Below are 71894 nucleotides of genomic sequence, written 5' to 3' on the forward strand. Positions count from 1 at the left end.
ATGTGTCAGTGTAGATTTGTCAGTTGTACCAAATGTACCACTCTAGGGAGAGATGTTGATAATCAGGGAGGTTGTGTGGGGGGGCAGGGAACATATGGGAAATGTCTGTACCTTTTGCTCAATGCTTCTATGAACCTAAAACTGCTCTAAAAAAGTAGAATCTATTAAAAGAAATAGTAAATGCGTGTATGAAAAAAGAGGAAAGGTCTATGTTTGCGGATTTTACCAAAGGAAATAAAGTTTTGAATTTTAAGCTAGGCGGAGAATAGATTTAGAGAGCCAAGACTGGGAGCTGTATGGAGAGTAGCGAAGAACACATATTAAGGGCCTAAACTAGGGACCCATAAAGAACAGAGGGAAAGGATATTTCACAGAGTTTGAGGTAAACTCAACAGAAGTTGGCAATCATTTTGATGCTGGGTGAGGAGGTGGAAAGGAATTCTGAGGGATGTAGGAGGACGAATTCCAGTGATTCCGTCGTCATGTCAAAACGTCAAGAAGTAAAAGTCAAGTTTGGTCAGCGCCAAGATGTTTGGGATTTTTCTTATTGTGGTCACGGTTTTAGTATAAGGCTCATAGAACTTAAAAATTTCTGGACTGAATACCTCCTAACCTCAGAGTGGTGGTTGTTTTGCATCACTTTTAAAATGCAATTGTAGACAATGACTCAGTAACAAGCCTGACTAGAGAGAAGACCATACTTTTAGGAGCTAACGCTGATGAACACAGGAAACTCAGGTTGGGTTTACAGAGCCACAGGTCCCAGCAAGGGGTTTCCGTAGTGTAGTGGTTATCACGTTCGCCTCACACGCGAAAGGTCCCCGGTTCGAAACCGGGCGGAAACAAGCCAAAGAGCTGCCAGCTTTTTCTCTTTCTCATCAATTAATGTCGTGTGTTTTACGTAGACGCCTTTTACCTTCCCAGCCCAGCGCATTCTATCGCTAACATGAATGCTATCCAGCGCGCAGCCTTGCGGTATTGAATACAGTCTTATCTCTTGCTACGAGGATCCCCCAAGACGACAGGAGGCAAGAGCATGATGGGAAGAGGAGCCGTCTATCTCCTCTGTCACCAGGCCAGGTGACATTTAATAGGACCTGGAGGAAAGAGGAGTTGTTTGAGAAAAGAATAACATGAGCCAGGAAAGAAACATTGCGGTTGGAGAGAAGATTCTTTTACAAAGTCCTAACCTGAAGAATATTTTTTATAGTGTAACATTTCCCTATTTAGTACCTTTAAGTTCTCATGTCTTCTAGAATTACTTGATATCATTGACCATCACTTTAGATTCCACTCTATTTTTAAGTGTCCTTTAAAATCCAGGCTTTTGGCAAATAATTGCACTCTCAGACAGGGCCAGCTTTACAGATATGCAAGCTATGCGTTTGCAGGAGGCCAGGCACTTGATTTAATGCTTTGCTTTTGCTGGTTTGAAATTCTCAATAATTTCTAAACAAAAGGCTCTGCATTTTCATTTTGCACAGGGCCCAGAAATTATGTAACACATTCTTCTCCCAAATGCTCAGAAAAGGAGCAATCATCCAATTTCCTCATTCCTTAGAGGCAGAAACAACAAGCTAAGAGCAATGCCAGCCTTTGCCTGACAAGGAATGTGGTGCACATTACCAAGGTGAGGGGGCGCATTTGTAGAATATAATACTTTGAAGACACGTCCTAGAACATCAAAAGAAAAAGATCGGCTAAAATATGAAAACTTTATTTCAGGGTTTGATGAATTTTTTCCAGCCTTTATTTTAATCCAAGAAATGATCCAGGACTTCAGGTCTCAATTGCCTCCAGTGTCTTGTTAGGTTTTTTGCTTTGTTTTGATTTGGTGTGTTTCTTCACTTATCATCCTTCTTGCTCTCTTTCAAGATGTCATCATGTTACTCCACTTTCCAAAATATTCAATGATGTCTAGAGTTCAGACTCATGCAAGAAGGAGGAATGGTTATCACGGCGCTCAATTTATACAATATGCATATCCTATCTTTTTCTTGCCTTCCTTTAGACTTGTATTAAAAGCAAAAATGTTAAGGGAGACTGCAAGTTTCTTAGCAAATGTGGAAAGTAGCTATAAAAATTTTAAAATAGAAAATTATAGTTCAACTCTAGGTTATAGCATAGACTTTGCTAATTCGAGGTGAATAATTTCTTAACTCCCTTTTCTACTCTCCTGGGCAAAGTGCCTCAAACATCAAGACTCAGCGTCTGAGGCTTCAATTAGGTATAAATCCAAGTTGTCTTAACCAGTGACAAGAATTTTCCTTCAAGGACTTCACCTTATAAAACCACAAGGAGAAAGGCCCCGCTGGGATTCGAACCCAGGATCTCCTGTTTACTAGACAGGCGCTTTAACCAACTAAGCCACAAAGCCCCATGCCTCATACCTCCTAGTCACATATTATTTTACAAAATTTCACACCTCAATCTGTTAACATTTTTTATTTCAGCAGTTTCCTTGGGTTTAATAAGCTGTACCTGGGCCTCAGTCAGAACCAAAGAAGAACGTTCTCGCTGTAGAGTGAGAACGTAGAGTTGAGACAACTTCCTTTAGGAAACTGCTCTAGGAATGCCACTAGACTATAGGCTCCGGCAGTCGGGTAGGGACCTTGCTTGTTTTGACAACCATTGTATTCCTCAGGCCTAGCAAGGAGTCTGCCTTCTCTTATAAGCTCTCATTTCATTTGTTCACTCTGAGGGTGAGTGATATCAGGAACAAGGCCCTGGATTTTATCCACATTTTTCTCTAACTTTTGGCCCCCAGTGATTCCGTCTTTCTGACATGCAAAATATACTCACTCCCTTCAAGTCTGATTCCTTTACGTCAATTGAAGTCCAGGACGGCATCATCTGAATCAGGTAAAGCTTCAGATGAGATTCCTTGGGGAGGAATTCTCAAGTGAGATTCTTCTTAATTTGAACATCTATATGCTTAAGATACAAGTTACCTGTCTCCCAACGGACAGGCACAGGAGGCATAGGATAACCTCTATACACACTCCCATTCAAAAAGAAGAAAACCAGGAGGTACGCTAGTCCATTATAATTCTAGAATCCAGTGGGCACACGATGCTACATTATTAGGACTCAGTAGTGCTGTCCGGGAATGATTCTCCAGGGCTCTTGGTTCCACCAATTGGGCTCTCAGTTCCACACACCCGTCCTTTTAACAAGAAATTTTACTTACTTGCGGCCAAGTAGTCTTCTTAGCCTTCTTCCTTCCCATAGCAGTCCGGGAGGTCCAAAGTCCTCTTTTCATTTTGCACTGTCCTCTATCCCTTTTAGTTCAAGGCGTCAGGGTCCAACTACAATTCCCTTTAAAAACAGGTGATTTTATGAAAGTTGTTGGAGTTTATTCCTTCAGATCTGGAGTTGGTAAACTATGGTCCATAGGCTGAATCTGGCCAGCTATCTATTTTTATAAAGTTTAATTAGAACACAACCAAATTCATTCATTTAGTATTATTTACAGCTGCTTTCCTGCTACAACAGCAGATTTGAGTAGTTTTAGAAGAGACCGAGTGGCCCAAAAATCCTGAAACATTTACTATCTGGACAGTTAAAGAAAAAGTTTACCAACCTCTGTGTTAAACAAAAGCCTCATTTGCAAACCCCATGAAAATAAGCCCTGTCTCCCTTGGCTTTCTATAAAGCTACTGGACGACCACTTTTGTTGTGTGGATAGGATCTGTAAGGCAGGTGCTTAAGATGCTTAGGAGTTTGTTTTTCTGTTTAGATATGACCTTAACTCACTTTGGGGGTCTTAAAAATGGATTTTACAATCACTCCCTTGGCTTCATCTTTAAACCACGTTTTCTGACAGTGCTCTGGAATTGATTTTCGCCTGAAAGTCCTTTCTTAATTTTAGCATCATTTTCCATCTAGAGCAGCTGGGAATAATAAATAGCTTTCCTTTCAAATTCTATAAGTTCTGGTTCATTTATATTTAACAGTTCTTCCCTTAACTTAAATCTCTCATCTCACATTTTACTATAAACAGCAAGAAAAGGCTAGGCAACACCTTCACAAGTCTGTCTGGAAATGTCTTTAGCTAAATTAGCCAGCTCATAGGTTTGTTTTCACCATTCCGTGATACTGCAGGCAACAGTGTTTCTAAACTTTCTACAACTTCATTAAGGATCCTTTTTCTGTCAGGTTCAGATAACATTTCCCTTGGGATTCATTTGATCCAACTGTGGCTTGCCTATAAACTTTGTTAGGGTGGGTCCAAACCTTAGTTGGGCTCATTTTGCTCCCATACTTAGGTTATACCTTTGTGAGAACTCCACCTAATGCCCCATAAATTATGAGGTCGCTTCACTATAGCTGGTGAAGACTATTCCCAGCCCTTTACAGCTTGCTGTTTTCCAGTAGTTCTTTCCCCAGCCTCATGGAGTTTCAACCCCACTCACGCACCAATCAATATTACACCAAAGATACCAGCAGATCCCTCTGCAGACTCTGGAGCTCTCTCTTTGCGCAGCTTTCTCCTCTCTGGTATTCTGGCCCACTTATTCTAACTGCAGTTAGACTGTGAAATCCCATCGTTGTGCTCCCAATTCAGTGTCTCTGTCTGGCTCTGTCTGAAGTCCCCCTCACTGTGCTGAGGCCTGGAAACTGCCTCTAGGCAATAAGCTAAAATCTTTGAAAGATTCACCTCATTTGTTTCCCTTCTCTCAGGGATCAAAGTCCTGCACTGACAGCTGACAAATGTCTGAAAATGGTCATTTCACATTTTTCTGTCCAGCATTCAAATTGTGTACAGGGGAAGAGCAATTCCCATAGTAGTGACTCCTTCACAGGTCGAAGCAGAAGTCCTCATCTCTTTTTTCCAGCGTTCTTTTTCAGTAGTATTATAATTTTAAATGCCATCCATGTTGCTGCATGTACATCTACTCTGTTACTTTGGACATTGCTTAATATTCTAAAGGATGTATTTACAACAGTTTACTTAACCACCGTCCAATAGCGAAAATAAGGTTTCTTCCGATTTCAAAAGACCACAAATGATGCTGTGATTAACTTCCTTTCATGTGTACTGTCTGCACTTGTGTCAGATTTGAGGGGGTGGATAGGGTGGGGGAAGATTCATACCAGGAGCAGAATAGCTCCGTCAAAGGATGTGAACATCCTTCATTTGAGTAAGAAGTTCTCCAGAATGACTTCGTCAGTTTAAGCTCCCATCAGGAGGACATGAGAGTTCTGATGTCCCTAGTCCTGCAATAATTGATTTTACTGAGCTTTTCAATTTTGCCAGTCTAATGGCAGTAAAGTAATATCTCTTTTTACTTTTTATTTCTGTGACTACTAATGATTTTGGAATTTTTCGTGCAATCTTTCTTAGTCTTCATATATTTCTCTCCTAAATTGCCTGTCCTATCCTTTGCCCGTTTCATTTGGATCTTGCTGATTTTCGTGGCCTCTTGCTATATATATTAAGCCCTTGCCATTTTTGGACAATTCAAATATATTCTATTATCACATTTATCTATTCATGTTTCTATTTGGTCCTTTATTTTACATATTCTTAATTTTAATGTAAGCAAACATTAGAATTATTTTAATTTATTGCTTGTGCTTTTGAAGTTCTTAAAAGTTCCTCTCTGCTCCCCGGCACCTAAGGATATTCTCCTTCATATACTTTCAATAGCTTTCTTTTTCACTTTCACATTTAAGTATTAAACTTCACAGCTCATTCTACTGTGTAGCCCATGTTAAGAACGACAGTAATAAAGTGTTTTGAAAACTTTTGTATCTGATTCTATCTCTGATATGTTTTTTTGTGGAACCTTCCACTCATCTCCATCCCCATCCCAACTCAGTTCTTGCCCCAGCACTCACAGATCTGAATTTCCTTCAGCATTTGGTAGAAGCAGGAATCTTTCAGGCCATATCTCCTCTTCTAGGAATGGAACCTTGATCTGGTCAGAGACAGAACTCAGATCTGGACAGCCAAAGGACTAGAGGGGGCCATTCTGTGTACATGAACTTATCAGGCGGAGAGAAAGATCTGGCTACGGGCCCGTTCAGTCTGAATATCCCAAATAAGTGAGGGGCTTCTTTTTCATCAACTGAGATTCTGGGGAGAGTTGTCCTCAGACCCACTTTGCATATCTGCTACAGCTGACACCACCTTCTCACATTGTGGCGCTTCTTCTGGTTACCTGAGGGATGTGTCACACACTGGCGTTCAGTACTGTTACATAAATTAATTATATTCCAACCTGTGCTTCAGGATTCAATTTCAGCTCTGTCTTCTCCAGAGACTCAAAATTTCCCATCTGGGAGCTTTTTTCAGGGATTCTTTAGTTCTCCATGACAACCTTTAGCACGACTAACTGAGGGTAGTGAGCAGACAAATGATGTTAGAATTACCTAGGAGTGCTTGGTAAAATTAAGATTCTTGGGGTCCACCCTATATCTCTTTAGTTAGGATCATTACAAGAGGAGTTCTGGAATCTTCATTTGTAATAAGTCTCCCCGGAGGATACTTTTGGCCTCAAGGATTAGACTGTCCACTGTAACAAGAACGGGCTTATCAGGGAAGAACTTGGAGCCCCCGGGCGGTGTCTTACCGTCTGTGTAGCCTGCACCGAGCTCAGTGTGTTCCTTTGACGGACATGCTGGTCTGTAAAGTTAAAGCATTTCATCATTAAAATCAAAGTCACCAAATTGAACTGCTCTGTGTCCACCAGAGATTTCCAGATTTACTCCCAAGGCGAGCTCGTTTTAACATAACGTCCCTTGGACCCCGGCGCTGTTGCCTCCCATGCTTCAGCGGGTCTGGAGCGGAGGCTTGAATTCAGCAGGCAAAACAATGATCTCTTTAGGAAAAATTGGGACAGCGCCTTTGGTGAAGACGAGGTAGTAGGTGGCGCTAATGCGGTGATTTCTCTTACTCTCTGCCTCCCTCCCCGTTCTCGTATTTCTTTTCCTATCAAGTGAAAAAAAAATTTATCTGGAAGTTAAGGAGTGATCTAATGAGGGGAGTTCGAAAAAAGTGGGCGCTTTCTGAAAGCACAGAAAGCATGCTGTATTTTCTCTATCATAATCCCCCTCATATTTTAATACAATTCCACAAAAACAAATAATTCAGCATTTTCTTAATGCTCAGCGCAAATACATTGGTTCTAATAAAAAAATAATTGCATAAAGTAGAAGCCCAGTCACCGGGATGGCCGAGTGGTTAAGGCGTTGGACTTAAGATCCAATGGGCTAGTGCCCGCGTGGGTTCGAACCCCACTCTCGGTAGATTAAGTTTTCCTCTCCAGAATCATTCGTGGGAAAATACCACCCTTTTTCTATCCGTTTGCGAAAACGTTACGCTGCTTTTTTGTCTTCAAGCCCAAAGAAATTGCCTCAGCAGGCAGTAATAAGAGCGTGAATTATTTTCCACCACGGTCCTATCAGATTGCTAAAATAAGAAACAACCCAGCAGTCTGCCTAATGAGATTTTAATACTCCAGGCCTTTCACTTCCAAGAATGATAACCTGGTGGCCATTTGTCCCTCAGGCAACACAAAAGAAGCTCTAACTCTCTGTAGCCCCCAGGAAGTGAGAACCACCCGCGGGGGGATTCTCTTTGTTTCCAAATTGCTGTATTCAGAAAAGCACAACCCTGCCAGGGCTGTCCCTCCAACTCACTCTGGAAAGCATGGTTGAATCCTCCTCAGCAGAATGTGAGGTTTTTGTTTTGTTTTTTCCATTGTGACTTGTAAAAATGGTCCCTTAGTGGAGTTTTATTTGCATTTCTCTGGTTGTACTTTTGTTGAGCATCTTTTTATGTCAAAGAGCCATCTGTATTTCCTTCTCTGTGAACTGCTTATTAATATCCTTTATTCATTTTTCTACTTAGTTGTTAGGTCTTTCTCTTACTATTTGTAGGAACTCTTTAAATGTGAGTCAATTAAACCTTGTTTTGATATGTCACAAGTAGTCCAGTTTGTTATTTGCTTTAGAATTTTGTGGTAATTTTGAACATGTACACTTTGGGCTATGCAGTTGAATTTATCAGCCTTTTCTTCTGGTTTTATGTCTGACTTAGATATGCCTTTCCCCACTACAAGATCAACAAGAGTAACAAAAGAACTCTATGATTTCTTCTAGAATGTCCATGATTTTTTTAATATTTAGATCTTTGATTTATTTGATTTTTTCCGTGTTTTAATATGCGAGGTATAGATCCAATGCTACTTTAGTTCCAGAGGACCACCAATAATCCCAACGCCGTTATTGAAGAGCCACATTCTGCCCATCAATTGAAATGCCAGAAGCCTAAATTCTGTTCTAGTTAAAATCCAGAGAAGCAGAAGCCTGGCATCTTTAAGATGATTTGAAAGAGCGTGGACTTTGGAACTCAACAATCAAATGTTCTAATTCTGGCTTTCCTGCTGACTCTCTGAGCCTTGATTTCTTCATTTGTTAAATGCAGATAATAATCCCTACCCCCTGGAAGGCAGTTGTAAGGTTTAAAGTATCTATCTATGTATCCATCTATCTATATCTATGGAGAGGCAAGATTCATCCCTACCAAAGGTGGGTTTTCTTATCTTTGTTTCTTGGATGGGGTAGAGAGAGGATGCGTGGTGGTTTGTTTTTTCTGAAATGAGACGACAAAGATTTTACACAAATTGGAACTTTCTAAAGAGAAAACACAGCAGTCTCTTAGTGGTCAGTTAGCAACGCTGTTTAGAGTGTAATGCTGATGACACCAATGTCCGGGTTCCATTCCTATAGAAGTTAACTTATGTAGTTTTCCTCACAAGAGAGTCAACTGCAGATCTATGCCCATCTCTGCCACAGGGAAGATCTGAACCTGTTGTATCTGGCACTTGTTTTTATTAAATTCTTCTAATTGTCGGTGATGCTGGCAATTTCTACTTAACTCCAACCTCTGTTGTTTCTTGAGTAGGCAGATTTCTACAATGGCTCCCAAGGTGCCCTTCCACTAATACATAAGACCTGCACAATCCCTTGGACTGTGAATACAATTAGGGTACGTTATATAGCACAGTTGACTTTCAGAAAGGGAGGTTATCAGGGGTGAGCCTGACCTAATCAGGTGAGCCCTTAAAAGAGATTGGGCTCTTCCTAGAGTCAGAGACTGTAAATGTGAAAGGAATTGAGAGATTTGAAGTGAGGTAGAGTCTCTGTTGCTGGCTCCGAAGATGGAGGGGACCGATGGAATGCAGCTGGCCACCAGGAGCTGAGAGCACCCAGCTGACAGTCAGTGAGTAAACAGGGATTCCACCATCACCGCAAGAGCTGGAATACAGCGCCGTGAAGGATTTTAGCCTTGTTAGATCCTAAGCAGAGAACCCAGCCACCCAGTGCCCAGATTTCTTACCCACAGAACTTTGAGTAGATAAATGGGCATGGTTTTAATCTGCTAAATTGTGATAATGTGTCATACAGCAACAGAAAACTAATAGATTTGTATTTATTTTTTTTTTAAAGCAAATAATGTAAAATGCAAAGATGGAAACGTTATAGCAGAAAATTGAACTGTGTAGGCTGGGGTGTCAAGTACCTCTGAGGGCCACTCTCCATCTAAATACCTTGCTCTCCCTGTCTTTTTCTTGGGGTCCTGCTGCTGAGGGAACTTCACATGCTTCCTTCCAATAGATATCTGGAAACTGATATTAATTTAGTTTTTAGATTAATATAAGCATATGTTCCCTAAGTGTGTAAGTATAATTTATATAGAGAGAAGTGTGTACTTGTAGATATTAATTTCACATCTAACACATAAAGTAACAATAGTTACCAGTACATCCCTCAAACTAATTTTTTTGTAGCATGCCTCTTGACGTTAGGAATGCAGCACTGGGGGGAAAAAACTAAGTCTCTACCCTCCCAGGCTTTCTAGGTAGAGGAAGAGACCCACAGCTGTTTTGTCTTTTCAACAGGAAACTGATTCAATATGCTTTACTAGTCTGTTGATTTAAATTTAAACTCATCCAAAAATACCCTCACAGAAACACCCAGAATAATGTTTGACCAAATATCTGGGAACCCCACGGCCCAGTCAAGTTGACAGGTAAAATTAACCATCACACCAGTTTAGTATAAGAGAAAACAAGATTAAAAAATAAGGAAAAACAATTTTCACCAACCTTAGCATAGTAAGAATGAAAGAAACAGATGCAACATGTTTTTCTTGTTTAAATTTTTTTTTTTTGCGTGAGCAGGTTATTCACCTGGTTCAAAAATGAGAAAGTATTAAAAGGCATAAGGAAAAGTCTTTGGTGCCTCCTTTCCCTCATCTCCCCAGTTCTCACCAACACCTTTGCTTTAGCTTCTTATGCATCCCTCCTGACTTTTTTTATGATACTTGCAAATATGAACATAGTCTTATTTTATCTAACTTTTTTTATTGAGATCATAATAGTTTACACCATTGTGAGATTTCAGTTGTACATTATTCCTTGTTTGTCACCACACAAGTGCCCCCCTTCACCCCCTGTGCCCACCCCTCAACCCCCTTCCCCTGGTAACCACTGAGCTGTTTTCTTTGTGTTTATTTTATCTAACTTTTACATAAAATGGAAAATATTTAACCGTTATTCTGCAGCTCTTTTCTTCACTGAATATATGTAGGAGATTTCTATTTCATCAGTACTTAGCTTACAAATAGCACTTTCGAGTTTTCTTACTGCACAAAAGTGTGACATTTTAAAACAAGTTTACCCGTCCAGGAAGGAGCTGAATCTGAAAACTTCTTTTCCATCGCACCTCTAAAGGAGGGAATGGGAACAAAGTGTAGGTTTATTGGAACTAGAGGGAGGAGGAGAAAAGACATCCTTAATTTTTTTGCCCTAATGAGGGACAAAACGCTTTTGGCCTAAAGCCATGTGGTATTCCCAGACACCTGAAGTAGGGGCTTGGAAGCAGCTGGTGATAAAGGGAAATTATACATTCATTCAACAAATATTTATTGACCCTTGCTCTTCAGAGTTAATAATTAGCTATCTATTATCTTTCAGTAAAGATGCTTAAGAAATAGCATTAAGTAAAAAACACGTTACAAGAAAGTTTTTAAAAGATGATAATCCCTTTTAAAAATGTACAGATACAGTATATGTATATAAATGTCCAGAAGTAGACACACAACAAAATGTGCTTAACACACATAAAATGTGTTTTGTAACACATAAATTTTCTTTTTTTTATTTTTATTTTTCCTTCTTTTCCCCAAAGCCCCCCACTACACAGTTGTATATTTTAGTTGTGGGTCCTTCTAGTTGTGGCATGTGGGACACCACCTCAGCATGGCTTGATGAGTGGTGCTAGCTCTGCGCCCAGGATCCAAACTGGCAAAACCCTGGGCTGCGGAAGTGGAGCGCGTCAACTCAACCACCTGGCCAGTGGGCCAGGCCCATAAATTGTGTTTCTTCTAACACATAAAGTATGTTTATCTTTGGAATGTGGCAATATACATATATTTTTTTCTTAGCCATATATTTTTATGTTTTGACAGTAATCCTTGAAAATACTTCTATAATTAAAATGGGAAAAAAGTAAATTCAGAAATAAAGAGTGAAAAAACAACCAATCAATCCTTGGGATCTTTAAGCCAGATACCTCCACTACAATTGGGGGAAAATGAAGTAAATTATGAAATACTTAAAGTAAAACTTTAAAAAGAATCATTTTCCCTGGTGCTCAGAGTCCCTTACTTGGGACAGGAGTCATCTGACCTTCAGTCCATATTCAGTATTAGTGATAAAGAAAGTCAAAACAATAGAATATTAGAACAATTAACATTCCAGTTTACTATCAGGATTCTATGAATTTGCTTATCTAGATAAGGTCGTCACTCCCTGGTAAAAAGATAAATTTGCTCTTAAAAGGCAGTGGAGCACAGTAGTCAGAACAAGGACCCTGGGGCAGGCTGCCTAAATCCCAGTGAGGCTACCCCTTACCTGAGACCTTCAAAAGGAAAAGTGAGTGGACACATGGACACGGGAGGCCAACAATCTTGTCTCGCAATTCTGGCTTTGCACCTTACTCCCTCTGAGCCACAATGTCTTCATTATTAAAACGGAGCTAATAATCACTACCCCACGGAGCCGTTGTGAGCAGACACATACACACACGCACATACACACATACACAGTGCCTGGTAAACAGCAAGTGCTCAATAAATATTAGTTTCCTTGCTCCTTAAAGAAAACCATTCTCTTCTTTTATAAACTATTCCTAATGAAAACGTTTCTGTCTACTTTCTGTAGCTTTTAAAATATTCTAGACATTCATTTCTCACTTATCTAAAAAGTCTGTATCATCTCAGCAACACTTGTATCAAATAGTCTTTAGATAGTCTCATTGGAACAAGCAATGTTTCACCCTAGAATCTTGGGCATAAGCCTCAGTCACGCAGTCCAACTTCGGTCTCTAGGATCCCCATGCTGTCCTTTTTCACCGCAATGGTTTTATATGTAGTAGGGCCAAACGGTTAGTCTTCTAGTGACATCAGATGATCGGATACCAGAGTGAGGAAGACCTCTCCACCAAACGTAGAGACTATGCCCACCAGAAACATTTGCTGCAACGACATTGTGGGAAAAAATTACCAGTGACAACACTTCCAGAGAGAAGAGGATTTTTATCAAAACTCAAATGTCACAGATAGGGAAGGAGCATGTAATAGACAAGGAAACACCCCTACAGAATAGGAGGCCCAGTAAGGGTATATTTGTAGAGATAATGGAAATAGGCACCTACATACTTTAGGAGCCAAATCAAAAGGCTGCTGATCTGTTTCTCCTTCAAACACACACACAATTCTCCTCTTCACTTTTCTCTGCCATGAAACACACCCATGGTCCTGGGCTCTAGAAAGATAAATGAACAGAACAAGGGGAAGAAGTCAGTTCTTTCCAGAAAATGCGACACTGCACTCGGAGTAAATGTGGGTGGCTGAAATCTCCAGTTATGCATGGAGAGTCCTCTTCATTGCGATTACTCTTTCTGCTTGGTTTTAGGCTCAGTTTTGTCTCTTCTGATAAGATGGTATCCATATGGCTTGGCTGAGATTTTAAAACTCAAACAGATCCAAAACACGCGGATTTGCAAAGGCAGAAGGCTCCTAAGAAATTAACGATACTGATGATTCTGGGGAGGACAATCTCTAAGTTTCAAAGAGTTTAACAGGACCCAGAGACTAAAGTGTGAGTTGCCCACATAAATTTTTACTATTACCCTACAACACATTGTCCCAGCTGACTTCCTGGGCATGTGACTTGGGCAGTTGCACAGGGTCCTGCCATCAGAAGAGACTTCCACTTGGTGTAATGCTCTCCTGTCATCGTCTCCATGTTGTTAATAATTTTTGAACTAGAGGTTCACATTTTCATTTTGCACTGGGCCTCACAAATTATGCAACAGGTCCTTTCACCAACGAATTGCCCCAAGCAACTCAAAGGAGGTTTCAGAAGCACTTAACTTTTCTCCAAATTGTTTTTTTAGTTATGTTAAGAGATGCAATCACCAACCTCTCTGAACAGGTCAAACTCCACCACAAGAGCTATGCCTGCCCAGACAGGCTGAGAAGTGCTCAAGAGATGACCTTTGCTTCATTTCAATGTTAAGATCTCTGCCCCAGGAGGAGCTTAGGCCTTATTACCATAACATGTGATGTATGTGGAAGCATGTTTTCCAACTGACCCTGCACAAGCGAATATCCACCTCCCCCTTTTGAATATTCATTCCTCATCTGACATAAATGGCCCCTGCTTTCCCTTGCTTGGCTTTGGAAATGATTCCCAACGGTTTCTATTTGCTGCAAATAAATATTACTTTGTGTGACCAGTACTTCTGGCGAAGGCTTTGATTTCAACTCACAAGAAGCAGACCCACTGTAGTTCGGTAACAGCCCTACACATTGTCTTCTATTTTCTATTGTCAATAAAAAGATGGGGCTGGCCTGGTGGCGCAGTGGTTAGGTGCACACGTTCCACTTCAGCGGCCCGGGGTTCACCAGTTCAGATCCCAGGTGCAGACATGGCACTGCTTGGTAAGCCATAAAGAATTAACACCAATCCCTTGCATACCCTTCCAAAAAATTGAAGAGGACAGAACACTCCCAAACTCATTTTATAAGGCCATTTTATAAGGCCTGATACCAAAGCCACACAAAGACACCAAAATAAAACTATAGGCCAATATCCTTGATGAAAATATATGCAAAAATCCTCAACAAAATGCTAGCAAATTGAATCCTACAGCATATTAAAAGCATAATATACTATGACCAAGCAGGATTTATCCCAGGGGTACAAGGATATACATCATCATCAATAACTCTCAATGACTGTTCAATTAATTTAATACACCATATTAATAGAATAAATGATAAAAATCACATGATCATGGGGCCGGCCCCATGGCCAAGTGGTTAAGTTTGCACACTCCTCTTCGGTGGCCCACAGTTTCGCCAGTTTGGATCCTGGGCGCAGACATGGTACTGCTCATCAGGCCATGCTGAGGCAGTGTCCCACATAGCATAGCCAGAAGGACCTATGACCAGAATATACAACCATGTACTGGGGGCGCTTTGGGGAGACAAAGAAGAAAAAATACAAAAAAAGAAGATTGGCAACAGATGTTAGCTCAGGTGTCAATCTTTAAAAAAAAAATCACATGATCATCTTAATAGGTGTAGAAAAAGCATTTGAGAGTTTTCAGGATAAAAACTCTCAACAAACAAGGTATGGAAGGAATGTACCTGAACATAATAAAGACCACATGTGAGCCCACAGCTAACACCATTCTCAATGGTGAATAATTGGAAGCTTTTCCTTTAAGATCAGGAACAAGGCAAGGATGCCCATTCTCTCCACTTCTATTCAACATAGTACTGGAAGTCCCAGTCAGAGGACTCAGGCAAGAAAAAGAAAAGAAACGCATTCAAACCAGAAAAAAAAAAAAAGGTAAAACTGTTCCTGTTTACAGGTGTGATGACATGACTTACACAGAGAAAACTTAAGACTCCATAAAAAAACTATTAGAACTGATAAATGAATTCAGTAAAATTGCAGGATAAAAAAATCAGCCAAGAAAAATCAGTTGTGCCTCTATACGCTAGCAGTGAACTATCCAAAAAGGAAATTAGGAGGGGCTGGCCCCGTGGCCGAGTGGTTAAGTTCGCGCGCTCCGCTGCAGGCGGCCCAGTGTTTCGTTGGTTCGAATCCTGGGCGCGGACACGGCACTGCTCGTCAAACCACGCTGAGGCAGCGTCCCACATACCACAACTAGAAGAACCCACAACGAGAAATATGCAACTATGTACTGGGGGGCTTTGGGGAGAAAAAGGAAAAAATAAAAAAAATCTTAAAAAAAAAAAGGAAATTAGGAGAACAATCCCATTTACAACACTACAAAAAAGAATAAAATGGGGCTGGCCCAGTGGTGTAGTGGTTAAGTTCATGCTCCTCTTCGGTGGCCCGGGGTTCATAGGTTTGGATCCCAGGCCCAGACCCACACACCACCCACCAAACCCATGCTGTGGTGGCATCCCACATACAAAATAGAGGAGGAGTGGCACAGATGTTAGCTCAGAGCCACTATCCCTCAAGCAAAAAGAGGAAGACTGACCACAGATGTCAGCTCAGGGCCAGTCTTTTTCACACACACACAAAAAAAAGAATAAAATACTTAGGAATAAATTTAACTAAGGAGATAAAACACTTGTACAATAAAAACTATAAAACACTGGTTAAACAAATTAAAGAAGTCACAAAGAGAAAGACTTTCTGTTTTCATTGAGTAGAAGTCTTAACACTGTTAAAATGTCCACACCAAAGAAATCTACAGATTCAATGTAATCCCTATCAAAATCCCAATGGCATCTTTTACAGACATAGAAAAAAAATTCTAAAATTTATATGGCAGCACAAAGGACTCCAAATAGTCAATCAATCTTGAAAAAGAAGAACAAAGCCAGGGGCATCACCCTTCCTGATTTCAAAATATATTACAGAGCTACAGTAATCAAACGAGTATAGTACTGGCATAAAAACATACAGACCGATGAAACAGAGTGGAGAACTCAGAAATAAACCCACACATCTACAGTCAACTGGTCTTCCACAAGGATGCCAAGAATACACAATGGAGAAAGAATAATCACTTCAATAACTGGTGATGGGAAAACTGGATATCCACACGTAAAAGAATAAAATTGGACCCTTATCTTACATCATACATTAAAAACAATCAAAATATACTAAAGACTCAAATGTAAGATCTGAAAGTGTAAAACCGCTAGAAGAAAACACAGGAAGAAAGCCTCATGATATTGGTCTTGGCAATGATTTCATGGATGTGACACCAAAAGCACAGGCAACAATAGCAAAAACAGACAAGTGTGACTACATCAAATGAAAAAGCACGGTAAAGGAAACAACAGAATGAAAAGGCAACCTATGGAACGAGAGAAAATATTTGCAAAGCGTATACCTGATAAGGGGTTAATTCTCAAAATATATAAGGCAACTCCTACAACTCAACAGCAAAAAACAAAAAAACTAATAGCCCCATTAAAAAGTGGGCTAAAAGGCCAACCCCAGTGGCCTACTGCTTAAGTTTGGCATATCCTACTTTGGTGGCCCAGGTTCAGTTCCCAGGTGGAAACCTGAAACCACTCATCTGTCAGTGGTCATGCTGTGGTAGCAGCTCAGGCACAAAATAGAGGAAGATTGGCAACAGATGTTGTTAGCTCAGGGCAAATCTTCCTCAGCAAAAAAAGAAGAAAATAGGCTAAGGAATTGAATAAATATTTCTCCAAGGAAGACATATAAATGGTACACAGGTGTATGAAAAGATACTCAATATCACTAACCATCAGGGGAATGCAAATCAAAACCACAACAAGATGTCACCTCATACCTGTTAGGAGGGCTATTACCCAAAAAAACCCCACAAGTGATGGTGAGGTGTGGAGAAATGGAACCCTTGCACCCTGTTGGCAGGAATGACATGGTGCAACTGCTATGGAAAACAGTATGGAGGGTCCTCAAAAAATTAAAAATAGAACTACTGTATTCTAGCAATTCCACTTGTAGAGATTTTCCCAAAAGAAATGAAATCAGCATCTGGAAGAGACAGCACTCCCACGTTCATTACAACACCATTCACAATAGCCAAGATGTAGATACAACCTATAGTTCATCAAGTGGATAAAGAAAATGTAGTATATACATACAATGTAATATTATTCATCCTTTAAAATATGAAATTCTGCAATATTCGACTATATGAATGAACTTTGAGGATGTTATGCTAAGTGAAATAAGCCAGTTACAGAAGGACAAATATTGCATGATTGCACTTATTTGAGATATCTAATATAGTCAAATTCATAGAATTAAAGAATGAATGGTGGTTGTCAGGGGTTGGGGGAGGGGGAAATGGGGAGTTATTAATCAATAGGGATAGTTTTAGTCAAAGAAGATGAATAGGGGGCTGGCCTGGTTGCGCAGAGGTTAAGTGCGCACGTTCTGCTTTGGCAGCCCGGGGTTCACTGGTTCAGATCCCGGGTGCAGACATGGCACCAAGTGGCAAGCCATGCTGTGGTAGGCATCCCACATATAAAGCAGAGGAAGATGGGCACGGATGTTAGCTCAGGGCCAGCCTTCCTCAGCAGAAAAGAGGAGGATTGGTGGCAGATGTTAGCTCAGGGCTAATCTTCCTCAAAAAAAAAAAAAGAAGAAGAAGTTCTAGAGATCTGTTGTCCGACATTGTACCTACAGTCAACAATAATATATTGTACATTTAAACATTTGTTAAGAGGATACATCTCATGTTAAGTGTTCTTTCCACAATAAAAAAAGAAAAAGAGAAATGGATCAGTATAGCTACGGATGAGAGAAGGAAAGCAACTTAGTCCAGACACAGAAAATGCTACAGGAGGATGTGAAGGCAGAGAAGAGAGAAACAGGCTGAATACCTGTGATTCTAACTTCACTTCCCCAGTGCTGTGTACACAGAAACACCATTCTGGGATTGCGGCCAAATAGTCCTAAAGCAGCATAGAGGTTCATCTTTCGAAACTCGAGAACTTGGCTGTGACTATTGCTACCAGGACAAGTTTTCTACTGAATTTAGGACGTATCCAGGATAATTGAGTATTTATCTGAAAATACGTGAAGAAAAGGTGAAAGATGACCCAAGGCATCAAACACATGTCTCTCAGGCATGTATATTGACACTGGGAGCACCAACAATTTGGGATTTGCAGCTTAGCTCCACATTCTTATACCTACTTCCTGAGTGAGAAACTGAAACTAAGGTAATCTGTTTGTTTAAGCTGACATAGGACATGACAGTGGTGATACTAAGAGCTATCTCTTAGTATCCTTTAGTTTTCAAACTGGGGTATGCATATCCCTGAGAATACAGACAGTTTCAAGGGAATCTATTTCCTGATCTTGCACTTCCACGTGGACTCAGTTGTGGCTGATCTGCCAGTAAACTTTCTGCTTTCCCACCTCCTCTTTTGTCACAACTCTTTTCTCATTAAGGAAAAAGGAGATAACTCTCAACCATCCCATATCTTATCCATCATCTTGCCCCAAGATGCAAAACCTCCTTGAAGCATCTGACAAAAGGACTCCAAAATAACGATGTCAGTGATAAAGTGAATGGCTTAAATGACTGGGTAACAAAATCCTTTTGCAACTCAGGTGGCTTCTGTTTATTACATTTGCTTTACACAAAAGTGAGACGTTCTAACCCAGTTGTCAGTAATAGATTAACAAAACTTTTTTTATGATATATTATGTGATTTTGGCATTAATACAGGAGTTAGAAAGATTAGAATTGCATTCCTATTTCAAAACTCCTTTAATGCCTCTTTTTTTTTTTCCTGAGGAAGATTCACCCTGTGCTAACATCCATGCCAATCTTCTTCTATTTTTTAGTATGTTGGACACCAGCACAGCATGGCTGCTAACAGAGTGGTGTAGGTCTGTGCCCGGGAACCAAACCCAGGCCACCAAAGCAGAGCACCAGTGGAGCTGGCCCTAATTCCTCTTTTTTATGTGAATATAATCTCTCATATCTATAATGAAAAATAGACATAAAATTGATGTTGAACTTGTCTCATTCTTGCAACAAAGAACATTCATCCATGGATACATGAATCAATTAGAAAATCTTAAGTCCCATCCATCTCATTAAGAGATGCATTTCCAATTCAATTTTAGTTTGTATGTCTACTAACTTATCAAAACATATAATACAGTCACAATTATTTGATTGTATACTTATAACTCTTAAAGCTATATGATCACTGGAAATTTTTTAAAAATTAAGTTCAATGTTTGTACTTTTTGCTGCAGAGAAGAACGACAGGGTAGATCAAAGCAGGTGTGTTACAAGAGGATGTATTTTTGTTGGCAGGGGAATGAAAATACGAGTTCAAGAGAAGGATGTAAAATTTCAAATGTTAAAGAAAATTTACTTTTTAAATGGACAGCCCATTTAAAAAATCATCACTGTGGTATTTAGATTCATGTAGAAGAGTGATGGAACACATTTTAAAATGTCACAATTTACAATGTCCTAGAAATCATTCTTTACAACTGTTTGAACTTATGATGTGAAATTTTTAGATATCAATCTAAAAATGTGCAAGGGGGTACATAATTTTTCAAAGGAGTATGCTTTCAAATTTTGAAGACTACTACTCTAGAGTAGGCGTTCTTAACATGTGGCATAACTTTACAGACACAGATTTAGGAGTTAGTCTTACTAGCTGTGTGACATTGGGCAAGTGACTCAAGATTCAGCTCAGTCTACCTTACACGTAAAATAGGGATAGCAACAATACCTCACCTACAGATAAAGCTGTCAGACTTCAGCATGTATCAGAATCGCCTGCAGGGTTTCTTAAAACAGATTACTGGGTCCCCACTCCCAGAGTTTCTGACTCAGGAGGTGTGGAGCCGGACCCTAAACTTGCATTCCTAACAAAGTTCCGGGTGATGCTAATGCTGCTGGCTCACTTTGAGAACCTTAGGCCTATCTCATAAGGTTGCTGTGAGGATTTAAAAAGTTAGTACATAAAGTGCTTAGAACTACACTGGCCCGTGACAGGTGCTAATACATATTAGCCAGGATAATCAGTTAGGATGGTACTCACTGCAACAGAAAATTCAACTCCAGTGGGTTGAACAGAAAGGAGTTAATATATGTTGTTTAACCAAAAATCCTGAGGTAAATCATCCAAGGTTGGCACCACTGTCCAAGAATGTCATGAAGTTCTCAGGCTCCTTCTACCTTCTTGCTCTTTATTCTGTGGCTTTCATCATTATGATGCATAATAGCTGCTGCTCCTCCAGGAATCTCGTCTGCATCCCAGATAGGAAGAGAAAAGGGCAAACAAGTACAGGGTAAAGAGTTGATGGAGCAGGCCAGCCAAGTCACACCCTCCTCTTTTATAAAGATTTTATTTTTTTAGAAATAAATATTTCCAGAAGCCCCTCAAAGTGACTTTCACTTGAATCCCAACAGTCAGACCCAGGTCACATGCCGCCCCAACTACAAGAGAGTCAGGAAAGGGAAGGATTTTTGTGTCTCTAACTACCATGGAGGAGGAAATCAAAGGAGAAGGGCATTTGGGATAAAGAATAGACAGCACCTCCCTAAGGTATCCATGAACACCCAGAAACTCATGCCAAGTATCAAGTGGATGTGTATTTTTCTGAGCCTTCATGAAATTTCTAGAGTCCAAAAACTAGGGCTCTCAAGCCCACATTTCTTGAGTCAGTCCAAATATTTTAACAAAAAGGATGTCCGTTCTCCTGCACACTCTTTCTCAGCCATCACATGAAATCATAAAGCCTGAGAGCATGGAAGCCTCTTAATTGCTGTCTCCCTTCCTTTTTTTAAAGATTCTACTAAACTTGTGAATGCTGCTTATACTATTTAAACACTCGTTTACAAGTAGCCCTACAGGGTATTTTGTGGTGTGTGTATATCTTTTAATGTAATGTCCCAAATAGAACATATACTTCTTTAAAAAAAGGCTTTGTATATTTTTTTCCTGTTTTATTTGCATAAAGTTGGGGAACAAGGAGCATTAACTAGAAATTAAACGCCTCTGTCCTGAATTTCAGGCTGGCATTAATCATTAGAGATTTGAGTTCCCTGACAAAAGAAACTGGATGGATATTTAAAGAACAGAGGCAAGACTGGATTTTTTTTCTGAGCATTAGAAGGATTGCTTAATTCGGGACTACAACCTAAACCCTGAGGGATCTGCTTTCTTCAACATATCACTTTCATTTAATTGGAAGAAGGAAGGCCTATGGACAGAAATGTTTACTTCATCCTGTTCCTGAAAACACTTAGATCAAAGTATTCATTCTAAAGTGTCAGCTGATCAGTGGGTACAACAGGTTAGGGAATGAGTTCTGAAATTATTAATATATTAAAATAGAGAAAGTTTAAAGATATTTAAAAATGGCGCAAAGCTTCATATTCTGGAAAAAGTAAATTTAGAAAGTGAACATCTGCTAGAAGGCTCACTTCCTATAGCAGAGGAGTCAAGAGCTTGGTGGAAAGAGCCTCACCACTTATAAACTGGCCAAGAGGATGCTCCAGTGTGCAGAGAAAAAGCGATTTACAAAAAACAAGGGACATTTTTTAATTAATGAGCTAACAACTTATAAAGTCAACCTTTAAATGAAATTCAGTTTGGTTTTGTCCTAACAATGTTATACGTAACATAGTTCCTTCCGTGCCAAGCTTTCTATGGTAGATCATTTTTATTTTTGAATATGCAACCCAAGCTTTCTTTTGTAGCTGAGACATCCTGACTCTCAACAGCAGGTGTCCTAGTTCTCTTATCTGGGCCTTAACCTAGTTATGGTTTAAGAAAATTCAGAAAAGGTAAATGTCCACTTTCGAGGCTCTTTGATGAGAAATAAAAATTTTTTGAAACTTGAAAACTCACTGATTCAGTTGATAGTCTCAGTTTTTGGCATCTCTGCTCTTCAACTATCAGAATAGAGCAGCAGTTGGCATATTTATTTGGGGCTGTCATAAAACCATGTTAACATTAATATGAACAGTTTCCTTAAATATGGATCCTCTGGTGTCAAATGAGATGTGAACTCTGGTCGGATACTTTCTCAACTAGTCACATTCACAAGTTCCCTTATTAGGTATTATGGGTTGACCTGAGTTCCCCCAAAATTCATACATTTGAGTCCTAACCCTCAGAACCTCAGAGTGTGACCCTTATTTGGAGAGAGGGTCTTTAGAGAAGCAAAATGAGGAGAAGTTAAAGTGAGGTCATTGGGATAGGCCCTAATGCAATATGACTACTGTCCTTATAAAAAGGAGAAAGATGAAAACAGAGACACGCATAGAGGGAAGACGATGTGAAGAGACGTGGGGAGAGGATGGCCATCTACAAGGCGAGAGAGACCTGAAACAGACCTTTCCCTCACAGCCCTCAGAAGGAATCAACCCTGCTGACGCTCTGATTTTGGACTTCCAGCCTCCAGAACCGTGAGACAATACACTTCTGCTGTTTAAGCCAGCCGGTTGTGGTGCTTTGTTACAGCAGCCCTAGCAAACTCTACAGCAGGGAGTCTCTGACGTCGAACAAAAGTTTTCTCTCACTCCTCATATTCTCTCTTCTTGCCTCATGCAAGGACACTGTTATACAAGAAAGGCTGGGCTGTGGCTGAAAATTTTCACACTTACAAACACAGAGTGTGAGCAAAAGTGTTGTGTGCTACTTTCATTCTGTCATGTTGCTGAAAAGACGTTGCTTCGTCATAATATTTTCTTTCCCTTTCCTACAGGCTGTGATTCAGTTTTGCCCATGTGGACAAGGACAATGCTCTGGAGACTGCAGAGCAGTGAGAAAAGCAAAGGCCCCTGGAGAACTTTTCGGAGAAGAGCTTCCAGAAGGCTGTGCCTTGCCTTTCAGAAGGACATTCATATGATAAATAAATTTGCTATCTTGCTTAAACCCTTGTTACTTTTTCTTTGGTGTACAAATCATACAAACAACCTAACTAATCTATGAAAGACAACAGAATAAGGGGCTGATAAGCGAGGAGGTGGCCAAAGTTTAACTCACTTACCTAGATTATACCAAGAGTCTCTTAACTGACTTTATTGCTTTTGGTCTTGCCCCTCTTCAACACATCCTCCACATTATAACTATAAAGTAATCGTTCTAACGTATAAACCTGGTTATGCTATGTTCTCATTTAAAAGCACTGCCTAGAGTTGTACCGTCCAAAATGGTGGCCACTAGCCATATGGAGCTAATAAAAGTAATAAAAATTCAATAAAATAAACTCAGTAGTACTAGCCACATTTCACATGTTCAGTAGCCACATGTGGCTAGTGATTACCATGGTGGACAACACAGATGCAGGACATTTCCATCATTATACAAAGTTCTCTTGGATGGCATTGGGCTGGAAGATGCATGTCTAAGTCCCCCACACAATCTGTAAATGCTTTCTCTCTCCACACTTACCTGCTCTTACTATATACTTTAGCTAAGGTCACCAGGCTATTTCTCAGCGTGAATTTGTTTATAATCCTGCTGCCTGGAAATTCTCTCTCCTCCACCTTGTCCACCTGGAAAACAACAATTCATTTTTTAAGTGTTACCTTCTCTATACACATATACCCCAAAAAAACCTAGAGGCATTGAAAGCAGTTCAAGAATTAATTCTGAGCATACTTTCTCTTTTATCTACAATACCTGCAAAAAATAGAAGATCCAGGAGGTTCTTTTTTTTTTTTAAAGATTTTATCTTTTTTCCTTTTTCTCCCCAAAGCCCCTGGTACATATTCTTAGTTGTGGCATGTGGGATGCCGCTTCAGCATGGCTTGACGAGCGGTGCCATGTCCGCGATTCTAACTGGCGATCCGAAACGGCGAAGCCCTAGGCCGCCGCAGCGGAGCATGCGTACTTAACCACTCAGACACAGGCCCACCCCATAGGAGGTTCTTTATACAAAAAGAAAAAAAGGGGCTGGCTCCATGGCTGAGTGGTTAAGTTTGCGTGCTCCCCTTCAGTGGCTTGGAGTTTGCCATTTCGGATCCTGGACGTTGACCTGCACACCGCTCATCAAGCCAGCTTTGGCGGCATCCCACATAAAAGAACTAGAATGACTTGAAACTATTATATACAACGATGTACTGGGGCTTTGGCGAGAAAAAAAGAAAAAGAGGAAGATTGGCAACAGATGTTAGCTGAAGGCCAATCTTCCTCACACACACACACAAAAAATTCACAACCCAACAAACAACTTGATTAAAAAATAGACAAAAGACTTGAACAGACATTTCTCCAAAGAAGATACACAAATAACCAATAAGAATGGGTAAAGATGCTCAACATCACTAATCATCAGACATATGCAAATCAAACCCATAATTGTATCACCTCACACCCATTAGGATGTCTACTATCAAAAAAACAGAAAATAAATATTGCTGAGGAGGAGGAGGAGAAATTGGAACCCTTGTACACTGTTGGTGGAAATGTAAAATGGTGCAGCTGCTATGGAAAACAGAATGGAAGTTTCTCAAAAAATTAAAAATAAAAACAGTATGATCCAGCAATTCCACTTCTGGGTATATACTTCAAGAACTGAAAGGAGGGTCTTGCAGAGATATTTGTATACCCATGGTTCATAGCAGCATTATTCACAATCGCCAAAAGGTGGAAGCAATCCAAGTGTCCATTGACGAATGAATGGATATAAACGCAGATGTGGTTGAAAGGGGTGTGTGATGAATAACAAGATACCCACTTCACATTTGTCACTCATTATCATATTTCTAGTTGCTGTTTTTTCCTGAATTGACAATTTGGTACACCCTGGTTCACGTATCTCATTCCCCTTTTCTAGACATTTCTTTCTTAATCAACATACTACTGAAGGTTTTCTTTGCAACAAATTTAAAAACCCAGATCTTTGCAATTACCATGATTGCTAGAGACATCATGCAGGAAATGGGTCCTCTTATGTACTGAACGAAAAGTTTGTGGAATGGTTGGGGGTCAGAAATCTTGATATAACTTGACTTTTTTATGTGGTAATATAAAAGTTAAAATGAGAGACTATAGCAGAAGCACTCCATTGGCTTAAAAGTTGTGAAATGTGAAACAAAATGGGGTCACTTATGTCTAAGGGCTTTAAACTGGAGCCGCGAAGCCATAAAGCAAATGGGGCTTACACACATCCTCACTGGGCTGAACGTGAACTTTCAAACTAAGTCAAGACACGAATATTCTGAGAAATCTGCAACTTGTCACAGTGACAGACCTGTCTCCCTCTAGCTAGCCCTAGCAATCAATTATGTTTAGCCAAGATTAGCTTTCTGCCACCAACTCTAATGAACATTCTTTGTAATGCAAACCTCCCTCTTTTTCCTTTAAAAGCCCCTGCCTCTTACTCCCTAGTGGGATACTATTTGAGTTGCTACTCTTATCTCTGCTCCCTGAATTGCAATTCTTTGATCCCAAAATAAATGCCTCTCTGCCTCTCATTTTGGCTCTTTATTTTTAGGGTTAACAAAGTCAGAAACATAGGCTTTGCTGTCATATAGACATGAATTCAAACCCTTGGTTTTGAGACTTACTAGCTATATGACTTTGAACATATTACCAGGTTAAACTCTCTGAGCCTCAGCTCTACCTCTGTGAAAAACGGATGTGCATCTCTCAAGCAGGGCTGTGAGGATTACATACCATTTGTAAAGTACTTAGTAGTATCTGGCATATAATTCCTCAGTAAGTGTTATTATAATCATTGCAACAGAACAAAGATCATTTGAAAGATAATTAAAAAATATTAGAGCTTTAAGAATATCACTGACTTTTTACATTAACTCCTAACAGAAAAGACACTGGAATTCTATCACTGAGCACCCAGCAGTGCCAGAAAATCCTTACAGGGATTTTGCTTTTGTGAAGAAAATATGGTTAAACAGAGAAAAGTATTGCTGAGTTCCTCAGATTAGATAAGGATAAAATGAGAACTATCTTCCTCTATCCATTTCTTGCATTATCCAAGTTTTGGACTCAGTACTTTGCTGGTAGATTTCATTCGAAGAATCGCACACACGAAATTAAGTGCTAATTAAGCCCGCAGTGCCTCGACTAGGCAGTGTCAGAAGAATGGTTTCTGCACAGAAGAATAAAGGTGAGATGCGCCTCTTGGATCTGACAATAGCCCAGTGGCTACCATCACCAGCTGCACATTAGCATCACCCGGGAAATTTAAAAGCTCCCCAAGCGATTCACAGTTATAGGCAGGCTTTGGAGATGGACCGCTACTGTCTGAGGACCACCTCCCCGCCGTCCCCCCACCCCCTCATAGCATTACACATCTCATATTTACCTGATGCCCAGAATCATCAAACAGTGCACTCACCACAGTCACAACACTTCTGCCTTCCGGGTAACGGTTTTCCACAAGGTTCTATTATCCAGAGCAGGCGACCTCCTCAGCACCAGTCGCTCGAGAACCTGAATCTCTCCCTGCATGTGTCCCTCCCTCACAACCACACCCATAAACAGTGACTTATTACCGCCCGCGAGGCCAGGCTGCTTCCCGATGGACCTTCTCCGGTGGCGACATCCAGGCCTGCGCCATCTGCTCCCAGGCCAGATGAGTCTTAGCACAGTTGTCACCTTCATTCCCTTCCAAAACTCGCCGAAATTGCTTTGGGGTCTGGAGGCGAGGAGCAGGTGTTTATGTGCCTTCATCTTCCCTTTGTCACCTCCAGAATTTTGCAGTCTGCTTCTTCTGAGCAAGAACGTGGGCCATGGGTATACCAACTCTTGTCCCAGACTTAGGTTTCTCGACTTTGCCGAAGTCCCACCTTCATCAGGTTAGAGGCTCCGAAGCCTGGCCTTTCTGGAGCCGCCTAAAGCACCTGGCCTCCCTGCTTGGGCACCGGATTCGGGGTGTTGGTTCCCGAGATCGCGGAGGCCCACTTCCAGAAAAACAAGACCGCGAACACTTTAGCCTCTGGGGTCGCACGAACGGACAGGGGTTTACCTCCCCCAGCGTCATTTCCAGGGCTACTCTAGGAACCTGGGAGGTTCCTGCGTCTCGGTGGTTGTTTCTAGCTGTTGATGCTCCACGTGCTGGTCTCTCTTCGCCCTGCTTTGTAGCGGGGCGGGAAGGGTTTAGGTTTGACAGAGAAATTGTTTGAGAAAGCTTCAAAAGTACATATACAAAGATAGAGTAGTATAATGAATCCGATGTACGTGTACATACTTCACACCATCAACAATTATCAACTCATGGCAATCTTATTAATCTATGACCCAACTCTCATTCCTCCGCACAAATTGAAGTAAATCTCGGACGGATGTCATTGATAAATTTAACACAACCCGGACTAAGGTGAAGTGAGTGAGGCACTTGGCTTGGGCACAAAATTTAGGAGGCTGCCAAAAAGCTTAGAAATCGAAACAAATATTTTAAGGTAATTTTTTAAAATCAAAATTAATGCAAAAAATCCATAATGAACACCATTTCAAAATTTTTCATAGAGAAATTATCGACTTTTCCTTTTGCCTCAAACTCCTATATAATTGACATAAGATTAATATATACTTAAGTATCTCTAAAAGATAAGGACCTTTTTAAAGAACATAATCACAATACCATTATTACTTCTAAAAATGATAACAAAAACAAGATCACCAAGAATCTAATCATTGTTCAAATTTTACCGGTTGTTTTATATATTTTATAAATATATTCTATAATATAAAAAGCATATATGTGATAAATATGTACTCTTTTAAACAATTCATTGGACAAGTATGGTTCAAGTTTTTTGAATCTATAGTTTCTCTCTCTCTCTTTCTCCTTTTACTGTATTTTTAGAAGAAACTTGAAGTTTTCTACAGCCTAGATTTTGTTTCCCAGGGACTTTCAAGAATGCACACATCAGAAAAGTCCAGTCCCTCGCTCCAGTGTAGGGAAGGAAAAATAATCTTTCTGTCTATCCCTCTAAGCTCCCAGCTCCAGTCCCTGTAACGAATGGCAGAAACAGGAAAAAAACATACAAGTTTATTTATTATAAGTTGTATGTGACATAGGAGCCCTCATAAGGAAATAAACTCCCAAAGAAGCAGCTAGAGTTAAATGTGTAAATAATGAATCAGATAAAGAGCAGTAAAATTATGAAAAAATGACAAAGCAAAGGGACGTGGGCTAGCATAATTAGTTGGATAAAGTGACAGGAGGATAAGGGTTAATTTGTACAGATTTTCCTCTGCCTCAACTTTCCATCGTTGATAATAAGGATCTTAATTTCCACTTGGCATGAGGAGGACATTTTTCACACGGGAATTTTCATCCTGAAAAAATGATATCTAATTTGGTTCTCATACCCACTGTATAAATATCCACAGTTTCTTTATTACAAAGATAAGTTTCAGATCCAATGTATTTTTTTTTCTTTTGATCAAAGGTTAATAAATACATCTCAGTCCCTTAGTGTAGATTTTGCTTTCCTGGAGAGGATTGTAACTGGAACTTTTCCTGGCTTATCCTACACTGACCAGCCATCTTTTGCTGTGGAGTTCATTGTGTCAAAGGAGGCTCACATACGAATGAAAGGACTACATACCACACTCAATATTATTCCATGGTATAGGGTCTTAAAGCTTCTGTCTATGATGAATTCTTCATCATACATAATTGAGAATTAGGAACATGGATTCTTAATGAAGCATTTATTTATATTCACTCATTCACTTTGATATTATAAACTTCTGGGTTTTACAGAACATCTCAAGGAATTTTCAACCCAATACCTAAATAAAATGACTAAAATATAGTTAAAAGACAATAGCCAAACAAGTGAATAATATGATGCAACCCAAATATATACAAGCACTAGAGAAATAGTATCTGTGTCTTCTCTGAGTGGGGATCATTAAAAGTTGAATAAGATAAAGCTTTTCCTGAAAGTCATTCGAAATCATTAACACAGGGTATACCCTTTCTCCACTTCTCTGGTGCCAGAAGAAGGAGCTTTGACTAGAAAGCTTTCTACTTTCCTTTACAAATAATTGGTTTCTCTCAAAACAGATCCTCCTGTTCAACAAAAGGTCGTTTTTATATGAGAAGTATTTTTCCACATTTTAAAAAATATTTGTAAAGACCTACTCCATTTTTAGATTATCTGTAAAGCTTGGCTTCTAACCAAAGGCTTTTCTATATCATTATGCTGCTAAAGCTTCTTCATCCTATGTGTTCACCAGCCAGTGTTCACTAAGGACAGAGTTTGCCATAAGCTTATCCTGTCTCTCCTACAGAGTTTCCCAAATGCCTCTCTAAATGGTTATCAAGCTCACAGCCTTGTCTGCGATCACATATAAAGAAGCATTCCAATTTTGTCTGCTAGATATCTCTTCCAGGTAGTTCAATTTTCATAGAAATTTCTTGTTTTGTAGCCAATTCTGCATTCTTGTTCCTTGCTTTCCCACCTGAAGAGTTTGCCATGTAAGTAGTCACCATCCACTCTAATAGGGTAACAACCTCCTTCTCCCCCTCCCACAGGCAACATGCATTAGAAGCCCTTTCAAACAATACATGGGCAGGGTTATAAGTCAAATAAGAACCCAGGAGAAGAGGTGGGTGTTAAAGATTGAGAGAAAAAAGTTAGAAATATCTATGGAAAAAATGAACAAGAGGGAGAGAGAAACAGAGTATGATGCCTGGGGTATGAAGCTTATGTGAACAAAAGAACAATAGGAAAGAAGTAGGAAGGGGAAGCTCTCTTAGCTAGTGGTAATGGTGGGTAATGCAACCAGGATGGAGTGGTGGGGCAAAAAGAAAATCAAGGAATATGGACAGTGATAAGATATAAAAAGAAAAACAAGGGTCATAATCAGTGGAATGAGTACAGAGAAAAGATTATTATGTCTGTGGGTAAAATAGGAAATAAAAGAGAGAAATACGGTATTTGCCAATCAGATAGAAGAGTAAAAGGGTCAGGGTCTGTGAAGGGGTAAACTCTGTAGACTGGTTTCTGATGGGTAAACTCATTGTGCAGTAAGCCAATCAAAAACTCAGGAGTCATTTACAATGTTCCTAATGTCAAGGTCTTCTCTTATACTCCGTTAACCGCCTAAACTCCTTTAAACTTTACTTTGCTTCAAATATGGGCCACGACTTTCATATACTCTTTTTTTGACTCAATCTTCTTGGCCTTTCTCTACTTCTCACTATTTACCTTCATCACAACTGCAGTAGGCAATGTTGATAACTAATCAGCGTTCTTAGTTGCAGAAAACAGAATCCACTCTAACTATGTTAAGTCAAAAGGGATTTCTTATGAGTCCACAGAATTTCTTGGAAGCCAGAATCTAGTGTGGATACTATACTGCCAGAAGCACCCAGCCAGGAAAAACACCCAGTCACACTATGAAATTGTGTCATTAGAAATCCTACTGCTGCCACTTTCTGTTCCACAAAACCCTAGATTTTCTGTCACAGTAGCTGCAGATAAACTAAAATACCCCCAAAAGCAAGCATGCGTGAAAGGATTTTAATCTAATATGGAACTGGAGGATCTGAAATGGAGAATCTCACACATGTGGCCTCAGAACGGAACTTAACTGAGAGACTGATTTCCCCTAAATGCCTGATTTGCAGATGACTAAGACATACCTCCTGACCAACGAACATCCTCCCAGAATCTCTCCCCATCCTCAAGCCAATGAATTTACCACTTGGACTCTGCCCAGACTTCCCCCTCTTTACCCTCCTTGCCCATAAATACATCCGGCCCCAAACCCTCAATGGACTCTCCTGTAGCTTGCCGTAGCATGACTTTCCTGAATTGCAATTCCTCTGCTGTTTCTGAATAAACTCAATTTCTGGGAATTCGAGCTTGCCTCAGTTTACCTCTTTATTTAGGTTGACAAATGCCAGAAGAACTATCCAGCCTTCATCTCAACAACATTCATTTCTCCAAGTCTCACACAAGTGCGCCTGCTCAGCAAAAGCTATGTCACAAAGGGAATCCTAGCAACAAGGGGGTCTGAGAAATTGAGCTTTCACCCATTCGGGCTCCAGTGTAGAGGAAGGCACACTACAATGGGGTTGCAGAGGTATAGAGTGAGCCAATCTATGTTACTGGTCACAGTTGGTACCTGGTACCCATTATACCTTTTCTCCTTAACATAACAGATTTTGTTCACATTTCCACTACTCATACACAGAAACTAGATAACTCAGGGATTCTACCCTCATTTTAAGGTCCAGGGACAATTCAGAATTAGTCTAAGATAAATACGTAAATTCTGTGCCCTTATAGGTGATTGATTCAAGAATTTAGGTTTAAACCGATAAGCATATGGTATTCCCCTGCTAGGTATTATCAGTTCGGAGGTGGGCAAGGGACCTAAATTGGCATAATCAGACTTTCATGGTTGGGAGGAGAAGTTATGACTTCCATCTGAGTCAAGAGCAAAGAACAGATTGCCCCAGGTACTTCCGGCAGCAATGTTAATGATAGCTATAAGGCTAGACAGCCTGAGGGTAATGCCAACACCAGAGGGAGGCGGAACGGAGCAGATCACAGAGAAATAGAGTCAGAATCATGATCAAACGCCCATCCTACCTCGGGACTTGCTGTTAAATAAGATATTATATTCCTTTCCTCAACTAATTAAAATGAGATTTTTCCTTTTTTATTTTGCAGCCAATTGATGCATCTTAATACAATAGTCTCAATAGTTCGAAGCTCTCAATTAAATCTGGCAATGTTGAACATCTTTTCATGTGCCTGTTGGCCATCTGTATGTCTTCTTTGGAAAAAAGTCTGCTCATATCCTCTGCCCATTTTTTGATCAGGTTGTTCTTTTTCGTTGTTGTTGAATCATATGAGTTCTTTATATATTTGGAGATTAACCCCTTGTCTGATAAATGATTTGCAAACATTTTCTCCCAGTTGGTGGGTTGTCTTTTCATTTTGTTCCTGGTTTCCTTTGCTTTGCAGAACCTTTTAATCTGAGGTAGTCCCATTTATTTATTTTTTCTTCTGTTTCCCTCCCTGAGTAGACCTGGTATTCAAAAAGATACCACCTATGTCAGAGTGTCCTGCTATCTTTTCTTCTAAGAGTTTTATGGTTTCAGACCTTACTTTCAAATCTTTAATCCATTTTGAGTTAATTTTTGTGTATGGTGTAAGATAATGGTCTACTTCCACTCTTTTGCATGTGGCTGTCCAGTTTTCCCAACACCATTTATTGAAGAGACGTATCTTTCTCCATTGCAGGTTCTTGGTTCCTTTCTCAAAGATTAGCTGTCCATATGCACACAGAATTTTTTGTACTCTAGTTTGTCACTTAATATTTCTTTCACACCTTTTCATGAAGGAGAATAGATTGCCATACTGAAGAATGAGAGATCAATAAATATTTATTGAAACTATACCTAATTTCCTTTGATTATTGGGCAGCTTGGTATATCGTACGGCTTAAGAAAGAAAATGGTTTGTTCACAGTATAATAGAAAATTAAGGATATCATCTCCACCCACCTCCTTCCCTGGGTTGGAAAAGCCTACACTTTGTGCAATGGGTAAGAAGTTTCCAGAGTCAACTCCTGGCTGGCAGGACCAACTTATTTGAAAATAGGCTCTGCTTTTGACAATGTACAAGGTTGAAAGTGCAATTTGAAATATCCAAGATACTAAGGGAAAAGTGCAAATGCAAAACAATGAGTAAATAATTATGCTCTCTTTCGTGTGAAAAAGAAGAAAAATAATAATCAACATAAATATTTACATGTATATGCATAAAGAAAATCAGTAAGCATAAACGAAAAATTAAGGACAGAATTTACCTATGGGAGGTGATGCTGAGAAATGGGCTGATGGAAGACAAGGATGGAAGAGAAACTTTTCAATGTATCTTTTTTTAGTTTTTGCTTTTTGTAACAAGTGAATGTATTGTGTATGCAAGAACACTTTAAAAAATGAGCATGCAGAGTATAAAACAAAACACAATGTTATAAATAAAAATTTTATAAACAAAAGTTTTGGAAAATTTTTCTTTCACATTTTCTAATCTTGGTTTTTCTTAGACCGAAGTGGGGAATGCAGGATGACCCACAGTGAGTGATATGAAGGCTGAGTGGTTTTACAATTTGTTTTCCGAGGAAGGAAGCAAATAATTGTTTTATCTCCAAAAAAGGTTTCCACACAGGAAAAAGAAACAAAACTAAATAAACGCCCCTTCTGATACCTTCTAACTGCTATGTCTCTGCTACCGTTTTCACCTTGGGCGTGTTCACTTTGAGAGCGAGGTGGAGGAGACAAGTCCTGGGGAAACGAAACGCCCCGACCAGGAGATCAGTTTCCTTAGCCCACCTAACTTTTCAGGACCCTTCAGAAAGGAAGTTGAAAGTCCTACTCCGCGCAGTCCAGACCAGAGATAAGAACACTAAGAAGTGAGAGGAGGCCTGTGTTACTCTCCATTTTGGAGGACAAAATTACCGACTAGACTTGGCCCGTACGGGGATCGAACCCGCGACCTTGGCGTTATTAGCACCACGCTCTAACCAACTGAGCTAACCGGCCAAGCTGCAGGTCCCTTTCTTTCAGATTGTAAACGACACTTAGCATTGTTTTCTTGAAGTTTTTCTTTAGAAGAAGAGAGAATTGCTTTCGCCCTTCTTCCCATCTTTCCCTACTGGCGGGGAAGAGGAGTGAGGAGGGGGGAAAAGCTCCATATTTTGCCTCAAGGAGCCGTCCTACTTCCGGAAAAACTTAGTCTTTCTCAAACCGCCAGTTATGACCCGAGAAGATTCAGGCCAACGTCCCGCAGCAGGGCTTCCCGAGACCGTGACGGGCGGATCACGAAACTGACCACAGACCCCCGAAGGACTTGGCTCCCGCGCGCGGGATCCGGATTCCTCGCCGCTCTGGAGACCATTTCAAGCAGTTCAGCTCCTCCCGGAGACCTCGGGACCCGGGAACCTGCACCCTCTCGCCGCCTGGCCTCGGGATGTTCCGCAGTCACTGAGACCCTGAATCCACATCCTCGTGTGCCGGGCTTTAGGCTCCGCGCGGGCAAGTCAGGGACTTGGCGCTGCAGTGCCGATCATCGGACGCTTGGTGGCGCCCGAGCGCGAGACTAGGGTCCGCGGGGGCGAAAGAACCACGGAGATGGCCTCCGGTGAGCAGCTGACCCAACCGCGTCCCTGGGCAGAACAAGGACGCCCAAATCAATGACAGGGGATGTCGAAGCCAGGGCGTCTCCGGCGTCGGGACCGTTATGTGGGCCGGGGAGAAACGCCGGGGTCTGGAAGGGGAGGAGGAATCGAGGCCCAGTTCGGGCAACTCATAGGACGGAGGACTCTTTTTGAGAGTCACAACTTCGATACGCGCCCTTTCCAGCCTCGACCTGATCCACCTGCTGGCAGGTGTCAACCCAGGGAAGGGCCACTAGAGCAGCTAATTCCTGAGTCACCCTCTGCTCTCTGCTAGGTTCTACTCCCCTCCTCCCGCCATGACTATTTCTAAGCTAGAGATAGTAATATTTTCAGAAGTTAATTGGCCTGTGTACGTTTTAAAAGCCTTCTTCATGCTCTCTCCCTCCATTTGTAAGTACACGTGTGTGCATATATATCTACATATTACATAGTCTTCTTTTGGATATGCACTACTAATATATAAAGTGTTTAGTACTTGAAACACGTTTTTCTCGAGAAATGAGAATCACGTCCTTTGATTAGCTACTTTGGCATTTATTTTCTAACTTTCCATTTCAAATGTTTGCTTTTAATATCATAAATGTAAATTATTCTTCTGGTCCTTTAGCACCTTTTACGAACTTTGTACATCTTTTGAATCAACTAGTAGATATCTTCATTTGTTTTGTTCTGTGGGGAAAATTCTGCAAGTTTTAGAGCAGAATATTATTATTATTAATATTCTTGTTTTACTCGGGCACTTGCTGTGGGAAATGACTTCTGAAAGCCTGGCTTACATTCAGACTGACTCAGACCTGTAGAGATCAAAGTAAGCATCAGTCACCCCCTTTTTGTTTAGGTCAGTTGCCTGAGAAACAGACGCTGAGATGGAGATTTGTGTGTAGGAGGTTTTTTGGGAAGGCCCTTATAATCACCAGCTACGAGAGAGTGAGGGAAGCAGGATTGGGAAGAAGCAGAAACTGAACTTGATGCAGTTGAAACAGGCCTCCGTCAGTCTCAGGGGGATATCTATACCTGGAATGGCCCTTCAGAAATGTCCTGAATGGTTGGGGGGGGGGGGGTGAGAGGATGGGGAGCTGGGCAGGCCTTTTTATTCCTCCTTCAATCAGTCTTGGATTTGGACTGTCACCTGGGGTTGGTGTAACTTTGAGCAAGATGACTCTCTTCTGTTGAGGTCAAGGCCCAGAGACCAACCCAGCTGTGAACCATTAGCAGTCAACGTTCCTGAAGTTGAGGAATATCTAGTCCCTGTATTCATCCTTCCAAAAGATCCTTTTGTTTTGACTGAGACCAGATGTCTATTCTTTTTTTCTTTCAAATCACTTGGCAAACCAATTACTAGGAGCATTATGGATAAGAGAATAGCAAAATTACGTCCAAATAATACGTAACTCAGGGCATTCTTAAGGCTGGCTCCGTGGCTTAGCTGGTTAAAGCGCCTGTCTAGTAAACAGGAGATCCTGGGTTCGAATCCCAGCGGGGCCTGTAGTTGCCCTCCTTTTCGTGAACTAACGCCAAAGTATAAGATATTTTCTCTAGTTGAATAGGAAACAACTTGAATTTACACCAAATGAATCTTCTAATACTCGGGCCTTACACTTTGCTTGGGAAAAATGGGGTACCGTGTATAAGGGAACAGAGGTAGAAGATTGAACAATGCCATTCCCAGTACATATACCAAGAGTAATTTAAGGACTCTTAATATTTGTCCCAACATCATGATATTAGCATGGATAGGTAGCCTAGCCTAGCTGATGTTTGCCCCTGTGTCCTACCGTTTGAGATCAAATGATAGAGATTCAACAGCTTTAAAAACATGCCCTTTCAGATGTCCTCTGGATTTGCGTGATTATTGAGAGAGATTAAATTGTTTTTGGAACCTCAGAACCCTCAACATACTCGGAATAGAGGTGGCACTCAGTGATTTGAATGCACTGAAGACAGTGGTCCACGGTCTGTGGCGGTGAGTTTAAATCCTCCACCTTTGAATCTTCCTGGCCACTGACCACATCTTCTAGTAAACCTGCACTTTCCCTTTGCCTTTTTGCTCTTAGTCCTATTCTAAAGGAAAATAAGGGGGAAAAATAAAAGAAAGAGCTAAAAAAAACCCCACCCTTATTTAAGGTTTAAGTTGAGTACAGTAATCACTGTTCCTACTTTTTAAATGATTCTGGACTCCAGGACATCACTGAAATTTTTGAAAAGAGGAGAATATGATGTCATCTTAAAAGAATGGTTCTTTTAACAAACATGGTCCTTATAACAAAACATGGAAAGTATCTAACAAGAGACTGGAGGCAAATGAAAAAGCATTTTGAGACCTGCAGTCTTAGACATTTTCTAAGCAGATATTTACGTAAAATGTCTGAAGAAGACATCAATTCCTGAAAACTATGGTGTTTCTGTTTTATCTGTGCTATTTCTGTGGTCTTTCTAAAATCTGTCTTACAATTATCTGTCACACTCTACAGTTGCCCACTCCCCAGTCCTTAGCAGCGTGCACAGAATTCTACAAGCAATGGATTGCATTGTAAGCACCTTCTTACTCTTCACTGCCATGGCCTAATAGATTGAATACTTCTTTTTTGAGCATCCGGGAATGCAAATGTGTCAGAACACTGACATTTCAAGGAACCCCTTAAAATGGAATTGAATCTAATCAATGACATCCTGTACCTCCAGAAGAGCTGAGTTCTTAGCAGTACTGAATGATAAAAGGTTGTTACTTTATAAAACAACTTGAAACTAGTCCTGGACACTTATATTTGTGTCTTTGCTAAAGGAACTTCTTTCTAATCAAAATACGATTTCTTTCCTGATCTAAGTTATTCTTTATTCAAAACTCCTTCCCCATTAAATGTTCCATGGCTTGGGATCTTCAAAGGGACAGCTGCTCTTTTGTGCTCTTATGTAGGCCTGGTCTTGTCTTAGGCCAGCTGTGTGGTTCTTTCCCCTTCATGTCCAGGTATTCATTCCCAGCGTTGGGCAATGGATAAACTCTGGTAAACTGATTTGAATGAAATGGCCCTAAAAAGCTGAAAGGTAAGGCATGATGATGATGGAAAATGTTGGGGAAGAGAAATGGTTGGGAAGTGTTTCCACTTGGTGTCTAAGCAGAGAACTTTAGGTATGTGAATTGAATGTGAAAATGACTGCACTATGGAAAACTACTTCCAAATATTCTTACTCTGCAGACTCAGCTGACATCTTCTGGATTCAACTGTCCTTGTTACCTGTTTTCATACTTTCTTCTCTGTGTTGGAACTGTTTAATGCTTAGTCTGTCTACAATTCCACATAAACAACACACCAAATTCAGGAGTCTTGAACACCCCCAGATTAAGTTTTAAGTTTTCTGACCCTTGTACCTAAACCATGATCACACATGGAAAAATCTCAAGCATCTTCACACTTTCCAGGGCTGACTTTTATATCTTGGCTCCATTGCTGAGTCTCTGGAGTTGATCCTTCCTGCACCTCTCAGAATTTCTTCATCCACTGTGAGGGCCTTGGTTGCCTGCCTGGAGCTGATCTTTCAAAATATTCTCATCTAAAAGAGGTCTCTCCTTGGCTTCAAACTCGTATTCCTTCTCCACCTGGATCTCATGTAGGTACCACTAGCACAGGACACCAGAAACTCAAATGATCATCAATCCCATTGGAAACCTCTGGTTAAACTTCACTGCTCCCACCGAGTTACCCCACATCAAATCATCACAAAGTCTTGCTGACTTTACTTTCAGCATATGTGAGATGTCTTTTCCTTCTGTCCTTCTACTGGTCCCTATTTGTGTCTTCAATATCTCTTCTTCACTACAATCTGCAGCAGCCTCCTCCTGTTCTTATCTACAAGATTGGCCATCTGAAGCCATTCTCAGCACAGCAGACAAAGTCTCTGGTTTAAAATACAAACCATCATTTCCTCCTTAAAATTTCCCAATCTTAAACCTTTCTTCTTTTTCTAGTATATGCATTTAAATCTATATATTTCCCTCTAAGCACTGCTTTAATTGCATATTGTACTTTCATTCATTCAGTTCAAAATATTTTCTAATTTCCATTGTACTTTTACTTTGATTTGTGGGTTATTTAGAACTGCAATGCTGAAGTTTCCCAGTATATGAGAATTTTCTAGTTATCTTTTTGTTGTTGATTCATAGTTTAATTCTGTTATTGTCAGAAAACATTTTTAAAAATTATTTTAATCCTTTAAAATGTATTGAGACTTGCTTGATGGCCCTGTTTTGGTGAATTTTTCATATACACTTGAAAATAATGTGTATTCTTGCAGTAGTTGGGTGTGGTGTTTTATAAATGCCAATCAGATCAAGTTGATGGGTTAACAGCTATGGTTCAAGTCTTCTGTATCCCTACTTATTTCCCATTTTCTTTCAGCTTCTCATCAGTTAGTCAAAGGGGTCTTTAAAATCACCAACCATAATTGTGATTGTTCTATTTCTCATTTTAGTTTTCCTAGTTTTACTTCATATAAGAATTAATATGCCTTCTCTATGAATTGATCATCTTATCATTATGAAATACTCCTCTTTATCTTTGGTCTTACTTTTTACCTTGAATTTTACTCTGTCTGATGTTGAAATATCCACACCAGCTTTCTAATAGTTGGTGTTTCCATGGTCTGTCTTTCCCCACCACTTTACTTTCAACTTGTTTTCTTGTTTTTCAAATGTCTCTTGTAAGCAAGACACAGTTGGCTCCTGTTTTTCTTTATTTTATTTTACTATCTTGCCTGCCAATCTCTGCGTGTTTTAATAAAGTGTTTATCCTATTTACATCAAAAGCAATTATTTATATTCGGGTTTAAGTCAATCATCATGTTGTTTTCCATTTGTCCTACTTGTTCATTGTTCTTCCTTTTCTGCTTTCCTTTGAATTAATTTCTATTATTCAATTTATCTTTTGTTTAACCTAAAATGCATTATCTTTTCTCTCCAGTTGCTTTTAAGATATTTTTAATCTTCAGTTTTCAAGCATTTCAACATAATTTGGCTAGTTATAGTTCTCTTTATGTTTATCCTGCTTGTCATTTGCTGAGCTCATTGAATCTATGAGTTGATGTCATATTTTTTTTATTGAGTTTAAGATTAGTGCACTTTAATGTATGTAAGTTACATCTTGATTTAAAAACAAAAACAAAAACACTTCCCTGACGATATCTACACTCCAGGAATTGAAGGTTAGTCTCCAGTCCCTCAATCACTTTCAGATTAAAATATACCTGCTTTGGAAAGAACATTCCTTCTTCCTTCTGATCTGGCCCACATCTTATCATTTAGTCTCATTTCTTTCCATGCCCTGCTTCAGATCCTTGGATTTTCCCTCAAAGACCAGGCCCACTCCATTCAGTTTCTCATGACAAAATTCTCTTTCTAACCTCTATACAACTTACACAGTTCTTTTCATGTGTTAAGTCTCAGATCTGGTGTCATTTTCTCTAGGAAGCCTTCAAGGGCACTGGGGCAGTTTCCAATTTTTTGGCTGTTCTAGACAGACTGCTTTGATCATTACAGCGGAAATATTTAGTGAACGCATCTCTGTTGGTAGATGATATTGTTGATTTCAATAAATGTAAATTCTTCTGCAAGCAAAAGACCTAAGACATCAAGGAACATTTACTTGCAAATATTGAGAGCCGGGTTTCCGTAGTGTAGTGGTTATCACGTTCGCCTAACACGCGAAAGGTCCCCGGTTCGAAACCGGGCGGAAACATGTTTCTTTTATGTGTTGCTTGAGTCTTTCCACTTCCATTTAGATACAAATCTGCACCTTCTTTTTGCAGTCCCAGACTTAAAAACCTACACGAACCTGTGTGCTCCTTTTGAGGTCCAGGAATTTAAAATGGAAGCTGTCCTGACGCCACGTGCTCTGAAGCCGGCGTCTCCCCACCACCCCTCCCTGCACATCGCGGGGCCCCTCTTTCTCCTTTCACTCGGCCTCCGCAGCCTGGAAAGGCTGAGGGGCCCGAGTGGTGTCAACCGGAGGAGGCGTCCACGGCAGAGGACCCCACCTGTGCTGCGCCGGGGGACTGGCTCCCTTGGAATCCCGAGAGCGGGACGCGTGGGTTTCCGCGAAGTGACTTTCTCACGAACTTCAACGAAAGAAAAGTGCTCTGTCTCGAAACTGAGCCGCGACGGCCACCGAGTGTCAACAGCCTTCTCTGGTAATTATTATTAGTAGTAGTAGTAGTACCATACGATATTTCCAAAATCATCAGGCGTGGAAGGGGAAGAAGCGTTGTGGAGAGGAGAAGGGGGGTGGAGGACTGAATAAGGAGAGATTCCCGCCCCCAAGACCTCCCCGAGGATCTGTATTGGGCGAAGGAGACTTTTACTTTCATTTTCAGGACCACCGTTCTCCCTTCTTTCCCACCACCCCCAGACGGATCTGCTGGGACTTGTTTCTCCGTGGGGCTTGATTTTAAACTATTCAGCTCGAGTGCGTTCCCCGCACAGTGGGAAATGCTGGCGCGCCTTGGGCTGCGGCGGTGGGCTGAGCCCGGCGCTGGGCCGGACCTGAACCCAGCCCCCCACCACGCTCCGCAGCCCCAGGGCCGCCTCCGGGCGCTCACTCGTGGCCTGCAGCCTCCTCTTCAATGGATTCAATGCGACTTTCTCCCGGAACTCAGCATCGAGCATCCAGCTCCACTCGAAGTGGCGCCCAGCAGGCGGAGATCGCCCCGGATGAAGGGAAGGATCCTGACCATCCCTGAAATTAGTTTAGTGTACGCGCGGAAATAAGAAAGGGTTTAAAAGTTTCGTGAGTTGTGTTTCATAACGTATTTTGCTAAAAATCAAGAACTTAACAGGGACAGTTTTTCTTCTGGAATGGACATAACACTAGAAGGAGGATGCTTGCACTTTCCTAACCCACGTTCAGGGAAATTGCTTTGTCTTTTTCCCTAGTGTCAAACTCAGTTAACATCAGCGCCTGCGCTAAGTGACCACACGGGGGCGACAGAGACTGGGATCTCCGGGTGGGGAGCCAGCGCTTAGAATTTGCCAAGGTTCCCGTCAATGGACCAGGAGGATTCCCACGCTCCTTCTGATATGAATTCTTCCAAACTTATTGGGGGAAATTTAACTGGCTTTTCATTAGAAGTTAAGTCACATTAGATCTCATATTCTGAATATTTGGGCTGGGTGAAGGGAAGAGGAAAGAGAAACTAGCATTTTAGGAGTCTGATATATACTATACATTTTACAGATGTTGTATTCTACAACATTCATTATATGTAACTGCCCACAATCCCGACCCTTAGGTACTTCTCCATCCACATGTCAGTCTATGTTCCATAGGTGTGGGCCTCCAGGCAATCAGTTTCTCTCCTACCACTGGACTTTGCACATGAAGTCCTCTCTAGCTGAAAAGTTTTGTGCTTACCTCTTTGCACAGTTATCTCTTGCTCATGCTTAGATCTCAGTTGGTCTTAGATCTCTACTTTTTCTGGAAAGACTTCCTTAAAATCCCTAAGTGAAAGTCCCATATTCTTCATAGTACTATGTATTTTCTTTCCTTGAATGTTTTACATTTATCAGTGAGATAACATGATTAATGTCTGTCTTTCTCACTGGAATGTGGTAAGTTGCATGAGGGTGGGAGCAGTGTCTGGTTTCATTCATCCATGAGTCCACATTGCACTGCATATGCCTAGTACATAATAGGCATCCAATGGACACTGTTGTTAAGACTGAACCTTTACCATGATTCTCTGAGGAAGATATTATTCTCCTGATTTAGCAAAACCCTGTGGTAGATACATAAAAGATGATGAGAAAGGAATCTAAGCATACCACTAAAGAAAGTCATCAAACCACAAAAGAAGAGAGCAGGAGAAGAAGAAAGGAACAGAGGAACTACAAAACAGCCAGAAAACAATTTACAAAATGGCAATGGGTATCTACCTATCAATGATCACTCTAAATGCAAAGAAACTAAATTTTCTAATCAAAAGACAAGAGTGGCTGAATGGATAAAAGAACAAGACCCATCACTATGCTGCCTACAGGAGACTCACTCCAGATGTAAGGATACACACAGATGAAAGTAAAGGGGTAGAAAAAGATATTCCGGGAAGATGGAAAACAAAAGAAAGCTGGGGTAGCTATACTTATATCAGATAAAATAGACTTTAAAACAAAAACTGTAATAAAAGACAAAGAAGGGCATTGCATAATGATAAAAGGGTCAATTCAATAAGAGGATATAGAATTTGTAAATATTTATGCACCCAACAGAGGAGCATCTGTGTGTAAAGCAAATATTAACAGATCTAAAGAAAGAAATAGACAGCAACACAATAACAATAGGGGACATTAATATCCCTCTTACATTAGAGGATAGATCATTCAGACAGAAAATCAATAAGGAAACATCAGCCTTAAATGACATGTTAGACCAGATGGATTTAACAGGTATATACAGAACATTCCATCCAAAAGCAACAGAACACACATTCTTCTCAAGTGCACAAGGAACATTCTCCAGGATAGATCATATGTTAGGCCACAAAACAAGACGTAACAAATTTAAGAAGATTGAAATCATATTTTCCTAATTACAAGTTGAGACACTGAAGCTTGCAGTGTCTCAACTTATTTTGCCTAAGTGTGGAGCTAGTATGTGAGTTATGATTCAAACATGAGTACTCCAGCCTCCACATTATATGCTGATTCCTTAATAGCCTATTTGTCATGGGTATAATTTCTTCAAGTTCCCAAAGCCCTGATCTTTGCAATTTCCAAGTGTAGGGGAAGAAAAATTTTCCTCTAGTCTCTTAGATTTGTAGCTGGGACCTACTAATTAAACTGACAAAAGGTATATTAACAGGAGAAAAAGTTTACAAATTTTATTGACGTTAACATTTTTTATTTCAATTTTATGTGCACGAAAGCTTCACAGAAAAGAAGTGAAAACCCAAAGAAGCAGTTAGACTTGAAAGCTTTTATATGATTTTAACAAAGGGTGATAAATTGTAGAGATGTGACTAGACAAAGAAAAGGGGAATTTGGGCTTTTAGGGACAATAATTGTGGGAAGGTAAATACATGGGGAAGCAAATAGAAGATAAGGGTAATTTTAGTAAGACGCTGTGCAGACTCATCTTGGTGCTGACTTTCCATCTCTGATGATAAGGGTTGTTCTTCTCCTGGCATGAAAGATGGGAGAGGAGCACCTTCACAAAAGGAAATTTATGCCCTGCTTTTAGCAGCTAGGAGGAGGACAGAGAGCCCTTCCTGTGTTTGCTTTTTCTCAATTACTTTCAGCTGAAAATCATCCTTCTGCTAAAGTGGCATATTTTGGGATGGCATATTCTGATCCCCTTCAAATGTCATGTTGTTGAAACTAATAATGAGAAAGAAATGGCTAGAGCAATAGTAATAGCTACAATTTATTACCAGCTATTAAAGAAAATATTGAATGATTTTTTCATGTAAACTAACAAGCAAGCCTGAGGGGTAGGTGTTATTGTTGTTTAAGTCTTTTACCTCTTTTATAGACATAGAAGCTGAAGAGTGGAGAGGTTAAATAACTTGCTTGACATCAAACAAGTTTTAAAATTTGGAGCCAGTATCTTAACCCATGTGTATCTGAGGCTAAAGTGTCCTCATTACTGCAGTTTTCTAGAGGAAGGACAGGTCTGTGAAAGACACAGATATTAAGAGAGTGAAACTAGGCATAGACTATGAGCCTGATTTCCCCTGTGTAGGGAGAGGCAGAGAAAGTCAGGTATGAGGAGACTCTGAGGACATGGAGAGTAACCAGAGATAGCAAATACAAATGTTATGCTTGCTGTTGGTACTGCAGCCCTGGGGGAAATGGGGAAATGCACATTTTAGGACAAAAGGGAGGGTTGAATTTTTTCATTTAAGGGAGTGGGTATGAACAATGGTACTGACATCAAGGCAATGTTCCCTGAGACAAATTATACAGATGATGGCCCTTGAATGTAGGTGTCAGAAAAATTCTAGTCGGATGTACAGTTCTTGTGGAGGAAGCTGTTTGGTTTGGTAGCAAGACCACCCCACTTTCCCTATAGTTTTCCCTCTTTCCTCAATTCAGCCAACATTACTTTCCCATCCTCCCCCTCGATCCCACCCTCTCCCCTAAGCCATCTCTGGAAGAGTAGAATGATCTCTAGGCAGGAAATCTGAACATCTGGATTTCAGTTTCAGTTTTATGATGTTGTGATCCTGGGAAATTCAATAACCTATCTGGCTCTCATTTCCTCCTCTGCACAATGGGATTTTGAAACCTATTTCATGCATTTTCAACAAATATTTATTGAATGTTGCCCATGTGCCAGACACTCTTCTAGGTTCTGAAAATCTAGCAGTAAACAGGCAAAAATCCCCGCCCTCATGGAGTTTGCATTCTCATGGAGGAGAAAGGCAATACACAAAATTAATGTTATATAGCACATTAAATGATCATAAGTAATGTGGAGAAAAACAAAGCAAAGAATGGGGAGGAGCATTGGCGTGAGGGAAGCTTATAGTTTTACATATAACGTTCAGGCTGTGTTTCACTGATAAGGTGATATTTGAGAAAAGACCTGAAGTAGGTAAGGGACTGAGTCATACATACTTCAAAGTAAGAGTATTCCCAGCAGGGGGAACAGTCAGTGCAGGTGCCCTGAAACAGCAATGTGCCCGATACATACAAAAAAGAACAAGAAGGACAAAAGTAACTGCAGAAGAGTGAGCAAGGAGTGCAGCCAGAGAAATGAGAGCACAAACAACCCTACAGGCCAGACGAGGACTTCGGCACTTACTCTGATGAAATGAGGAGATACTATTGAGTTTTGAGCAAAGCTATGCCATAAAGCTTTTTAGGTTCAAAAAGATCTCTGCTTTTCATAGAATGTTTTGTATTAAGAGATATTTGCAATAGGTATTCCATGTTAGAGATGAAGATGTCTTGGACCGGGGTAGCAGTCGTTGGAGTGGTGAGAAGTTTTTCAGATCTGGATTTTGAAGGTAGAGCCGGGAGAACTCCCTCACATGTGAAGAATGAAAGAATAGTTGAAGTCAAGGATGTTGCCAAGGTTTTTCGCCTAAGTATCTGAAAAGTTGAAATTGTCATTAAGTGAAATATGCAAGCTTGGGGTTGGAGAAGATTTTCTTGGGGGCAGTCAAGAATCAGTGGTCCCACTTTCACGATACATGGCAAATGACCCGTACTTGTCTTCAGTCCGTTGAGTGCAAGACCTTGCACCTGAGGCTGTGATGGCCGAGTGGTTAAGGCGTTGGACTCGAAATCCAATGGGGTTTCCCCGCGCAGGTTCAAATCCTGCTCACAGCGTTCTCATTTTCTGTTTCACAGTTTGAAACTTCGGCAAAATTTAATTCCTCCCAGCATGCAGAGAAACCTGTTAGGCGGCAGTTCCGATTTAAAACCCGAATATTTCAGGAGGGCAGGCACTAGCCAGTTGTGAGTTTCCTCATTCCCTTTCGTTGTCTGGGTGTTTGAACCTCCTGAACCCAGTCTCCCCATTGTCCTGACGGAGCTCCGGGTTTCGAGCACCCTCAAACATGCTAGGTCCATTGAGATGAAACTTTTAAATTTGATAGGAGTGTCCGATCAAAGCAGCAAAGAGAACAGAGGAGACGTTGAAAATCTTGGGAACAGCTTCCCTTTCTGATTATTCAGAGCCGGCAGCTTCCTTAAAGCATTCTTAGGCAGCAATCTTTAGTATTTGTCCTGACATCGGAGGCTGGTTAGAGCCATAACAATTGAGGATAATACTCCATCGTATTTGCCAAGTGCTCTTTGAAGTGCTTTATGCAAAAGAGGAAATTGAGACACAGGAGAGGATATATTTTGACTTCTGACTTTGCCTTGATTTTCAAGTCCATATGAAACCTCTTTCTCCTTCTTAACATGCTAAACCCCTCTTTTGTAGGCACTTTTGCGTTTTCCCCTATTTTGCCTACTTTGAACAGCTAGGTAAATTTTAAGCTAGTTTCCTCTGTTAGTAAATGAGTTCCTAGTTTCTAAGTTTCTTTGTCATATATGATTCTTAAAAGATATACTTCTATAGAATCCTTGCCTGCTTATTGCATTTTGTGTTTATCGCATGTTGTGGGTAGATGAATATTCTGGGGAAAAAAGTAATGAAGACCTCAAAATTAATATAATTTTATTATAATAAATAATTATATTTTAATTAATTAATTATTAAATTAGTTATATATTTATTATAATGAATAAAGAATATAATATATTAATAATTAACATAAGCTGGATAAGGAGGAAAGAGAGGGTGTAAAATAGAGTGAGGGACAGGCAACAGATAATTGAGTCCATGGAGATTTGTTCAAACAACGAAAGCAGCTACTAAGTACCAAACAAGTTTCCAATGCTTGGAGTTAGAGAATAACTAAGACTGAGCACTGTTTAAAAAAAAAAAAAACCAAGAAAAAAACCTAGTTAAATGTATATTATGCAAACAAATCAAAAAAATAAATAATTCTTTCCCAGAATCAGAATACTTTTTGGTCCTAATCCATGTCTAAAAAAAAAACAAAAAAGACACCATTTCTCCGAATGGTACAAACTGCCTATAGTAATAAAAATATGAATATTGACCACAGCTCTCACAGGTGCGGGCCAGTGGCGCAATGGATAACGCGTCTGACTACGGATCAGAAGATTCTAGGTTCGACTCCTGGCTGGCTCGCTCGGCTCTCTTTTTCCTTCACACTTCGTGAGTACTTTTTTCAAAAGGATGTTGAAACAATTCTTAGAGTCCTTCGAATGTATTTTCCTGGAACTGATCCTTCACCTTCTATGGCGCTGCCCCATATCGGCTGTCAGTCGAGTCTGAAAGAGACTTCAGAAACATCAAAGGAGCCATCCTGTAAGATTTTCTTCTTCCTACTTTCATCTCTTCCTGAACTTGAGAAAGGAGATTGGCCGAAAAAGACCATTCGAAGGAAGGTTTTAAAATAAAAGAAGCTTTAAAGAAAAATAAACAGGAATTTTTTTCTACCAGTACCTTCTGCATCAATATTTTTTCCCATTGAGGAGAGTCATCACTCATGGAGGTCTATCCTGCACGGCTCTTTCCTCACATGGCTACTAGCAAAAAGAAAAGGCACATCTCCTGGGGAAATGTTGAGTCAAGAAAGGTTGGGCTGTGAGGTCGTGGGGTGCGAGAAGCTCTTCGCCTCGGTTGGACGCTTTAGACAGAGCTCGGCCCTGAAGCCAGCCGATGCCACTCAGCGCCGCCGTCTCCCCCACGTGCCCGGCCCGCGATCTTCCGGACATATGCGAGTTGAGAAACTGGCCCTCAGGAGACAAGAGAACCAACAGGAATCCCTTTTATTTGAAAAAGTAAACACCTCGGGAGACAATGAGGGTGTAAAGTAAGACGTAGGAAGTGGCAGGTTTGGGGGGGGCCTCGCTGAACAGACCGGCGTCATTTCTCTGCATGGAGGCGGGGTGGAGGTTAGGAGGCAATCACTGTCAAGCGGATGAGAATTCCTCAAACTCGACCAAAAGAGTGTCATCATACGTGGATCGATTTCCGAACGTGTGGCTTGTATCCTCTTTCTGCCTTGCAGATAAATTTGTTAAAGTTACCAATGCGCGCTGTCAGAGGCGCTGCGGCTGAAACTAGTGATGCGCCAAAAGCGCGTTGCCTCCGGTGGTCCATGGCTGGCTTTGAACAAGGTGGAAAGGAGAGCTGGCGATTCTTACAGCATCTCATTCAGTTCCCTGCTCTTTACAGCTAAAAGGAGAGAAGAGTTTTCATGAAAGCCAAGTGGCAACTTCAGATGGAGCGGATATTTACCTTGGAAATTGACTGGGACGAGGACAAAGAATGAAGCACAGACGTTACTGGGAACAAACCCCGTGTATTGCTGCTGTTAGCACCCCGCTCTAAACAAGTCAGTGGTCACCCTGAGCCTGCTTCCTTTTCTCTATTGAAACTCTTTGAAGGAGCCACAGTAATATTGTCTACGGAAGTTTCACTGAAAACTAAGCAGGCAGTTTTGTAACTCTTCCAAATTCCCCCTTCCCTAAAACATACCCACCTCGCGCACACACTACTCCCTCACTTTTCTTCAAGAAACTCTTCCCAGCGCTTCTATGTTTTTTATTAAAATAATAACAAACAAAACGGCAACACAGGAATTTCCTGTCCCATTAAGAGAAGAAGAACGTCTTACCTTAAGATTCAGAGCAGTTGCAGATCTAGGGTGTAGGCGGCTTGAGTTGGAGATGCCTACTCCGCCCACAGGGGTCAAAATGACCCCGAGACTGGCCCGTACGGGGATCGAACCCGCGACCTTGGCGTTATTAGCACCACGCTCTAACCAACTGAGCTAACCGGCCACATGCAGCGTCTTTTATCTTTTAATAAATTGGTAAGTTCGTTGACATTTTTGTGTTTGTCAATAAAAATAAAGGGAATATTTCTTCCCCCTCTCTGCTACCTCCCTCAGGGAGATCTTTAAGCCATATTCACAGACTGCAATAAGGAACATACAGTATTTCAATTCTTAGGATTTGGACAACAAAATCCACGAAGAAATTTTTGTGCAGAGACTGAATCTAGTTTATTTCTCTATGGAGAATCTACTGTAACAGGATGTTCAATTGTGGATGAAGGGAGCCTCCCCTTTTTAGAGGCGTGTCCGTACTGAATTGCAAACTGCAAACTTCTCTTTAACGACTTGTAACTTTGTTACCTACTATTTTCAAGTTTGTTCAAGGCAACCGAAAGGAAGGCGAGTGGGGCTGAAGAAAGGAGCTGCGTGTTCTTAGGATCTCTAAAGAGTCACAACCTAGGCGTTGACGTCGGCAACGATACTCGCTGTTGGAATAGGGGCGTCCCAACAGTACTGGAGTGACATAGTAAATCTGGTATGCTTTCTGAAGGCGGTAGAAAAGGACCGCGGTGGCTTGCAGAAGGGAGCGATTGCGGTGGCGCCTGGCTAAGTACTAAAATTCTCAGCCAACAGCACATTCTGTGTGTCACTCAAATTCTGTTTTGCCAACTAAAGGATACAAGCACGGGGTTGCGGAGAAGAGAGTCAATGAGATGCGCTCTTTGGTCCTTGGTGAGACTGTTGGTTTTATCACCTGAAGACAGGTTGAAAGGCATCTCCTGCAGCCTCAGGAAATCTCCCTTTACATGTTCCTGGGGTTGTATTATTTCTTTTGTATTTTTCGAACTTTCCTGCTGACTGATGACTAGTAAATTTTCAGCGCATATATTAATTTAAAGCTAAACGAAACAAGTAATGCTTTTCTTGATTTTAGAACCGACGCTGGTGCGAGGGAGAAAGGTTAGGCTCCTAGTGTTACTCTAAAAGTATTTAAGTCCCGCCAGAGTCTTTGACCTTTTATTCTTCTAGTCTTCAAGGGCTCTTGCCCTGGGTTTCAAGAGCAAAGCCTTGCAGGTGTTCAAAAATCATGTAAAAGCAATCTTTCTGGCATGGCCTCTGCAGTCACATGTCTTCTTTATTCGTGTCAATGAACGATATTCCGGCTTTTGAGGATCCCTTGTACATTCCAAACTCTTGAAGTTCACGTGTAAAGCCATCCTGAGAGAAAAAGCTTGTTTTTTAATGTAATTTTAACACCAAAAAGATTACTCTTAACTCCTTCTTCGGACAAATGGAGCTCCCTAGGGTGGCTCATCTCCCTGACTTTCCTGGACTCTGTCCTGAGGTTTATGGAAAGATGGCACAAATCTGGGCACTGGCTCTTCCTTTAGTAACTCAAACCAAGCACTGCTGGCAGGAATCCTGCACCTGCTCCTAGAAAAATCAGCACGTTTCCAGCTGGTGAAACCTAAGATTTAGATCTATTGTCCTCACCCCACCCCCACCTTCAATCGCGTTCCCTGGTAAAGTGAAGGTCCCAGATCCAAGAACTACATTATTTTTTGTCCTATTTTAAAATGAAATACTGTGTGTAAACATTACTAGCAGATATTCCGGACCAAAAGAAGGGGTCAATAAAAGATCTGTCCTTCTTTGACTGTACACAACGGTCTAGAATGAACAGTGATCTCCACCTATCTTAGACCCCCACTACTTCCATATCCTCCCCAGAGACTGTCAGAGTTCTCAGCTTCTTGTTTATCATCCCCAAAATATTCTATGCATATTCAAGCATAGGCAATACAAACCTGCAACATCTACCACAAGCGTCTTGTAGGAGATTTTCAAAATATTCGTTATATTCCGGATTAGATTCTGTTAATTAATTACCTAACAGTGTCTCCGGAAAAATAGTAAATCAATATTAACAACGCCTATTTTATTTTACAGCATATATATGAGTCTGTGTTTATATAGATATCATCCCATATAATCGTAATAAATACTCCTAAAATTCAGTTTTTGTTTAAGCTGTCGTCTCTTGCTTCTCTGCACAGTTAAATGACTAGCCAGGCATTAGGACCGTCCCTGTAGCTGAAAACCACTAAAAGTGCTGTATAGAATAAGCAAAACTTCATACGAGATTCAAAGTTCTCACAAGAATGTAAGGATTTATAAGGCCAAAAACTAAGTGAAGGCAGAAACTGAGGTAATTCAACGGAGAATTGAAAGTGCTTATGCCCTGATTCTTAGAGATGCATTTAACAATATATAAGTGCACACGAAATAAAGCACTGAATAAGTTTCTCTTTACCTCAAGGAATTACTGGAAGTTGTGAAAGAACTTCACCGTGTAGGCGGAGAACCGCGTTTGATTTACAAAATGGTGACGCGCCTGCCGAAACCCGGGATTGAACCAGGGACCTTTAGATCTTCAGTCTAACGCTCTCCCAACTGAGCTATTTCGGCGACCCTTGGAGCCATCTTTTTGTCAATTACTTTTAAATAGCTATTTTCCTTTTTGGATGTTACATTTGAGAGAAAAGAAAATCTTTTGTTTTCTGAAAATACCACATTTTGTCCGTTTCAAAAATAATTGTGCCAACATACAATCAGACAATGGGGAAAGATACCCAAAGTTTCCTGAGTATGATAGGAAGAATGAAAAAGCAGAGTGATAAAGGATAATTTGTATATGATTCCAATGGATATGAATTGGATAGCTGTAGGAGTGTGGTGACTCAAAGCTTCCTGCTGGAATGGGAAGCTTCTTAGAATTCAAGACAACACCATTTGGAATCATTTCTAGTTTGGTACTCAAATATATTTTACTCTTTCAATGTTGTTATTTCTTTTCCTTTCTATTCTATTAAGGTATAAGTTACATACAGTAAGGTACACAAATCTTAAGTGTACAGCTTAATTAATTTTACAAGTTTACATCCCTGTGTAACCACCATCTGTTCCCCCCTGCTCCTTCTCATTTGATACCTTCCCAAAGTTAGCCACTGCTCTGAACTCTTTCACTATACACACTGTCATTTGTTTTTCGACTTCATGTTCATTGAATCAAATAGAACCTGCATTCTTTTTGTGAATGTTTTTTTGAATTTTGCCAGCAAGATTTTATCTCTGGCTTAATTTTTTTCATTGTGTCTTTTATCGAGATATAATTCACATATCATAAAATTTAGCCTTTTACAATTCAGGGGGTTTTGATATATTTACAAAGTTGTGCAATTATCACCACTATTTAATTTCTCTGACTAATGTTGTTTTATTGAGGTATAATTGACATATAACATCATATTAGTTTTACGTGTACAACATAATGATTCAATATTTGTATACATTGTGACAGGATCACCACAATAAGTCTAGTTAACGTCCATCACTATATATAGTTACAAAATTTTTTTTCCTATGAGGAGGACTTTTAAGATCTACTCTCTCAGCAACTTTCAAATAATAATACAGTATTGTTAATTATAGTAATCATGCTGTACGTTACGTCCCCATGACTTATTTATTCTATATCTGGAAGTTTGTACCTTTCGATCTCCTTCATCCATTTTGCTCACCCCCCACTTCCTGTAACCACCAATCTGTTCTCCATATCTATGAGTTTTTATGTTTTTTTATTTTTTTTAGGTTCTACATATAAGTGAGATCATATGGTATATGTCTTTCTCTGTTAGACTTATTTCACTTAGAATAATGCCCTCAAGGTCCATGCATGTTGTCAAAATGGTAAGATTTCATTCTTGTTTATGGTTGAATAATATTCCATTGTGTGCATATATATATATATATATATATATATATATAAATACTACATCTTCTATATCCATTCATCCATCAATGGACACTTAGGTTGTTTCCATATCTTGGCTATTGTAAATAATGCTTCAATGAACACAGGGGTGCATATATCTTTTCAAATTAGTGTTTTCATTTTCTTTGGACAAAATACCCAGAAGTGGGATTGCTGAATCATATGGTAGTTCTATTTTTAATTTTTCAAGGAACCCCCATACTGTTTTCCACAATGGCTGCACCAGTTTACATTCCCACCAATAGTGTACTTTTCTCCACATCCTCACCAACACTTGTTATTTCTTGTCTTTTTGATAATAGCCATTCTTACAGGTGTGAGGTGATATCTCACTGTGGTTTTGATTTGCGTTTCCCTGATGATTAGTGATGTTGAACATCTTTTCAAGTATCTGTTGGTCATCTGTATTTCTTTGAAAGAATGTCTATTCAGGTCCTCTGCCCATTTTTTAATCAGATTATTTTGTTTTTTGCTATTGAGTTATATGGATTCTTTATATATTTGGGAGATTAACCATTATTCAGATATATGATTTGCAAATATTTTCTCCCATTCAGTAGGTTGCCTTTTCATTTTGTTGATGATTTCCTTTGCTGTGCAAAGGCTTTTTAGTTTGATGTAATTCCACTTGTTTATTTTTCCTTTTGTTGCCTTTGCTTTGGGTGTCAAATACAAAAAATCACCACCAAGACTAATGTCAAGGAACTTACCCGCTACATTTTCTTCTAGGAGTTTTATGTTTCAGGCCTTATATTCAATTCTTTAATCTATTTTGAGTTGATTTTTGTGTATGGTGTAAGATAGCAGTCTAGTTTCCTTCTTTTGCATGTGGCTGCCCAGTTTTCCCAACATCATTTATTGAAGAGCCTATCCTTTACCCATTGTATATTCTGGGCACCTTTGTCATAAAATAACTTACCATATACACATGGGTTTATTTCTGAGCTCCCGATTCTGTTCCATTGATCTATGTGTCTGTTTTCATGTCAATACCATACTGTTTCAATTACTATAGGTTTGTAATATAGATTGAAATTGGCGAGCATAATGTCTCCAGCTTTATTCTTCTTTCTCAAGATTGCTTTGACTATTCAGGGTCTTTTGTGGTTCCATACAAATTTTAGGATTGTTTGTTCTATTTCTGTGAAAAATGCCATTGGGGTTTTGGTAGAGTCTGAACTTTTATGTCTGGCTTCTTTTGCTCAGTATCGTCTTTGAGACTCATCTATATATTTCTGTGTAAAAGTAATTTGTTCCTTTGCGTTGACTTCCATTTTATGGATATACCACAATTTACTTATCCATTCTAATCTTGATGGGCGTTTGGAGTGTTTCTATTTGGGGGTTCTTATAAAAAGCACTGAACCTTCTTGTGCAGGGCTTCATGTGAACATAAATACTCATTTATAAGATAGATAGGTAGGTAGGTAGGTCGGTAGGTAGATAGATAGATAGAATTTCTGGGTCATAGGATATATGGAATGTTTAACTTTATTAGATGCTCCTAAACAGTTTTCCAAATGGTTGTACCAGCTTACACTGCTGACAACAATGTATGAGGCTTCTGGTTGCTTCATAGTGCAGCCAATGCTGGGTATTGTTAGTTATCTTAATTTTAGCTATTCAGGTCAGGATGTAGTGATAGTTCTTTGTGATTTTTAACTTGTATTTTTTTATGACTGATGATATTTTACACCTTTCCATATGCTTATTCCCATTTAAAAAATTGGGTTGGGTGCCAATCTTTTTTAATTGATTTGTGGTTCATTATATATTGTAAATACAAGTCCTTTGTCAGATATATATGTTACAAATATCTTCTTCCAGGTTGTGGCACACCTTTAGCTCTCGTAATTTTGAGTTTGAAGATGTTAATTTTGATAAAGACAATTTTTTCAATCATTATGATTAGTGCCTTTTTGCATTCCACTTCAGAAATATCTGCCTACACTAGAGTCATGAAGCTCCTATTTTTTTCACCCAGAAGTCTTAGTGTTTTACTTTTAATATTTAAGTCTATGTCTTGAATTTATGTGTGACGTGAGATAGAGATTGAACTCACTTTTTTCTTATTTGATTTCAGTTGATCTGGTATTATTTATTGAAAAGTCAATCTTTTCCCCACTGAATTGCAATGTCTTCTTGTCATAAAACAGAGAACTGTATATAAAATTGGTTTTTTTTCTAGACTCTCTATTCTATCCTATTGGTCTACGTGTCTGATTTTACACCAATACCACATTGTCTTAATTTCCATAACTTTAAAATAAGTAATAGCACCTGATAATAAAGGGCCTCTCGTTTTGTTTTTCTTACTCCAATTGCCTTAGCTATTCTGGATTTTTAATAATTTTTATTTCAATGTAAATTTCGGAATTGATTGTCAATTCCTACCCCCCTTTGCCCACCCCAAAAAACCTGCTAGTATTTTGTTTGCCAATGCATAGAATCTATAGGTCAGTTTGGGGAGAATTGCTATTTTAGCAAAATTGGATCTTTCTCGCCAGGATCATGGTAGATTCTTCCGTTCACTTAGGTCTTTAGTTTCTCTCAACAATGTTTAGTAGTATTCAGTGTAGAAGTGTTGTTTTAAAAGATTAGTTGCTGCATATATCATTTATCAATGCTATTGTAAATGGTACTTCTTTTTAAATTTCATTTTTTAAATGTTTATTGTTAGTGTGGAGACATGCCATTTATTTTTGTATATCCTTTTTATACACAGTAAATTTGCTAAATTTACTCACTGATAATAGTTTGTGGATAATTTGGATTTCTATGTATGCTATCACGCCATACGTGATTAATGATGATTTTACTTCTTTCTCTCTAGTCTTTGTACTTTTTCTTGGCCTATATTGCTGCTTAGAACCTCCAATACAATGCTAAATGTGGTTGTGATGGTGGACACTCTTGTCTTTTCCTAATCTCAGAGAAGAAAGCTTTCAGTATTTTACCATTGCTTATAAAGCTAGCTATAGGTTTTTTTCTAGGTACTCTATCAGATTAAAGAAGATACCTTTTATTCCTGGTTTGCATAAGTTGTAATCATGAATGGGGGACTGAACTTTATTAAATGATTTTTCTGCACCTACTGAGGTGTACATATAATTTTTCTTTCTTTGGTGTTTAGTGTGCTCAGTGTATTGATTTTTACATGTTAAGCCAATCTTACACTTATAGAATAAATTCCATGTGGTCATGATAGATTATTCTTTTAATATGTTGCTGGATTAAATTTGCTAATATCTTATTTAGTATTTTTCATCTATTTCTCTGATATATATTGACCTGTAATTTTCTTGTTTTGTAATGTCCTAGTCAAGTTTTGCTATCAGCATCATACTGATTTCATCAAATAAGCTAGGAAAATTTTCTCTCTTTATATATTATCTGGAAGTTTTGGTGTACAGTTTGTATTATTTCTGTCTTAAATATTTGGAAGAATTCACCAGTGGAGCTATATGGACCTAATCATTTCTTCATAGAAAAAATTTCATATTACAGATTTCATGTCTCTGATATAGTATGGATTAGATTTTCTATTTGCTCTTGTGTCAGCTTTGGCAAATTACATTTTTCACACATTTCATCTAAATTGTTAACTTTGTTGGCATAAATGTGTTGATATCATCTTGCTATCTTTTTGTGCTAATATTGGTAATTTGTGTTTTCTCCATTTTAAAATCATTTTGCTAGAAATTTAATGACTATATTAATCTTTTCAAAGAACTAACTTTTTGTTTCATTGATTTTTTCTATTGCACATTTATTTTCATTTTAATGGATATTTGCATTTATTTTTAGTATTTCCTTCCTTTTACTTTCTTAGAATTAATTTGCTCCTTTTTAGCTTCTTGAGATGGAAACTTAAATATTTGATTTTCAACCTTTTCTTTCTAACATACTTTTAGAGACATACATTTTCCTCTGAGCACCTCTTTAACTGCATCTCACCATTTTTAATGTTGCATTTTTATTATCATTCAGTTCTACATAATTTTTATTTTCCATTTTATTTCTTATTTGGCCCAAAAGTTATTTAGAAATATGTTTGTTGCTTAATTTCCAAGCATTTAGAGATTTTTCTAGACATATTTTTTCATTGTTTTATAATTTAACCCACTGTGATGTGAAAGTATAGACTACATAACTTAAATCCTTGGAAATTTGGTTTATGGCTCAATATATGCTCTATTTTGATATGTGTTCCATGTACATTTGGAAATAATATGCATTCTACCACTGTTGTATGCATTGTTTTAGATATATCAATTAGATCAGGTTGACTAATCACGCTGTTTAAGTCTTCACATCTTTACTACCTCTAGTTTGTTCTTGTTCCTTGAATTGCTTGAGCTTTTTTTTTTGAGAAGCTGGCAAATGTCTGCCTCTTCAGCTCTGGAAGATCGTAGGAGAGGCAGTACTGCCCCTCAGATATTTTGAAGTTTTTAGTCTCTTATCTCCCACAGCTTCAAATCTGGCAAAAGTCTTGAAAGGGAGAGCAGCTGTATGAGATAGAGGCCTGTCTCTAGCAGGACTTTGTGTTTTAAACACAGTATGATTATGGAAAATTTTACACTGTCCATAGTTTACATTAGGATTTATTCTTTTTGTTGTACAGATCTACAGATTTTGACAAATGCATAATGTCATGTATTCATCATTTAGTATCATACAGAATAGTTTCAATGCCCTAAAAATCCCCTGTGCTCTACCTACCCATCCTTCATACACACTCCTAGTTCCTGGCAACCATCTGTCTTTTTACTCTTTCTGTAGCCTTTTCCAGAATATCAAATAGTTGGAATCATACAGCATATAGCCTTTTCAGACTGGCTTCTTTTGTTTAGTAATATGCATGTAATGGTCCTCCATGTCTTTTCATGGCTCGAAAGCTCATTTCTTTTTAGCATTGAATAATATTCCATTGTATCTGTATACCACCATTTGTTTATCTATTTGCCTATTAAAAGACATCTTGGTTGCTTCCAAATTTTAGCAATCATGTATAAAGCTGCTATATACATTCATGCACAGGTTTTTATGTAGTTGTAAGTTTTCAATGCATTTGGGTAAATACCAAGGTAAGCAATTGCTGGATCATATGGTAAGACTTTGTTTAGCTTTGTAAGAAACTGCCAAACTGTCTTCCAAAGTGATTGTACTATTTTGCATTCCCAGCAGCAATGAATGAGAATTCCTGTTCTCCACATCCTCAACAACATTTGATGTTGTCAGTTATTTGGATCTTAGTCATTCTAAATGTGTATAGTGATACCTCATTGTTTTTTAATTTACAGTTACTTGAAGACATATGATATAAAGTCTTTTCATATGTTTATTTTCCATCTGTGTGCCTTCTTTGATGAGATGTCTATTCAGATCTTTTGCTCATTTGTTAATTGGGTTATTTACACATTGTTAATTTTTAAGAGTTCTTTGTATATTTTGGATGCCAGTGCTTTATCAGATATGCGTTTTTCAAATATTTTCTCCAGTTTGTGGCTTATCTTTTTATCCTGTTCATAGCGTCTTTCACAGAGCAGAAGATTTTAATTTTAATGGAGTCCAACTCATCAATTTTTTCTTTCATGGATCATACTCTTTGTGTTGTATCTAAAAAAATCAAAACCAAGCCCAAGGTCACTTAGAGTTTCTCCTATTTTATCTAGAGAAGTTTTATGTTTTACATTTAGATCTGGTCTATCATCTACTTGAGTTAATTTTTGTGACGTATGTAAAGTCTGTGTCTAGACTCGTTTTTTTTTTTTTTGCATGTGGATGTCTAGTTGTTCCTGAATCATTTGTTAAAAGGACCATTGTTTCTCTATTGAAGAGTCTTTGCTCCTTTGTCAAATATCAGTTGACCGTATTGGTGAAGGTCTGTATTTGGGTTCTCTGTTCTGTTCCATTGATCTATTTGTTTATTCTCTCTCCAATACCATACTCTCTTGATCACCAAAGCTTTACAGTAAGTCTTGTAGTTGAACAGTGTCAGACTTCCAACTTTGTTCAGTATTGTGTTGGCTATTCTGGATCTTTTGTTTTTCCATATAAATCTTGGATTCAGTTTATCAATATACATAAAGTAACTTATTGGGATTTTGATTATGATTGAATTGAACATATAGATCGAGTTGGGAAGAACTGATGTCTTAACAATATTGAGTTTCTTATCAATGAACCTGGAATATCTATTTATTTAGTTCTTTGATTTCTTTCATCAGAGTTTTGTAGTTTTCGTCATACAGATCTACATATTTTATTAGGTTTATATCTAAGTATTTCTCTCTTTTTTGGTGCTAATGCAAATGGTGTTGTGTTTTTATTTTCAAATTCCAATTTTTCATTGCTGGTATATAGGGAAGCAATTGGCTTTTCTCTGTTAACCTTGCATCCTGCAGCCTTACTATAATTGCTTATTAGTTTTAGGAGGTTTTGTTGATTCTTTGGGATTTTCTACATAGACAATAATATCATTTACAAACAAAGAAAGTTTTTTTTCTTCCTTCCCAACAGGTATACCTTTTATGTTCTTTTCTTGTCTTATGCATTAGCTGGTTTCAGTATGGTGCTGAATAGGAGTGGTATGAGGGAATATCTTTACCTATTTTCAATCTTTGGGGGAAAGCATCCAATTTCTCACCATTAAGTATGATGTTAGTGTAGGTTTTTTGTATCTCTTCTGTTTTTTTTTAATATTCCTTTTACCAACCTCTCCCTATTTCCCCCACCCTTCAGCCTCTGACAACCACTTTCCTACTGTCTGTTTCTATGAATTTGACTTTATTTTTTTAGATTCCACATATAAGTGATACTATGCAGTATTTGTCTTTTTCTGTCTGGCTTATTTCACTTGGAATGATGCCTTCCAGGTCCATCCATGCACAAACGACAGGATTTCCTTCCTTTTTTAAAAAAAATCTCTGATTTTTCTGCAGGGGAAGAGTAGTCCTAAGTTAACCTCTGTTGTCAATCTTCCTCCTTTTTTCCACCCCCAAAGCCCCAGTACTTAGTTATGTATAGTTGTGAGTTCTTCCGGCTCTTTTATGTGAGCTGCTGCCACAGCATGGCTGTTGACAGACGAGTGGTATGATTCCACACCTGGAAACAAAACTTGAGCTGCCAAAGCAGAGCACACCAAACTTTAACCACTAGGCCATGAGGGCTGGCTCAGAATTTCCTTCCTTTTTAAGGCTGAGTAAAATTCAATTATATACAATGCAACTAAGATGGTGGCACAGATATCTCTTTGAGATAATGGTTTTGTTTCCTTTGGCTATGTAAACCGAAGTGGGATTGCTAGAACGTATGATACTTCTATTTTTAATTTCTTGAGGAATGTCCATACTGTTTTCCATAGTGGCAGTACCAGTTTTATTCCCACAAAGAGAATACAAGGCTTTCTTTTCTCCACATCCTCGCCAGCATTTTTTGTCTCTTGTCTTTTTTTTTTAATTCTTTTTTAAAGATTTTATTTTTTTCCTTTTTCTCCCCAAAGCCCCCCAGTACACAGCTGTATATTCTTTGCTGTGGGTCCCTCCAGTCGTGGCATGCGGGACGCTGCCCCAGTGTGGCTCGATGAGCAGCACCATGCCAGCACCCAGGACCCGAACCAACAAAACACTGGGCCACCTGCAGTGGAGCGCGCAAACTCAACCACTCGGCCCATGGGGCCAGCCCCTGTCTCTTGTCTTTTTGATAATAGCCGTCCTAACAGGTATGAGGTGATATCTCCTTGTGGTTTTGATTTGTATTTCCCTGATCATTAGTGATGTTGAGCATCCTTCCACGTACCTGTTAGCCATTTGTATGTCTTCTTTGGAAAAATGTCTATTCAGGTCCTTTGCCCAGTTTTTAATTGTGTTATTTATATTTGCTATCAAGTTGTATGAATTTCTTATATTTTTTGGATATTAACCCCATATCAAATATGCGGTTTGCAAATATTTTCTTCATCCCATCAGTTGTCTTTTCATTTTGTAGATGTTTCCTTTGTTGTACACAGCTTTTTAGTTTGATGTGGTCTCATTTGTTTACTTTTTCTTTTATAACCTTTTGCTTTTCGTGTCAAATCCGAAAAATTATTGCCAAGACCTATGTCAAGGAGCTTACCCCCCATCTTTTCTTCTAGGAATTTTACTCTTTCAGATCTTACATTCAGATGTTTAATCCACTTTGAGTTGATTTTTGTGTATGGTATAAGATAGGAGTCTAGTCTCATTCTTTTGCATGTAGCTATCCAATTTTCCCAGCACCATTTATTGAAGAGACTAACCTTTCCCCATTGTATATTCTCAGCTCCTTTGTTGTAAATTAACTGACCATATATGCATTGATTTATATCTGGGCTTTCTATTCTATTCTTTTGATCCATTGTCTGTTTTTATGCCAGTATCATATTGTTTTCATTACACTGCTTTGTAATATATTTTAAAAACAGGAAGTGTGATGTCTCCAGCTTTGCTCTTCTTTCTCACTATAGCTTTGGTTATTCAGAGTCTTTTATGTTTATATAAAAATTTTACGATTTTTTAAAAATTTCTGTGAAAAATACCATTGGAATTTTGATAGCGATTGCACTGAACCTGTAGATTGCTTTGGGTAGTGTGAACATTTAAAAAATATTAATTCTTCCAATTTGCAAGCATGCAATATCTTTCCATTTATTTGTGTCTTCTTCAATTTTTGGCATCAATGGCTTATACTGTTCAGTGTACAGGTCTTTCACCTCCTTGGTTAAATTTATTTCTAAGTATTTTATTCTTCTTGGTGCTTTTATAAATGAAGTTGTTTTCTTAATTTCTCTTTCTGATACTTTGTTGTTAGTGTATAGAAATGCAACTGGTTTTTGTATATTGATTTTACTACAACTTTACTGAATTTGTTTATTACTTCTAACAGTTTTTGAGTGGAGTCTTTAGTGTTTTCTATATATAATATCATGTCATCTATAAATAGAGACAATTTTATTTCTTCTTTTCCTATTTAGATGTCTTTAATTTCTTTTTCTTTTCTTTTTTTTTTTTTTTTTGCTTAATTACTCCAGTTAGAGCTTGTAGTACTATTTGAATAAAGGCAAGAGTGGGCATCCTTGTCTCTGTCCTTATCATAGAGGAAAAGCTTTCAGCTTTTCACTGTTGAGTATGATGTTAACTGTGGGCTTGCCATATGCAACCTTTATTATGTTGAGGTACATTCCCTCCATACCCAGTATGTTGTGAGTTTTTATCATGAATGGATGTTGAATTTTGTCAAATGGTTTTTCTGCATCTATAGAGATGATCACATGACTTTTATCATTTATTTTGTTAATATGGTGTATCACATTTATTGATTTGCAGATGTTGAACCTGTCAACTGAAATAAAGAGTCTGGGTAAAGGTTAAATGAAGGAGTTTATTTAATAATCAAATGAGAAACTGGGGTCCTAGGAAACTCTGAGGAACCACTTGGAGGCCTACAGATCTTATATACTTTTCTTTAACAAAGAAGTTTGTGTGCAGCGAAAGGGCTTACACATCTGATATTCATATACTTTAAAGATAACATAAACAAGAGCTTTTTTATTATATATCAAACAAGACTTGTAATGTTGGTGTTATCTATGTGCAAAAAGAGGCAAGGACCAGGGTCATCTACTTTTCCCTTCAATCTCTAAGAAGTGCACCTGGGAAATGTAAGAGTGAGGTACCTTTTATCTTTTCCTGTTGTGGATCTGCCCAGCTGATGTATTCAGTCATGAGATGTGAGGTTGTGTATTCATTCTAACACAGGCTTAGGACGTTCTGCTTGGTTGCTTCACAGTACAGCACGGATTTTTGTACTGACTTTAAGCCTATGCAGCTTGCTTGTTAGACTCACTTGTCAGACCAGGGAGAGGGTTCCCAAAAGTTCATTTACAAACCTGTTCAGATTGTCTCTTTTTCCTTGTGTGACTTTTGGTAGATTATGTCTTTTGAGGAATTGGTTCGTTTAATCTAAGTAATGGAATTTGTGGGTATACTTAATAATACGTAATATTCCTTTGTTATCTAGTAATGATGACCCTTCTTTCACTTCCGATATTAGTAATTTTTGTGTTCTTTCTTTTTTTCTTTGTTAGCCTGGCTAGAGGTTTATCAATTTTATTGATCTTTTCAAATAGTCAGCTTTTAGTTTTACTGATTTTTCTCTATCAATTTCACGCTTTCAATTTGATTGATTTCAGCTCTAGTTTCCAATTTTTACAATTATTTCTTTTCTTCTTCTAACTTAATTTGCTCTTCTTTTCTAGTTGCCTCAGATGAAAGCTTATATTATTGATTTTAGATCTTTCTTCTTTTCTCGTGTATGCATTCACTGCTATATTTCCCTTTAAACACTGCCTTCACTACATCCCACAACTTTTTTGTCTTTTTGAGGACGATGAGCCCTGAGCTAATGTCTGTTGCCAGTCCTCCTCTTTTTGCTGAGGAAGACTGGCCCTGAGCTAAGATCCGTGCCCATCTTCCTCTACTTTATATGTGGGACGCCTACCACAGCATGGCTTGCCAAGCGGTGCCATGTCCGCGCCCGGGATCCGAACCGGCGAACCCCAGGCCGCCAAAGCGGACGGTGCGCGCTTAACCGCTGCACGACCGGGCTGGCCCCCATCCCACAACTTTTGATAAGTTGATTTTCGTTTTCATTTAGTTCAAAATGCTTGAGAGAAAAACAATTCAACCTACAACACAGAAGGAATATATGAAGCCAAAATAAAATCTTTTATTTCTTTTTTCTTAATCACTCAGATAATCGTTAAAAATAATAATAGCAATAATGTATTCAGCGATTATAGCTTACAGATAAGTGAAATGAATGACAATAATGTTATAATGGATGGGAGGGAGGATTGGGAATATTCTGTTATTAGGTACTTGTGCCACCCATGAAAGTGTTATTTGAAAGCGGATTTAGATTAGTTACAAATATATGCTGCAAACTCCTCTAGCTTCTGGTGGTTTGTTGGCAATCTTTTGTGTTCCTTGGCTTGTGAAAGCATTACCCCAGTCTCTGCCTTCATTTTCACAAGACATTCTCCCTGTGTGCAAATCTGTTTCGGAATTTCCCCTTTTAATAAGGATACAGGCCATATTGGTTTTATTGGATTAGGACACCGTCACCCCCGCCACTCCAGTATGAGCTCATTGCAACTTAATTAATTACATCTGCAGTGACCTTACTTCCAAATAAGGTCACATTCTAAAACTGGGGATTAGGACTCCAACATATGAATTTGGAGGAACACAATTCAACCCATAACAGGGTCTTGCCTTTTTATGCATTCTGATAGTTTTGTCTTTTATTAGAGTGTTTAAAACATTTGCTTTTAAAGTGATTATTGATATAGTTGCATTAATATCATTTGTATTACATTTGTAAATGTTTTATATTCATTTTCTTTGTTCTTTGTTTTCTACTATCTTTCTCTGGGTTTAGTTGAGCACTTCCTATGATTCCATTTTCTCTCCTTTTAGTGGATCAATTAGACTTTAAGTGTTGTTACTAGTACTGTCCCCAGCTGTGAGCTTCCACTCCTGGTACCTGTGATTCATGGTATCCGCCTCTCTCTCCAGTTTTGGGGTCAGCAAGTTGCCCTGTGACTTCAATTCTTGATATATCTAAGAAGAGTTAATAAGTTTCTGTTTTTCTCAGCCCTTCTCTTGCTGTGAGGATGGGAGGGACAACTTCCAAACTTTTTACATCAGACTGGAAACTGGAAGTCCTCTATGTTTACTTTTAAAATGTCCTCATCACTTTGGTTAATAGGCAGCCAAGTATTGTTTTTCACTAACATGTGATCTCATTTAATTATATGTTCACTACCTGACAATTTTTGATATTTTTCCTCTTCCAATCAAATCCTAATTTATATTATTTGCTCCTAAAACTGGCTTTGAGATTTTCCAGAAGGCCCATAGAAAATCAGGAAAGATTTGCTCTTTAATTTTCTAAAAAAGAGAAGTGTTAGAAATAATTAAATTTATTTGATATATTACTATTGATGAGTTGCATGAGCAGCATTGTCAAATCAGAAGAGATGTTTAGCCCCCTATGTGGAGTGAGTCAAACAGTAATGTATGAGAGCACAGTCTCCTTGACTTTACCCACTTCTGACAATATTTGCAAGTTTGGAGGGTTCCCAAAAACACCTTTGGGTTTGATAATTTGCTAGAAGGATTCACAGAATTCACCAAACCTATTATATTCACTGGTTACTGCTTATTACAGGGAAAAGATACAAATTAAAATCAGCCAAAAGAAAAGACATATGAAGTGGATTTTGGCAGGGCTCCAACATAAAACTTCCATTGTCCTCAGGATAAGTTACCCTCCTGGCATCAATGTGTGACAATACATACAGAGTATTGCCAGCTCAGGAAGCTCACTCAAGCTTCTGTGTCCAGAGTTTTTATTGGGGCTGCATTGCATAAGCATGAGTGATTGATTATCTATGTGCTTGAACTTAACTCTCCAAGTTGACTGATACCAGTGATCCAAAGCTCCCACCCTAAATCACATGGCTGCTCTTTCTCACGTGGTTATAGCATGTGATCAGCTCCACCACCACCCCCCCTGCCCAAAGACACTACTATTAGGTATAATATAGATTATCTCCCAGTAGCTGAAAGCAAAGACCAGATATCTCTTTGAGCATGGCCAAATTTTTCTTTATATAGGCGGGCACGGGCTCCTCTCCAGACACTCAACTGGAATGGTATCTGGCAAAGAAGAGAATATAAATAACTCTGCTTTTCCAAGAAGATAACAACATAAACCAATAGCCTGCATTAAGGAGGACTGGGTGACTAGGGGATAAGAATTGGGAAGACCTGTGTAAATAAAAATATTTTGAATGTGAATATATTATCTATACAAAAAAATTAAAAATTAACAAAATTGCTATATGAAATTTAATTTGGACGTGACAAAAGACACAAAAGTAGTCCACATTTATGTTATGTATAAAATCACTTGTGGAGACTTTTAAGGATACAGATCTTTTCAGTTTGCACCAGAAATAGAAATGGCAACTGGGGAGAAATAAACAAATAGTAAAGAGACCCAAAAGTTCAAAATGGTAAGAAAAGGTTCTTGTTTCACTATTTAAAATTCTATCACTACATAAATAGTCTAAAAAATTATTAGACTTATTCTCATATGAAGAGTGAAATTGTAAAAGTGGAATATTTAGCCTTTTTTGATGGTAGTGTGAGATCTCACAGTAGCTATTACCCTACATAGGGGCTAAAACAAACTCTTTTAAAATTCTAATTGTCAGCCAAGCATATATATTAATCTTACACTTAGCAAAAGCATATGTCAACCCCAGAAAAATCTTGAGTTATACTGTTTAAAATATCCAGCATTTCCATTTGCAGAAACCAAGAAGAAACACATTTTTTTTTCCTTTTTGTCATCCCATTCAAACCACCTTACTTTTTCCTCCTTCCTTTTCTATTCTCCTTCTCTCCCCACAAAGTTCTGACTTTATTCCACTGTACTATTTTGAGACTCTGTAGATATTTTTGAGCATTTACAAGTGTCACATAGTGGATTGTTTAGTTAAAAGTTAAAGACCAAGTCATAGTAATTGTGCTTGATCAGCAAACTAGTAGGAAAGACAGTTGTGTATACAAATATATCTTTTTTACAATGAGATAATGTGACTTTAGTATTACAAATTATCTATTAGTAAGAAGAAAGAACTCATCAGACTTTTTCTCTGGGCTGTGAAGAATGCGTAGGAATCTGTCATGGACACAAGATGAAGAAGAGCATTCTGGGTAGAGAAAAGAGCTTAACAGGTCAGGGCTACTGCTACTTTTTTATGAATACTGGTAAATCCCTTCTCTGACTTTTGACCTTCACATTCTTTAGTGAGAGAAACTGCGAGACAAAACGAAACTGTCTTGTTAATGTCATTCATTTCTCAGTACCTAAATTTAACCTTTATTTTGTTAAAATAAATTAAATCAATAAAATAAAAATGAACTCTCACTCTAAGGGGTGACAATGGGGGAAGACAAAGGGAGGAAAAGGAGCAGAGGTCTCCACGATACCACAGGTGGAAAAAGTATACTGAGAGGTACAATCTGTTCAGAGATAGGAACTGAGCTGGGTGCTAAAAAACAAAAGCAGTTAAGATATAGTCCTTGCCTCTCCCAAGGAGTTTATGATCCAATAAATGGGAGAGTGAAGTAAATAGGAGACTGAACTAATGCCTGGCACAGCATATGAAGTTCACAGGAGAGTGTCTGATGCAAACTGTGGAAGTGGAGCTCCCACCATGCCCTGAGGACAGACAAGAGATCACCAGTGGAAGAAGTGGAGGCAGAGAAAGAGAAGGAAAAAAGAAGTGTCAGGGCAAAAAATGGGTATTTATCAAGGTACAGAGGCCTTTGGGAGGGACTTTGGACTGCGAGCAGGGAAATATCCAGAAACATTAAGGAGGTAAGATAGAATCAAGGAGACTCAGTAACAGGTAGATATGGAGAGTGTAGAGAAGCAGGGACTCAAAAATGAATTTCTGACACAGGGATTAGCACAGTGTTATGCTAAGTAAAAGAAGTCTAACACAAAAGCCCACAAGCTGTATGATCCCATTTATAGGAAATTCTAGAAAAGACAAGACTACAGTGATGGAAAGCAGATCAGTGGTGGCCAGTGGCAGGAGTAGAGGAGAGAGGTGATGAACTACAAAAAGGAAGGAGGAAAATTTTTAGGGGAAGGTGCTGTTCCACATCTTGAATGTGGTGGTGTTTACACAATGGTATAAAATTACTGTGGTTGGCAAAATAAGGATTTCCCCAAAGATGTTCATACCACAATCCTCAGAACCTGTGAATCTGTTACCTTATATGGAAAAAGAATTCTGCAGATGTGATTAAGGATCTTCAAATAGGGGGTTTACCTGGATTATCCAAGTGGGCCCGATATAATCATAAGGGTCCTTTTTTAAAAGGTGGAAGAGAGAGGCGTGAGTCAGAGAAGGTGTGACAAGAGATGCAGAAATCAGAGTGATTCAATTGCTGGCTTTGAAGATAGAAGAGAGCCAAGGGCCAAGGAAGGTGGGCAGCCTCTAGATGCTGGAAAAAGCCAAAAAAGACTCTCCTCTAGAGCTTCCAGAAGGAACACAGCGCTGCCAAGAGCTTGATTTTAGATTTACGAGCGACGTTGTGGACTTCTGACCAACAGAACTGGAAGACAATAATCTTTGTTACTTTAAGCCACTAAGTTGGTGCTAATTTGTTACAGAAGCAATAGGAAATTAGCGCAATTACCAAAATTCATCAAACTGTGCACTTAAAATGAGTGAATCTTATTTCATGGACATATTTTACTAAAAGGAAACATTAGAAAACCACATTGCTGTTTTCTGTCTTGAACACCTTCACAGAAGTTGGTGCGGTTAGAGTCGTTGCAGGCTTCTAAACTCAAGCCATGGAAACTAGGGACAACGCAGCCCTTGAGTGATCAGAGATTCATGCAGAAAACAGGAAAGACCCCTGGAGACACTTCTTTGTGTCTCTGGCAATTTTACTTTCACACTGTTTCCTCAAACATCATTTGGTGACTGTCTTAAGTGGTATCATTTATAACATCATGCCAAGTATTAGCTTTTTAAAAATTACTGAAGAGGCTCTTCTATTGAAGAATATGCAGGAGTAACCTCTCTTCTTCTTTGTTCTCTAACTACTTCTGGGGCCCTGCCCACATCTAGGCCTTTGCATCTGTCCTTCCCTCTGCCTGGTCTTGTCTTTCACCATATGCATACAGACTTTCTCCTCTATTTCTTTCAGGCCTCGGATTAAGGGTTAACTTTCTTAAGAGACCTTCTATAACAACTCTACATAAAATAGTACCCCCAGGACATACCCTAGTATCCGTTGTCCCTTTTACCCTATTTTTATTTTTCTCTATAAAACATATTACATATTTATTTTTAATTGTTCATTATTTCTTGCTGCTGGAACTTAGGTTCCAGAGAGCAGAGGCTTCATCTTTTTATTTCACCACAGCAACCTATCACCCAGAGTGGACCTGGCAAAGAGTAGGCATTGCGTATTTATTGAATGACTGCATTTGAGATAAAGAGCACAGAAGATGGAGCATAAGCGAGGTTGATAATTTCCCCTTGTGTTCACATTACAGAACCGCAGGAATTTCCAGTTAGAAACGTCCGGTAGTCAGCAGGATGTGTAGCTCTGGGTTCAAATGAGAGGACTAGGTGGGAGAGAAATGTTACGGTCATCAGATTATAGAGAGAGATTATAATGATGGGGATGAACATGATACAAAGAACGTGTATATCATTAGATGAGAGGAAAACTGAGGACAGAACTGTGGGGAATATCTGTATTTAAGGCACAGAAGAGAATGAGGGCCCTGCGAGACAAAATAAAATCGAGGAGAGACTGGATAAAAGCAGAGCAACCTTGAACCATTTATTTCCGGCATATATAGCTCTCCAGACAAGGCCGATCGCTTATTTTCTGATGAAGTTAGGAAGAAATACACACCCAGCCACCTATGTCTGATGCTTCAGGGCTGGAAAAAATTTATTTCCTATTTCCCAGTCTGATTTACGTGAACGAGGTGGTGGAGCTCGACTCAAAGCACATTTGGATTTCCCAGGTGGAGTTCAGCAACCTCACTGCAAGCCTTGTGGACATCAAAGCTAAGATGTCTGGGAGCAGCTTCCGCACATCCTTCAGCCCCGGTGACAGCTGCACGAAATCGCAGAGCGCAAGACCCAGTTTTTCTGTTCCCTTGTTCGGCCCCCGAAGAGCTGAGGAATAGTTTAAAGAAAGGAGCTGAGTAAGGGTGGAGAGTCCTTTGAAGCAGTACAACCCGGCTGTAAGATCTCCTATTGAAGAGAAACGAATTTGCTTGGATAGTTAAGTTCAATTTGCTTCCTTTTGGTTTGCGATTTCTTCCCCTGCTTGAAAGTGACCAAGTGGCCTCCTTAATCATGGGGATATCCGCGGTCTTACCATGGAAAATAAATAACCCCTTTTTTAGTTTCTTCTTTAAGGAGAAGGGAAAAATACATTAGAACGAAGTGTCTGAAACCGTAAAGGGAAGAAAACATGCTCCAGGTGAGGCTCGAACTCACAACCTCGGCATCACCCGCACATATACTGCTGTATAAGTACCGCGCGCTAACCGATTGCGCCACTGGAGCATGCTTTCCCTGCGCTCTCGGTGCGCACTCTACAGAGCCGTGAGCCATGGGGGCGCCTATGCCCGCGACACACCTGAGCGGGAGCGCGCTGGACTGCCGGGTACCCTCTGCCGCCCCACACTTGCCACCTTCCTCCGCGGCAGCTAGCCTAGCGAATAAAACACGCTTTGATCAAGACGCTTCCGTTTCTCCTGGAAGCTTCATACATCTTCGTGTATGTGATCCTTCCTCTACGCCATCGGGTAATAGCATTTCCCAGGGATCCAGGGATGCTCCTTTCAAAAGCCCCGAGAGAAGCCTGAGGAGAAAGAGCGAGCGGACTCTGGCTCCTCCTCGCCTTCGCTCCAAGAACGGAACGACTTGCGTGGTAGACACCGGCTATTTGGCTGGAGCTCAGCATCACCGCGCACCGCCGGGCTGGTCCGTGATGCTTCCTACAAGATTCAGGACACCGAGAAGCCGAGCCCGCCCAGCCCTCCCTCCACGCGTCTCCTAGCACCCGCCGCGCTCCTGCCTGTCGCCCTGACCTCGCGTTCCAGCAGCTCCAAGCTGCGCATACAAGGGTTCCAGCAAATCCTCCCCAAGCATGCCTGAAAACTGCATTCGAAGTCAAAGAGCCAGCTAGTCTGGCATCTCTTGTGGGAAAACTGCCAGAGTGGTAACCACTCCTTATTTGCGCTGCGTGTTACAGAGGTCAAGGCGATGTCCAGCCCTCCACCTCCATCCTGCTCCTCCACCTCCATCCTGCTCCTCCACCTGTCTAGACCTTTAGAGATTCATTGCGGATACTTTGCCTCTGCGACATAATGCCCACCCAGTATCCTCATTTCTTCCTTGGGGCCTCTAACTATAAAGCCAGTTTTGGTTTTTTGTTTGTTTTTGACCTGGGGAAACTTCAGCTGTCAAAGTACACATACACAAGAGATACAAAGCTTTTTGGGCTTTTACGGAATAATTCCTGTCAATGAGAAGGAGAATTGTGTAAAGAAGGGAATAGCCTGCCTGTTCCTGACCACATAGAACCCAACAGGACTAAGAGTAACAGACCAGTGACCAAATTTCTCCATACAGACACACGAAAAGGTAGGTGAGAGGGAAGAACCGCTTCCACATCTTGATGTCTGTTGCCTTGCCGTATTGAGATCATTATATGTGTTTTAGATAATCCTTTAAAGTGAGGAGCAGTGAGAAGCAGCATAAGCTCTTTAGTAGTGACTCCTTCACCAGATGATCTCCTCCTACATCCCCACCACACAGTCCTAGAGAAAGAGCCTGAGCTCCCCTGAACCTGCAGAGTCGTACTATCTAAATAACAGTAGCAGCCACTGGTTGGATAGAGCTTACCAAGAGCCAGACACTGTTTTAAGTGGTTTATATAAACCTCATAATAACACTCATGGTGCTGTGTCCCAAGTCTAGATCTAGATAAGAAGAAATAGTAACTAGGGAATTATTGCTCTTAAGGGATAAAAACTCACAAAACGGGATGTTACAGGATATTAAATTGACTTTCATCAAGGAAGACAAGTCAGTGACACAGCATAGGCATTAAAAGGATAAAATTATGTTCATGAAGAAAAAAGTATATAGAAAGCTAAGTGCTTTGAATTGTTGATGTGAAAAAAAAAATAACCATCTCCTGATCTCTGCCTACCCCTCCATGGAAGGCTGGCCTGTATGGACCATATCATGGGCTCCCCTGCCCTCCGACTTCAACTTGAGTTTCATTTGTGCAGGAGATCAAAATGAGAGAGGACAGAGAGGTTGGGGTAATTATTCTCTGGATCCTTTACTGTGGGTCAAGTCAGGCTAGTTCATCAAAGTCAACCTTTCCTTCAAGTTCCAGTAAAGGTTCCTTTCCTCTCTCTTCAGACCTAGGGGTGGTAACCAACCATCTCCCTGTCTTTGTCCCTCCCCCTAGCCTGCCCACACCTTTACTAAGCAGCCCTTTTATGAAATCTTTCTAAAAGTATCTCAGTGTGAACGCACCATCTGTTCCTTCTTGAGATCCTGATTGATAGAAACTGTGATACAATTGATGATGTTGTTCTGAATGACTGGAAGTAGTTTTAGAGATGGTATGTAATATTATGCTTTGAAAATGGGAGTGAAAACATGGAAAAAACATATTTTTGTAATTGATGGGGTTCAGAGCACGCTATCCCAAACTATGGCATCTTGGCATATTAAATATTTTAAGCTGAAGGAGTTTGAGAAAACAGCAGAAGGAGGAAGGTCACTCTGACACT

At 39.5% G+C, this 71894-nt stretch overlaps 1 long non-coding RNA gene and 11 other non-coding genes across 15 annotated transcripts; 6 read left to right on the forward strand and 6 right to left on the reverse strand.

Moving 5' to 3' along the window:
• Window positions 1–772: 772 nt before the first annotated feature.
• Window positions 773–845, forward strand: TRNAV-CAC (transfer RNA valine (anticodon CAC)). The gene has a single exon. It is a non-coding gene; the product is annotated as a tRNA-Val (tRNA).
• A 1458-nt stretch (window positions 846–2303) lies between these two features.
• On the reverse strand, window positions 2304–2377 carry TRNAT-AGU (transfer RNA threonine (anticodon AGU)). The gene has a single exon. It is a non-coding gene; the product is annotated as a tRNA-Thr (tRNA).
• A 4794-nt stretch (window positions 2378–7171) lies between these two features.
• TRNAL-UAA (transfer RNA leucine (anticodon UAA)) lies at window positions 7172–7254 on the forward strand. Its single transcript has one exon. It is a non-coding gene; the product is annotated as a tRNA-Leu (tRNA).
• A 3114-nt stretch (window positions 7255–10368) lies between these two features.
• LOC106823481 (uncharacterized) lies at window positions 10369–27064 on the reverse strand. 4 transcript variants are annotated; one of them, XR_001396158.3, is made up of 5 exons: window positions 26584–27064; window positions 23513–23616; window positions 20150–20357; window positions 12734–12839; window positions 10369–12550 (listed from the first exon to the last, which is right to left on the reverse strand). It is a non-coding gene; the product is annotated as an uncharacterized lncRNA (long non-coding RNA). The 4 variants fall into 4 exon arrangements; XR_006532176.2 differs by having other exon boundaries at window positions 12730–12839; XR_006532175.2 differs by having other exon boundaries at window positions 26427–27064.
• A 6470-nt stretch (window positions 27065–33534) lies between these two features.
• Window positions 33535–33608, reverse strand: TRNAI-AAU (transfer RNA isoleucine (anticodon AAU)). Its single transcript has one exon. It is a non-coding gene; the product is annotated as a tRNA-Ile (tRNA).
• A 2046-nt stretch (window positions 33609–35654) lies between these two features.
• On the forward strand, window positions 35655–35728 carry TRNAT-AGU (transfer RNA threonine (anticodon AGU)). Its single transcript has one exon. It is a non-coding gene; the product is annotated as a tRNA-Thr (tRNA).
• A 4171-nt stretch (window positions 35729–39899) lies between these two features.
• TRNAV-AAC (transfer RNA valine (anticodon AAC)) lies at window positions 39900–39972 on the forward strand. Its single transcript has one exon. It is a non-coding gene; the product is annotated as a tRNA-Val (tRNA).
• A 5509-nt stretch (window positions 39973–45481) lies between these two features.
• On the forward strand, window positions 45482–45563 carry TRNAS-CGA (transfer RNA serine (anticodon CGA)). Its single transcript has one exon. It is a non-coding gene; the product is annotated as a tRNA-Ser (tRNA).
• A 1305-nt stretch (window positions 45564–46868) lies between these two features.
• On the forward strand, window positions 46869–46941 carry TRNAR-ACG (transfer RNA arginine (anticodon ACG)). Its single transcript has one exon. It is a non-coding gene; the product is annotated as a tRNA-Arg (tRNA).
• Window positions 46942–48528: 1587 nt separating this feature from the next.
• On the reverse strand, window positions 48529–48602 carry TRNAI-AAU (transfer RNA isoleucine (anticodon AAU)). The gene has a single exon. It is a non-coding gene; the product is annotated as a tRNA-Ile (tRNA).
• A 2392-nt stretch (window positions 48603–50994) lies between these two features.
• TRNAF-GAA (transfer RNA phenylalanine (anticodon GAA)) lies at window positions 50995–51067 on the reverse strand. The gene has a single exon. It is a non-coding gene; the product is annotated as a tRNA-Phe (tRNA).
• Window positions 51068–69551: 18484 nt separating this feature from the next.
• Window positions 69552–69645, reverse strand: TRNAI-UAU (transfer RNA isoleucine (anticodon UAU)). The gene is made up of 2 exons: window positions 69608–69645; window positions 69552–69587 (listed from the first exon to the last, which is right to left on the reverse strand). It is a non-coding gene; the product is annotated as a tRNA-Ile (tRNA).
• Window positions 69646–71894: the final 2249 nt, after the last annotated feature.

Source organism: Equus asinus, chromosome 8, assembly GCF_041296235.1.
Source record: "Equus asinus isolate D_3611 breed Donkey chromosome 8, EquAss-T2T_v2, whole genome shotgun sequence".
NCBI lineage: Eukaryota > Metazoa > Chordata > Mammalia > Perissodactyla > Equidae > Equus > Equus asinus.